Genomic DNA, 65277 nt, shown 5'->3' on the forward strand with positions numbered 1-65277 from the left:
AATTATTTAAAAAAAAAAGTTGTCAATCATACCTTGCAGCATCTGGTGTAACTCTAACCCTCCCAGTCTCGTCCGTCGCTGGTGGCTGGCCCTGTGGTTGCGGCTGTCTCGCCGCTCTCCGCGGCGCAGGTCTAGCAGCTAGCACCTGCTGCTCAGCCCCGGGATCCGAGTCCTCAGGGGCATCTTGCTCTGGGTCGCCGCGTCCACGTCCCCGTCCCTGAACTGTATCCCTACCGCGGCCTCGGCCGGCAGAAGAACCACCTGAACCTCTCATATCTGCAAAAAAGATTACAAAAAAATATTCGACAAGAAAAAAATAAACACAGCTATTATAAAAACCATAACACATAATTTATTAACAAAATAAAGTTACCACATCAACAAACGTAAATAAAAGTCAAAATTCTACAGAAATGACACTTAAACGAATCATGAAATTTCTATATTATATGCCGCTCCAATGTCTTCATCGTCTGATGAAGATGGTGGATAATCATCTTCCGTCTCTACTAATGGAGGGTTGTGTAATGCAGCCTCGTCCGCCTCGCCATTCGGATCAACTAAATTTGTCGGTTCTTCATTTGTTATGACATCGAGCAGATGATCTGCACTATCATCTTGGAAAGCTGGAACAGTTGTTTCAGGCATGTCTATCTCAGAGCGAGCTTTTATCTTGCATACTGCCCACCAGTCTTTTTTGTCTCGCCTTTTGCTAGGATAAGGTAAGTAATGTACTTGATCGGACTGTTCAGCTAAAATGAAAGGTTCATATTTGTTGTACCTCTTTCTGTGATTAACATCCACTATGTTATACCGAGGATGGGCTAACATACCAACTTTTTTCGTAGGATCAAATCAATTACATTTAAATAAGACCGTCCTTTTTATCGGTAGAGCTGGATACTCTAACTCGATAATGTCAGTCAACACTCCATAAAAGTCGCTTTCAGCCGGGCCGTAGAGTGATCCTTTTACACAAACTCCGCTATTCATTGTAACCCGATCCACCCCATATTCTTCAGTATTGAATTTAAACCCGTTCACACAATACCCCTTTGTAATACCCCAAAATAATTAATTATCTAATTAGACCACGTGTCCAGTTTAGATTCATCGGAATGGCGAAATCGGAAAGATTTTGATAAAAAAAATTGGGATAGAGGAATTTCAAACAGGGCAGTTTTAGGAAATTAATTGTGAGAAAATTTAGGTTATATTTCAATTCTAAAGTTAGAATTGGAATTAAAAGGAAAAACGTTAAGAAAAATTCAAAATAGGGCACAGGGACCAAAGTGTTAATTTAGCCACTTTATGTCGAAAATAGAAATATTGGATTTTGACGGAAAAGTGTTATATTGAGCTTCGTATTATTTATCGGATATAAATAATACGTATAAGTCGTAATAAAAGAGTTTAACGATTTATCTATGGACTAAATCGTAAGAAAGAAATATTTAAGGGATAAATGAAAAGAAACAAAAAGAACAAGGATCAAAGTGGGCTTTTAGCTAAAATATATAAGAAAGGAAATATGAATTGAAGAGCAGAGAGAAGGATCGAGAGAATTGGAGAATCATCGCCGATTATCGTCGTTTCGCCGCCGTTTCGCCGTCCGACGTCCGAATTGAGTGATTCAAGCAGCAATCTCTTCGGAATTGAAAGCTTTATCGATCTCTAGCTTCAAATCAAGGTAAGATTCAGAGAATTGGTGCCGAATTTGAGTTATATGGGCTGTTTTAGTTTAGGAATTGAAATTATCGATTTAAACTCGATTTTAGCGTTTTTGGAGAAACAAAGTTACGGATTTTGTTGGAAACGGAGTGTTTGGCGTGTATGGGGAGTGATAGCACGACGGGAAGCCCGGAAACGACGTTTCCGGGGCTGTGCGTGAACTGCACTCGGTGTGCGATCCCACACCGAAGTGTGCGAACGCACACTTGCAGTGTGCTGACGCACACTGAAGTGTGCGAGCGCACACAGTGGGTCCGCAGGGACCTAATTGAGCTTTTGGCCCTAATTGAATGGGATTTCAACATTTTGGAATATTATACCCTAAAAACGATTAAGGACCCCGATAAATTGAAAAGTAAAGTTTTAGCTCGACGTTTTACGTGAGCTATGATAATGAAAAATGTCAAGGATATTATACGTTTCTCGAATACGAGAAACAGAGTTCGAGATATCGCAACTATGATAAAGGAAGAATGCGATCATAAATAAAATTAAAAATAAAACTAAATCCTAGAACTTAAAAGTGTTATACGTATTAAAGTATGAAGTGCACGTCTAATCATAAACAATTTATCAGACGTGTCAGCGAATAGTGGAGTCAGTAGAAGCGGACTAGCGAGGGCATACCATCAGATCGATCATATCATTTCTTGAATTGCGGTCACTGTGAGTTGTGCTTTTACTTTCATGTATTAAAACTATTTTATATATATATATATACTGTTTTCACGCATCGCATTATATATAGTTGACTGAAATGTTATATGTTTATTTAAATTCTATATATGAGAACTAGTATGCGATCCGAAGAAACTAGCTACCTATTGGGTGTCAATAGGTTGTGTGATCACCAGTATCGAGTCAGTCTAGTATGTTTGCATTTGAGAAATGACTTAACACAGCTGGGAGCTGTTGATGAATATGATATTTACGATTGGGTTTTGATACGAGGAGTACTCGGCTACGGTGTAGTCTGGAGTCCCCGTATCCAGTGGCTGGGCCACCAGCGAGTTGGACTCGCAAATGATATTTACGATTGGGTTGATTGATAATGATTATTCGAAAAAATGTGTCGCATGCTAGGATATTAGTTTCGTACGGATCAAATACGTGTTTATATGTTTCATATTATTGTTTCCTTGAAGTGCGATGCTATGTTTTTATATATTAATACTGTTAGTAAATGACAACTCACTCAGTATTTTCCCAAATATTGACCCCTCACCTTTGATGTCTTACAGGTGCTTAGTTTGTGGACCTAGCTAGAAGCCAATTTTGGAGTGCAGAAGTCATCTGTAAATGTTAGTTTATGACTTCTGTGAATGCTGCAGTAGTAGTCCTGTGTTAGTAGAACAGTAGCCTAGACAGCAGTTTATTTTTATTGTATATATTAACTGCTGTTATTGTTTTATATGCTTTTTGATAGGCTACGTGTTTTGTATATAATCCACGGCCCCAAATGCCGGTGTGATATTTTGAAACACTAACTGATGTATATAGTACCGCGAGGCCAGTTTGTACAGGGTACGGTAACTAGAGCCCGCGAGGTTTTGAAACAGTTAGTGTAAATGTATGATTATATGTTATATATATGTACAATTGTTTCCGTTGTTTGATATTATTTATTTTATATTATATTTGCGAAAAAGTAATTGTGATTTTAGGCTTGCTACGAGTTCCGGAGCTACCACTCCCGTTCCCTAGCGCCGGTTGCGGCTCAACAGTTTTGGGTCGTGACAATGTTTGTATCAGAGCAGTTGGTCCAGTTACCACTGCAAGTTTGTTTCAGTGTTTGTTTGAGAGCAGTTGGTCTAGTTACCACTGCCAGTTGTTTCTGAATGTTTGTTTGATTTTGAATACTCTGTCAGTAAGTAAACCTAGGAACTACTGCAGCAGAGAGTCGGACCTAAGTTGTCTGCATTCATTTGATCTGTGCATTAATAGTATATGGCATAATGCGCGCGAACCAGGAGTATTAAGCTAGTAAGTGAATAGTGTCTGTTTATGTGAACGACTAAGGTAACTAAGTATTTGTTACTTACGTTAAGAGATAGAAAGTGGTTATATATTTGCAAATTACGAACGGTTGAGGTAATTACGTGATTATTACTTGCGCTGAGATTATTAAATGTTTATTTGTTTGCAAATTACGTGCGGCTGGATTAAATGCTAAATGTTTTCAGCATTTATAAATTGATGATTGGGATTGCGTGTGAAATGGGCTCAGATGGTCGCTTACGTTCGAAATTGTTTCTTTTCAGCATGTCTGGGCAAAACGGAGCTCAGTCACATGCTGAGGAAGAACGGGAGGAAGTGCCTCCTATATTTCAAAACGGGTTTCATAACGAAGTAGGCGAACCATCTGGGGTCCATCAGAATGGATTCCACGCAGATACTAGAGCGTCACCAGAGATATATCAAAATGGTTTTATGTCTGTGTCAGAGATAGGTAGTTCTTCTGGAAACAGGGTTAGAGTGCATTCGCCGGAGATCGAATACAGTGAAGAAGAGGAAGAGGAACCGGAGGAAGATCCGGAAGAGGATCCTGAAGAGGATCCTGAGGAAGACCCTGAAGAGGATCCTGAGGAGGATCCAGAAGAAGAATTAGAAGAAGAAGAAGCAGAAGAGGAAAATCCTCAGGAAGAAGAGTTAGATGAATTAGATGTCGAGGAATACAGAGGTGACTATTTCTGGTCTAGTGTGCGAAGATACCGCAATTTGAGGGAAGATGCAGACATAGCTAACGGTCAGGCGCAAATAGCCCTAAATCAGGTTAGAAGGCAGATGTGTTCTTTTTTTAGAGGGATGTTGACTGTAGGAGCGTACTCTACTGATTTTCTGCGGATGGCAGAGGTAGTCCCTGATCTGAACGAAAGCAATAGAACCATTAATCGTAGGTATGTCAGGGGTTTAGGACCTCAGTTTGATGAGCTGTATGAGTACGTGGACGAACATTTTAGCACGCTCACTACAATGGCCCGTAGGATTGAAACAGAGCATGAGTGGGCAGGTGATCCGGTACGACCCTATTACTTTAGACGTGAGTACCACCCAGATTACGTCAGTACGTCCTCCAGAATTACAACCAACCCCTATTTCGTGCAAAGAGGTGGAAGAAACTCTGGTAGAACAGTTAGGGGCCGGCATACAGGCATAGTTATTAGGGAACCTAACGTTCCGCATCAGGCACCTCCAGGTATTAGTGATTTACGTACTTTAAGTATTGTGTTTATGTGTTTGCATTATTGTGTTTATATAATTGCTGCATTGCATAGTAGAATGTCAGTAATAGGTTTTGCCTCTAGGATAATACCTCAGAAAGTGATAACCTATAGGAAGCGTTGTAGTTAAACACGCGCCTAACAAAAGAACATATAAACATAACTCACAAAAACAATAATATACACTACATAATACATTTGCAGTGAACGTAATTCCTAGATTACGTTCAAGGAGTGTAAAGGAAAAGATAGATTATTATAGAGGAAGTCGATGTGAAACATCGGTATCTGCGTCTGAATATGACGTAGAATAGAAGGTTGCAGAAGTGGATATGATGATTACAACAATAGAAAATTTTGAACTTAATTGAGTTATCGGAGATATGGAGAAAGAAGCAATGTGACAGACGAACAGTCTGTAAATGACAGAAAAATGACAGTAATACAAAATTATGGCAGCAGTGCAAAAATTTGAAATATACCCAATAATTATAAAGAAAACCGTTAATAGTCGCAGAGCGTATAATCTAGAGTAAGACTTACGATTTTATGAAGATTTTGAAAGTTTTTATGATTTTTCAAGGTACAATAGTGCTCAGACATCGCATATGACATAGCATAATCATGATAGGAATGCATAAAAGAATGATTTTTAAAAATTTTAGATCATGCATCATATCTTTACAATGATAAAGAAAAATGCGATTTTGAGCAACTCTTTGGTGATGAGAGGTGTCATCACTCTGAGCAACAATTGTACTAACGATTTTAAATGATTTATGAAAAGTGGTTTAGAAAGAGCTGCGCAGCCAAAAGAAGTTTTAAAGTCACTTTGTTTAGTAAGTAAACTCGGATATAAAGCCCTGCGACAAATAATAAAAGATTCTTATTAAATAAGAATAAGAATAGTAAAACAAACCTCAATAACAGAATAAAGCCACGTTAACGATTAATTGCAATGAAGCTAGTGGAGCTAAGGAAGAATGTGAATAAGGAATTATCATTGGAGAGCATATGCAGATAAGCTGCAATGCACTGGCAATACTTAAGGAACGATATTTATCCTTATGATAAAACAAAGGATGAAGAATATAACGATTGTTCTTATAGAGAAAGTAGCAACCCAAAGTCATAATTGGAGGAAAGAAATTAAAAGTATAAAGGATGAGAAGACAATAGTATGAATGATGAACATTAAGTGATAGTTTAAGGATATATAACCTTATCAATATTAGTGCTTGAATATACAGAAGTAAGAAGAGAAGGGAAATGGACAACGAAAAAGATAATCCAATATGATGTGAAAGTTTGAAGTTAGATAAATCGAGAGAGATGATGATGCTATATGACTGATATTAAGTAAAGTTACGAATATCAGCATTAAAAATTATGAATTGCGTTAACAGAAAGGAGAAAGGAAGTATAATGAGAACACTTATATACCCTTGGGAGTTAGTAAAGTGATTAGAGAAATGAAAGTTCTAGAAATACGTCATAAAGATTGTCAAAGTAAAACAGCAATAGTAAAGCTAGTATAAACAAAGGAAAGATACAGTGAATACAGTAAGTAAAAATTAAAGTGATACTTTATTACTATTGGACAGATAGGAGTGGATTGTGTTTAGATGATATCTTGAAAAATAAGAATAAAGTTATGAAGCTATTCGAAAGTAAGGAGGAGAAATATAAGTCGAAAAAGGAAGTAGATTATATAGTGGAAAGGAATAACGATCAAGGGAATAAATAAGTTATTAAGGATCTACTGAATCCATTAAGAACGAAAGTTAAAGATGAAGTTAGTTAGAAATTAAAGATAAGAAAGAAGTTAAACGAAAGCTATTTAACGAGAAAAGTTCTCGAGAAAATTAACTGTTAAAGAAGCTTATAGGATTCTTAAGAAATTAACGAGAATAAGGAATTAGAAAATAAAGAAGAGACATTTTGACTGACAAGTCAATTAATGACTCGAAAGGATCTTTAAGGACTAATCAAAGAAAGTCAAGAAGGTAAAATTACGGATAGTACTGGTCAACGAAGACGATCGTATAAGCTACACGGTTAAAGTCAACACAAAGAGAAATGCATATGGCATTGGGGAATGTACGAAGGATCACGACTAACAGAACAACATAAAGTTCACAATAACTTAAGCAAAGCAAGGAAAAGCTGAAAGAAGTAATGAAAGTATCAGACTCGACTACGGTGAGAAACAACAAATATGATAGATAAGATTTAAGTTGAGAAAAGATTGAATAATAAAGAACAAAGTGTCAGATAATAACAGCAAGGAGTGAATAATGACAAGAACCAGTTAAGAAAGGAAGGTGATAACTACAGACGATAGGAAAGGTCATAACTACAAGTTATGATTACAAGAGAAAATATTCATAAGAATATGCATCGAGTGAGTACGTGATTAAAGATGGAATCGACACGTCGTGACCATTCACGTTTAAAGGAGACGAGTAGCAACCTTATGGCTACTAAGGATGAAATGATGAAACAAGAAAACATTAAATTATGATTAGCGACGACTAGGTAGCATTGATGCAAGGACTAAATATTAAGAATACGTCCAAGGACCATATTATTTCGGGAAAGATAATAGATAAGGAGAAGGTACCAGTAATAGAATTCTCAACGATGGGACAGTAAGCAACTATACAAAGACAGGAAGTTATGAGAAGAGAAAAAAAAATTAAAGTACAAGAAAGGATACAACTAATATGTATTAATGGACGCTAAGGAGGCAATAAAGATAAGTTAAGATCCCAACAAGATTTATGAAAATTCGAGGACGAATTTTTATAAGGGGGGAAGAATGTAATACCCCAAAATAATTAAATATCTAATTGGACCACGTGTCCAGTTTAGATTCATCGGAATGGCGAAATCGGAAAGATTTTGATAAAAAAATTGGGATAGAGGAATTTCAAACAGGGCAGTTTTAGGAAATTAATTATGAGAAAATTTAGGTTATATTTCAATTCTAAAGTTAGAATTGGAATTAAAAGGAAAAACGTTAAGAAAAGTACAAAGTAGGGCACAGGGACCAAAGTGGTAATTTAGCCACTTTGTGTCAAAAATAGAAATATTGAATTTTGACGGAAAAGTGTTATATCGAGCTTCGTATTATTTATCGGATATAAATAATACGTATAAGTCGTAATAAAAGAGTTTAACGATTTAGCTATGGACTAAATCGTAAGAAAGAAAAGTTTAAGGGATAAATGAAAAGAAACAAAAAGAACAAGGATCAAAGTGGGCTTTTAGCCAAAATATATAAGAAAGGAAATATGAATTGAAGAGCAGAGAGAAGGATCGAGAGAATTGGAGAATCATCGCCGATTATCGTCGTTTCGCCGCCGTTTCGCCGTCCGACGTCCGAATTGAGTGATTCAAGCGGCAATCTCTTCGGAATTGAAAGCTTTATCGATCTCTAGCTTCAAATCAAGGTAAGATTTTGAGAATTGGTGCCGAATTTGAGTTATATGGGCTGTTTTAGTTTAGGAATTGAAATTATCGATTTAAACTCGATTTTAGCGTTTTTGGAGAAACAAAGTTACGGGTTTTGTTGGAAACGGAGTGTTTGGCGTGTATGGGGAGTGATAGCACGACGGGAAGCCCGGAAACAACGTTTCCGGGGCTGTGCGTGAACTGCACTCGGTGTGCGATCGCACACCGAAGTGTGCGGACGCACACTTGAGCAAGTGTGCGAACGCACACTCGGACGCACACTGAAGTGTGCGAGCGCACACAGTGGGTCCGCAGGGACCTAATTGAGCTTTTGGCCCTAATTGAATGGGATTTCAACATTTTGAAATATTAGACCCTAAAAACGATTAAGGATCCCGATAAATTGAAAAGTAAAGTTTTAGCTCGACGTTTTACGTGAGCTATGATAATGAAAAATGTCAAGGATATTATACGTTTCTCGAATACGAGAAACAGAGTTCGAGATATCGCAACTATGATAAAGGAAGAATGCGATCATAAATAAAGTTAAAAATAAAACTAAATCCTAGAACTTAAAAGTGTTATACGTATTAAAGTATGAAGTGCACGTCTAATCATAAACAATTTATCAGACGTGTCAGCGAATAGTGGAGTCAGTAGAAGCGGACTAGCGAGGGCATACCATCAGATCGATCATATCATTTCTTGGATTGCGGTCACTGTGAGTTGTGCTTTTACTTTCATGTATTAAAACTATTTGATATATATATATACTGTTTTCACGCATCGCATTATATATAGTTGACTGAAATGTTATATGTTTATTTAAATTCTATATATGAGAACTAGTATGCGATCCGAAGAAACTAGCTATCTATTGGGTGTCAATAGGCTGTGTGATCACCAGTATCGAGTCAGTCTAGTATGTTTGCATTTGAGAAATGACTTAACACAGTTGGGAGCTGTTGATGAATATGATATTTACGATTGGGTTTTGATACGAGTGAGTACTCGGCTACGGTGTAGTCTGGAGTCCCCGTATCCAGTGGCTGGGCCACCAGCGAGTTGGACTCGCAAATGATATTTACGATTGGGTTGATTGATAATGATTATTCGAGAAATGTGTCGCATGCTAGGATATTAGTTTCGTACGGATCAAATACGTGTTTATATGTTTCATATTATTGTTTCCTTGAAGTGCGATGCTATGTTTTTATATATTAATACTGTTAGTAAATGACAACTCACTCAGTATTTTCCCAAATACTGACCCCTCACCTTTGATGTCTTACAAGTGCTTAGTTTGTGGACCTAGCTAGAAGCTAATTTTGGAGTGCAGAAGTCATCTGTAAATGTTAGTTTATGACTTCTGTGAATGCTGCAGTAGTAGTCCTGTGTCAGTAGAACAGTAGCCTAGACAGCAGTTTATTTTTATTGTATATATTAACTGCTGTTATTGTTTTATATGCTTTTTAATAGGCTACGTGTTTTGTATATAATCCACGGCCCCAGATGCCGGTGTGATATTTTGAAACACTAACTGATGTATATAGTACCGCGAGGCCAGTTTGTACAGGGTACGGTAACTAGAGCCCGCGAGGTTTTGAAACAGTTAGTGTAAATGTATGATTATATGTTATATATATGTACAATTGCTTCCGTTGTTTGATATTGTTTATTTTATATTATATTTGCGAAAAATTAATTGTGATTTTAGGCTTGCTACGGGTTCCGGAGCTACCACTCCCGTTCCCTAGCGCCGGTTGCGGCTCAACAGTTTTGGGTCGTGACACCCTTGAATGTTTTGACCGATCTAAGCGGTCCTTCTGCAAGACTTAGAATATAGGGATGGTACAGACAGTTTGGTCTTTCACCTGTAGCACAATTATTTATACGGATCAACACGATAATATATACAACTACGACGATAAAACAACATAAATACTTACATATTGCTCGAACCAAAAGGCGAATTCACTCTCCAACTTGACTACAACTTCGGTCTGTGTGATTTCGGGGTTGATTTCATACAACTCGCCTTCAAAAACTCTATTTACAAGAATACGAGCGAATTAAGACAAATTGTATAAAATTCTTCAATATTGAACTTAAATGTGGATATGAAGACATACTCTCTGAAAGGTTCGATTTCAGTGCAATTCAGAAGGATATAGCTTCGGGCAGCATTATATTCAGCATCATCCAGATATCTGTTCCGAGAAGCACCTATAGGTCGCCCTTTCGGTTTGAAAATGGATAATCTTTCGACATCATCATCAACGTCCATTTCGCAAACTTCATTTCTTTGCATCCGACATGGTAGCATCGGATCACCATCCTTGAAATAGAAAGATGCAAATTTCGCTGTTTCCTCTAATAAATATATGCTGCTGATGCTTCCTTCCACTTTGCCTTTATTCGAAACCTTATTTTTGAGTTTTCTCAGGTATCTGCATAATCAAATAATTAGTTCATGCATGTACCAACCATTCGATCGATGAAATAGAACTGTAGATGTAGTACCTTTCAAACGGATACATCCAACGATACTGAACAGGTCCTGCCATCATAGCTTCGTATGGAAGGTGTACGGAGAGATGTTCCATCGAATTAAAAAAACTCGGTGGAAAAATACGTTCCAACTTGCACAGTATCTTCGGGATATCAAGATCCAATCTCTCAAGATCTGCCTTTTTCAGCGATGTGGCAGTTAATTCTCTGAAGAAGATACTTAGCTCTGTTAAAGGCTCCCACACTTCGGGCGGAAGAAGCTCCCGAAGAGCAATTGGCAAAAGTCGTTGCATGAAGACATGACAATCATGACTTTTCATGCCCATCATCTTCAAACTGTTTAAATCAACACACCTTGACAAGTTGGACACGTAACCGTCCGGAAACTTTAACTTTTGAATCCATTCGAGCAAAATCTTTTTTAAATCCCTGTCCAAATCATACAAAGCCTTTGGATATCTACCGGTTTCCTGATCTTGTGCTAGGCCGGGACGATCACAAATCTTATTCAACTCTGCCCTAGATTTTGCCGTGTCTTTCGTCTTACCAGGTACATTGAGTACGGTATTAAAAACGTTGTCAAATACATTTTTCTCAATATGCATGACATCGAGATTATGCCGGATTACATTTGTCTTCCAATACGGTAAATCCCAAAAGATACTCTTTCGATTCCAACCACGGCCTTTAGATAGATCAGCATTCGTAGCCTTAGCATCTGTCTCATAAGCCCTCTTAAACCCCAGACCGTCCACCTCTGCTAATACTTCATCTCCAGTCCTCACACCTCCAAATTTGTGCTTTACTTGTTTGCCTTTTCGAAATTCAGTAACATTCCGACGGAAATGATGGCCCGTAGGTAAAAATTTTCTGTGGCAATCAAACCAGGACTGTTTACCACTATCGGGCAACGTGAATGCCTCGGTATTTTCCATACAATGCGGACATGCCAGTCTTCCTGATGTGCTCCACCCAGACAACATTGAATAAGCGGGAAAGTCATTAATTGTTCACATAAGCGCCGCCCTCATTTGAAAATTCTGCCTCTTTTGAACGTCATACGTCCGAATTCCAGATTCCCACAATTGATTCAACTCCGCTATTAACGGCTGCAGGAATATATCCATCTGGTCTTTTGGATTTCCAGGTCCCGGGACAAGTATTGTCAAAAACATAAACTCATCCTTCATGCACATGCCTGGAGGCATATTATACGGCGTCACAATGACTGGCCAGGAAGAATATTGTGTTCCAAAACTACCAAATGGTTGAAACCCGTCAGTACATAAGCCTAGTCTGATATTTCTTGTTTCATCGGCAAAATCTGTATGCAACTCACTGAACCGTTTCCACGCCGGAGAGTCAGAAGGATGACACATCTTCTCGTCTTCCATTTCATGTTCAGCGTGTTATGTCATATGTTTAGCCGTGGCTTTGGAAGCGTACAACCTTTGCAGCCTCGGAGTTAAAGGGAAATAAAACATTTTTTTATAAGGAACGTTAGCCCTTCTTTTGGCCGAATTGCTTTTCGTAACAGGTTTCCACCGAGGAAATGTGCAAACTTTGCAGTGGGTTAAATCCTCGTCCGCCCCCCAGTAAATCATACAGTTGTGGAAACAGCACTCAATAACCTCAACCGGCAACCCGAGACCTTTCACCAGCTTCTTGATATTAGCAAAAAATTTCGGCATTTTGTTGTTCTCTGGAAGCAGTTCTTGTAATAAACGGCAGGTGTCGTCAATTAAAGATATCGACCCCTGATGTCGACACTTAATATCCAAAATTTCAACAGATGCGGACAGGGGTGAGTGTCTGCTATTTCCAGGCCATATTTCTTCTTCTGCCGCACTCATCATATCAAAAAACTTCTGAGCTTCTTCATTTGGGGTCTCTTCCTCAAAAACTTCAGGACCAGCAGCATCAATAACCATTCTCTGACCGGAGTTTAAATCTCCCCCTCCCTCATTATAGTAATCGTATTCATTAACCGGCTGCTGAACAACATGAGGGATATTCACCTCACCATGGTGAATCCAGACATAGTAATCTGGAACAAACCCAGACTGCAAGACATGTAGTTTCACAACTTCGACATCTCGAAAATTCGTATTTCTACATTTTGTCCTAGAACAGGGGCATTTTATCTCTTCTCCATTCATACACTCGGGATGTTGTACAGCAAAATTCACGAACTCTTCAAGATTAGGGAAAAAATCTGGCGGCAGGAAGCCTCTGTCATGCCTCGTATACATCCAACTGCGGTCTGGATTCATTTCTGGAGGACGTACAATTAGGTACTGATTCATAAGATCAACGTAGCAAAGTCAATGTAATTGACTGCTAAAAGGGTAGGGTCCTATCCCATTCGCAAAACTGGCGCCCCATAATTCGATCACGATATATGCATGAATACGGAAAAAATATTCGGCAGCCTTCCGGCGTCGTTCCCCAGGTGCATTACATAATTTAGGGGTGTGTAACGCTAATTATATATTCCGTAAGGAATAAGCGTTACACAGCCTATATTAAATAGCCACCCGGAGAACATACGCCAGAAAAATACTGAATATTTTTATACCATATCCATATATATATGTTTTTTCGTTATCAAATTACGCAGACGACAGCAGTTTTACAAACTGTACACACGTACAATCCCGTGTCGTTCAATCTCTTGAACACACGGGACGAGTTTCTACGGTTAGGTAAGATTTTATTCGGTGTGAATAAAATCTTTGTTAAATAAATTTAATTGTTATTCAATTTACTCTAAATACTATAAATTAAATACAAAAATGCAGTAACACTTACTTGTTGAAGAGCAGAACCGCAAGGGAGATCGATTACAAATGGATATAGGTAGTCGGAAGCAAACCTACAGTGTATTAGTTTTGGATCAGCTTATCATAACACTACAAATTAATCCATAATCCAGATACATTATTTTAACATTCTAAGTATTATCCTATTTTTCACGAAAATCCGGCAGCATTTCCCCTGAAAACAAGCATCACCCATTTTTCAGGGAAATCCTGCAGGCAAACAATACACATTCCAACATAACCAATACTTAACCAAATACGCTAAATTCTCAAAACTAACAAATAACACAATTAAACGTATATTAAGAATTAAAATCAAATTAACATACAACTTAACCAAATTTATAATTTTTAATCTAATTCATTTTATTGTAATTAATACACTCAATTATATTACTCGATTAATCAAAATTAATAATTAACTATCCTATTCACGTAACATAATTAACTAACTTCATTAATAGAATAACCTAATTTTACTAATCAAATTAATTAACATAAAAAGTTTGATTTCAAGTATTTTCAATTAGAAATTTAATCTCTCTTACTAACCTAATTTTAATATATCTATCCTATTATAATAAATTTACGTAAATATAGAAACTAACCTAATTTCATATAACTTTCATATTATTATAAAAATTAAATTCAAACCTAATTACATTTAAAACTAATTTAATTAATATCAACTAAATTAATATCAACTAAACAATAATCTAATCTAATACTATCAACTAAATTAATTTCATAATTTAATGATAATAATACTAAATTAATTAAATTTAAACCTAATAACATTAAAATCTAATTTAATTAAAATCTAATTTAATTAAATCTAATTTAATTAAAATCTAATTTAATTAAAATCTAATCAATTTATACCTAAACCTAATCTAATTAAATTTAAAAAAAATAACTAACTTACCCGGCGAACTGGCAGCAGGGAACGGCGGCGGTGGACGGAGCCGGTGGATGGCGGAGGGGGCAGTGGCTATCAACGGCAGTGGCTGCCAAGGAAAAAAAACAAAAAAAACTATAATTTAAAGTGTTTTGTATTTAATAATAAAAGAAATAACTGACATCACTTAACTTACCTGCGGCGGCGGCGGCGGTTGACGATGGCAGCGGTTGGCAGCGGTTGACGGCGGATCGAGGTGGTGGATGCAAGGTGAAGGCAGAAAAAGGAAGGAAAGAGGAGGAGGAGGAAGGTGAAAGGGAGAGGAGGAAACTTTCTGGCGGCGGCGGCGTGAGAGGACGAAACGGTGAAGGGAGAAAAGAATGTCTCCGGCGGCGTGAAATGAAGGAAGAAAAGAAAATGAAGGGAGAAGGGAAACTGCTTCGATACAAACCCTTAGATTTAGCGACGGATTTCTAATTCCGTCGCTAAATCAAACACTTAAATGAAACTCAGCGTTTCGCTTTAAGTGTTTAGCGACGGATTGTAACTTCCGTCGCTAAACACTTAACGAAACGCTGAGTTTCATTTTTTCCCTCATGATTAGCGACAGATTTAAATATCCGTCGCTAACTATAAGGGAAAAACCTGGCGGGAAGGTTCCCGCCAAAGTTTTAGCCTAGTTTAGCGACGGATTGCAAAATCCGTCGCTAAATCGGAGGGGAAAACCTGGCGGGAAGGCTCCCGCCAACGTTTTTAGCCGATATTGCGACGGACTCCTTGTCCGTCGCAATACCCATCGTCATTTACCTAAATTAGCGACGGAAGTGTGTTCCGTCGCTAATTACGGTCGCGAATTCCCTGATTTCTAGTAGTGGAACTTCTGCAGATTGAAACGCATGTGATGTCTTTACAGCTTAAGACATTTCACGAAAATTTGGGCGATGGTCAAAGCTTTCATGTCGATGAAAGTAACCCCCATTCATGGAATAGTATGGAATTACAAGATTACGACGACAGTGATTCTGATGATTTTGTGAAATATCTCCCCTGGACTTTACCAAGATGTTGTTCACAATGCTTTAACTGGTGAAAGCTATTGTAATTTTTAAAATCGAACATTATTTTACAAATGCAGATCGATTGGCATCCATACACCGAGGATGTTATCAGCCAGCTACATCCTTATTTTTTGGATGGTGCTCAGTTCTGGCGTGCCCGCGTGCCACTGATTTACTATCATATTATCGAGTGGCACCAGCCGGATAGGGTGATGCCGCAGTTTGGATTGCTTCAGCCTATACCTGAACCCCCTTCCCAGCTCCACATCCACCACACTGTCCAGTTTCGGGGGAGCTCAAACTTCCAAAACATTTTTAGGGAGTATGTCGCGATATGGGACTCCAGGGAACTGTATGTGGTCCAAGGCCCGTTGCTGGACCATCCGCCCCACTTCCATTCAGAGTACATGGAGTGGTACAGACGCATCAGCAGGAGATGGATTACCCATCACGGGGCAGAGACTGGATCAGTTGTACGTAATCTACATAATATTTATTTAAATTTAATTGTAAATAATATGATAACTGACTTTCTATTTTAATTTTTATCAGCGTGATGCAATGGAGAGGATTCGCTTACAGTCAGAGGCAGGGTCGAGTATTGGTACTTACGCTCGTAGTCACCAGTTAGGCACCATGGAGGACCGGAGGGACACACAGTGGCCACCACTAGAGCCTGATGTTCCGCCACAGCCCTTGCCTCATATAGATCCCCCGACGGTCGACGTACAGCGTATACGAGGTCGCCGTCGGGGCAGAGCCAGACCTCAGGAGGAGACACGCGAGATGGCGGAGAACCCTATGCCACCGCCGGTACGTTTTAATCTAAATTTTCTTTTATTTAATATTAAATCAATAATTCTAATAAACAATTTGTTTTTTAAGGTCGACTTTCACGGGGATACCGAGGATTTTGTCCGACAGTATTACGGGTCTACGACGTATTACGGGAGCACCTCAGCGCAGACACAGTGCCCACCAGCTGCATCCTTTTCGGTACCACCTAAGGACCCTCTCCCGGCACAGGTACGTTTCAATCTCAATTTAAATATTTTCCATTATAATATCAATTATAATAAATATTAATTTCTTTTCTTTCAGGATGATTTATTTGGGGATACCGAGGACTTCATTCTCCGGTATCCAGCTTCGTCTTTTACGGTACCGCCTTCGTCTGTACCCTATGTAGGCCCGTCATTTGGCCTGGCAGATTACATTACGCCGCTGGCCACGCCTCCTCCACAGTTCTCCCAGCATCCGGGTTCTGCTTTTACCCCGTTTTAGGCGACTCAGACGGCGCAGACACCTCCTCCTCAGACACCTACATATTTGTCGACTGTTCCTGTACTTGACGATTCTTGGAACTTTAGCTCCCTGACCACTCCTCCCTCACAGCGGTCCCGACTTTTGGAGGGCTACATTCCGACGCCGCCAAGTCAAGATCCGGGCTCCTCTTCTCGCCCGACTCAGAGTCCCTCCCAGATGCATTTTTCTCTTGATGACCCTTGGATCTATAATTTGGTTCAGGACCCACAGCCGTTTAGTGACTTTCAAGGAATGCATGCTCCTTCTTTTTCTCTGGGATTAGAGTTAGACCCCTCCTCACAGGCTCCTGCTCCTAATGTGCATGATGATGACGAGATTGAGGATGTGACCAGTCCAGTCGCCGATAGTGGAGAGAGAAGCTCCGGACCAGATGGAAGACGTTACCGCCGATTGACTGATAGTCAGATGCGTCGACGTGTCAACAAGGGTTACGACATGAGGACACGCTTACGGAGTCCTGATAGATCAGACTTTACTAAGTAGTTTTATTATTTTTGGACAATTTTTTATTTTTGCATTATTAATTTATTTACGGTTACTTTTAATTGCCTTGTATGGTTTTTATATAATTATGTATAATTTTATTATTAATTTATCTTTATCGCTTGTATATTAGTCGGAAAGACGCTCGATTCCTTTTAAATATCAAAATTGTAGATAATTTTTATTTATAATATTTTAATTTTTATTTGTTAAGTTTTTTTAAAAAATTAATAGCAAAATAATATACATATTTTTTTTTAAATGCTGCTGCTGATGATTGGGGAGAGAATCTCCCCAATCATTGGCTGCTTCATTGCGGGCTGCTTAAGCATTAATCCAGGAGGAAATGACGTTGTATACCCTTTTTTTGTTAGACTTTGCAAAAACACTCTCATGGAGCTTAAGTAGACAAGCGTGCTCCTTTTTGGCTTTTTCTTTTCATAATTACGCCTTTTTAATATACCTTATGTGTGCTTTTGTTTGTATATTTTATACCCTTGACTATTTGCTATAACTGTTATGCACCTTATCCCTGTTATGTTGCTTTTGTCAAAATAATGTCTATTTATTTTATATGTGCTAGCTGTTTTATTTATCAGAAATACTTAATAATTATTTTTGTCAAATTAAAAATTTAAGTTGTTTATTTATATTTCACTTATTAGTAATTTTTTGATTTAGTCTTATTTATTTGTTCTTTGTATTTTATTTTATTTTATAGCTTTAATTTTTAATTTATTACTTATTTATTTTCTTATTATAAAAAAATATAAAATAAATTCATTTTTATTAAGTTTTTATTAAGTAAACAGCCACATGATTGATATTGATAATCCAATTTTATTATTATACATATGTCTTTTATTATTAAAATACATAATAGTTTTTATTTAATATTTTTGTTATTTTGGACACTTATTATATAATATTAAATATTTTTCTTTAACGGTTAAACACTTGTTTTTCATTTTTCTATTTTAGAAACTTGTCTTATATAGTTAATATAAGTATCATTTTAACAATAATATTTTTATTTAAATATTTTAACCATTTGTTTATTATTTATACATAATTTTTTAACCAATTAAGATTATCTGCAGCATCCTAATTTCTTTTTTTAATATTGATGCTTATGTAAATAACATTTTATCGATATAAAATTAAAAAATTATTTTCAAGTTAAATTATTTATATATTACTGATGGATACCGAATCCTACTGTAAGTATAATGGAGCCGAGTTGCAGGAGATCTACTCTCAGGTGACGCCGGACTCCCCCTGAAGACCGAAAAGGTATGAAAGAGATGCCGAATCTCTAAGATTCGGTAACACGCTAATAAAGACCGAATCCCACATGATCCGCCAAGAGCGCGTCAGGCCCGGGATTCGGGTAAACGACTAAATATGGAAATCTTGTCCTATTTGGACACAAACACTACATATGGAAGGATAAGCTCTACTTTAGGAAGATAAGACTATTTAGGAAGACGTTCCTAAATAGGACTCTTATCAGATTAAGGTAGATCCCGACAAATCAGGAGAATCTCTACGATACGGCCGAATCCCTACAAAGTAGGATTCACCTGCCTAATACAACTCTACTAGGTATATTCGACTACTATAAAAGGAGCACGAGGTATGCCTAGAATCACAATTACATTCATATACTCAAAACGCTGCTCAAAGCTCTAGACTGACTTTAGCATCGGAGAGTTAATCGGACAACCACCGTCCGGTTAGCTTCTACCCTGTTTTGCAGGTTCACTCACCGGTTCAGAAGGCAGACTCCATCAATTGGCGCCGTCTGTGGGAAAAGCTTAACTAAACTTCAAAAGAAGGAGCTTTTCTGAACTCAAAAACAAATCTCATTGAAGAAGATGACTTCTGAAAGAGTAAACCTGAAGGATCAAACGTCACAGAGAAAACGAAAAGCAACAGAACTCTCAACTCCTCCTCCAGTAACTTTTGACGGGGAGGACTTCGGGAGAATAGCTGAAGAGCACAACGAAGCTCTGGTAGTGGCCATGATCATCGAACACTGGAACGTTGAGAGAATCCTGATCGATGAAGGAAGCGCAATAAACCTAATAACAAGAAAGGCCTACGAAAGCCTAGGAGGAGACCTAGCGGAACTAAAAAGAAATGCCACGCCTGTGGTAGGATTTGGGGGCTTGCCAATTAAGCCCAACGGAACAATTACCCTCGACGTCAAGCTAGGAAGGACAAGGAAAAGCGAGGAATTACCTACACGGTTTAGCGTCGTAGAAATCGACCTGCCATACAACGCAATACTGGGGAGACCATTCCTCCACGACTCAGCTGCCGTGACAAGCATAAAGGCACTAACCATGAAGATACCGACGAAACAAGGAATTATCACGATACAAGGAAACCGAGCCGAGGCGAAAAAGTGCTACGAGCAAGCAATAAAAGAATCAGGCGAAGCAATGGCAATAGAAGAAATCCTTAATCACGACATCGAAGAAAAAGAAACAGCACCAGAAGGCGAAACAAAGAAACTCCAACTCGACAAGGAGAAAAGAGTAAATCTCGGCGCAAACATGAACCCAAAGATCGAAAGCGAAATCACGGCCATGCTGAAAAACAACGTCAAAACCTTCGCTGCTAACGCATCAGAAATAGTCGGAATAGACCCCCAAGTCATTACTCATGATCTAAATGTAGCAGAAGCGGCGAACCCAGTGAAGCAAAAGAAAAGGAAGTTCTCGGAAGAAAAACAGAAAATAATCGCTGAAGAAGTAGAAAAACTGGAGAAAGCAGGATTCATACGAGAAGTCCACTACCCCGAATGGGTAGCTAACGTAGTTATCGTAAAGAAAGCCAACGGAAAAAATAGAATGTGTGTGGATTACACCGATCTAAACAAAGCGTGTCCTAAAGATAGCTACCCTCTCCCAGATATCGATCAACTCGTGGACTCTACTGCTGGACACGCGATGTATAGCCTAGCCGACGCAGCTCAAGGCTACCACCAAATTCAGATGAAGGAGCAAGACCAGGAAAAGACTTCATTCATCACAGAGGGAGGAACTTACTGCTACACGGCAATGCCTTTCGGCTTGAAAAATGCTGGAGCAACATACCAAAGACTTATGAATTTCATGTTCAAAGACGAGATAGGAAAACGAGTCCAGGTGTATGTAGACGACCTGATCATCAAGAGCGAGAAGGAAGAAACCCATGCAAAAGATCTTGAAGAAACATTCAACATACTGAATAAGTTTGGAATGAAGCTGAACCCTGACAAATGCACGTTCGGCGTACAAGGCGGGAAATTCTTGGGATTTATGATATCTCAAAGAGGAATAGAGGCGAACCCCGAAAAGATCAAGGCAATCATGGACATGAAGGCACCAAAAAGCATAAATGAAGTTCAAAAACTCAACGGGCGAATCACAGCACTCGGTAGATTCATGTCTTGCTCAGCAAAAAGATGCTTGCCTTTCTTCAAAGCCCTCAAAGGAACACAAAAATTTGAATGGAATGAAGACTGCGAGAACGCTTTTGAAGAAATAAAGAAGTTCCTTGTTACCCCTCCATTGTTAAGCAGACCGCTGAAAGGGGAGACACTATACCTATACATCAGCACCACGCACGAGACCATCGGGACAGTGCTGGTAAGGGAAGAAGATAACGAGATGAAGCCAATCTACTACATTTGTCGAGTCCTGAAGGGCGCGGAGACACGATACCCCGAGATCGAAAAAATGGCACTTGCCGTATTGACCACAGCTAAAAAGCTGAGATACTACTTCCAAAGTCACAACGTTGTGGTAAGAACAAATCAACCATTGCGAAAGGCGATCCAACGACCAGAAACTTCCGGAAGATTAGTCCACTGGTCCATCCAACTCAGCGAACACGACATAAGATACGAACCTCGTCCGACTCTAAAAGCACAAGCTTTGGCGGACTTCGTAGCAGAAATAACTCCAACCGAGACTGGCCAACCCAAACCAGCCTTGGTATGGGAACTCCACGTAGATGGAGCGTCGAATGAAAAAGGAGCTGGAGCAGGAGCCATCCTCAGAGGACCCGAAAAAATCAGAATCGAATATGGAGTAAACATCCAATTCGCCGCCAGCAACAATGTAGCTGAGTATGAAGCCCTAATCGCAGGCCTCGGCCTCGCATTAGAAATAAGAACGGAAATCCTAAAGATCTATAGCGACTCCCAGCTGGTGGTAAATCAGGTCAAGGGAGAATATCAAGCCAAAGAAACAGGGATGATCGAATACCTGAGTCAAGTCAAAACACAGCTCCAACAGCTGGAAGCACAAGGAGGACAATGGGAAATCATTCAAATCCCGAGAGAGGAAAACACCGAAGCCGACGCCATCGCCAAATCAGCGTCAGAACTCGGAGATCTATTCGCTAAAATGCAGTTAAAGGAAATTCTCGAATCGCCAAGCACCAGAGAAACAGAAGTCATGGCAATCGAGGAGGCCGACTCCTGGATGACTCCACTGATCAAATATCTAGACTGCGGCGAGTTACCAACAGACAAAGTCGAATCCATTCGCACCATCAGAAAATCTGCCAACTACTCTTTTCACAATGGAGTTCTTTACCGAACCTCATTAACTCATCCATGGTCTAGGTGCGTCTCGCCTCAGACAGGAGAATCCATCTTAAAGGAAATCCACGAAGGAATATGCGGCGCGCACGAAGGAGCAGTCACCATAGCAAGAAAAACAATACTCCAGGGATACTACTGGCCGACCATCAAAGAAGACGCAAAAGCATTAGTCAAGAAATGTGATAAATGCCAAAGACACGACAACATCAGTCGTGTGCCAGCAGTGCCTCAAGGATCAATGGAAAGCCCATGGCCGTTCGCCACTTGGGGGATTGACATAGTTGGACCGTTCGAAACGGGAAAACATCAAGTGAAATTCCTAATCGTCGCAATAGAGCACTTCACAAAATGGGTAAAGGTAGCGCCTGTCGCAACCATCACCGCAGCCAAAGTAGAGGAATTCTTCAAGAACGAAGTAATATGCCGATTCGGCATACCCCACACTGTAATAGCAGACAACGGCAAACAATTCAATTGCAAGCGGTTCAAGGCATTTTGCAAAGGACTAATGATCAATTTGAAATTTACTTCGGTGGCGCACCCTCAGACAAACGGAATGACAGAAGTCACCAACCGAACCATAGCACAAGGAATAAAAAAGAGACTTTCTCAGTATAAGGAGAACTGGGCAGAAGAATTATACAGCGTCCTATGGGCATACAGAACAACTCCTAGAAAAGGAACTGGCGAAACACCTTTCAGGCTCGCCTACGGTACTGAAGCAGTAATTCCAGTAGAAATTGGAATACCCAGCATCAGAGTAAACTATCTAGAAGAAGAAACTAACGAGGCTAGAACAAGGCTATGTCTAGACCTACTAGAGGAAAGAAGGGATGAAGCGGCAACCCGAGCCGCTACATACAAGAAGCAAGCTGCAAGATACCATAACAAAAGAATGAATTTTAGAGAATTTCAAAGAGGCGATCTGGTCTTACGAAACGCGGAAGTTGGCAGAGGAAACGCAGGAGTGAAGAAAATGCAGGCTAATTGGGAAGGCCCCTATATTATAGAAGAAGCTACTGGCAAAGGCACATATAGACTAAAGACAATAACTGGATCCATGGTACCCAGATATTGGAATATAGAGCACCTGAGAAAGTATTATCAATAGATTAATTCATGGCATGTACTTATTTCCATTTTTGAAATAAAAAGGCGATTTGGCGATAAGAAGCAAAATTTTATAGGCTCGCTCGAGACCTAATAAATACAATTTAACAAGAGTCGTTTGAATCTTAGTTAAAAAATAATTTAGACTCGTCCGAGTCAAATAAATAAAAGGATCCATTCGGACCTACAAATAAATTACACCAGCAGAAGTTTAGATTAACTTCTCAAAATAACAAACGAGTTTAGATTTACTCTACAACTAAAGAAAAGCAATGGTCAAAAGATCATTATATTCACAGAAGCAAAATTACAAAGGATCCGCCCACGATCCAATACAAAAAAAGGCGAAAGCAAAAAATACTAAAAAGCAAAAAATACAAAAAGGAGAAAATAAAAACTAAGCCTTATTCAAAGCGTCTTGCTTCTGCTTATCAAGCTTCGCCTTCACCTCCTTCGCCAAAGAAGCAGGATCCAACTGATTGACTCCAGAAAGATCGACGCCAGGATTCTGCTCCCGCAGCTTTGCCCCGATCGCCAACCGGTATTGAGTCATGACTTGGGAATAAAAGCTCCCAGAGTCACCCAATCGCCGGCGGAGACGCCCCTCTTCTTTCTTCAGATCATCCCTCTCCTTAGTGAGAGCACCTGAAGAAGACTGTAGAGACTCGACTTCCTCGGACAAAGTTCGAACCCGAGCCTCTAAAGCGGAAATCTCCCGAGTCTTGGTAGATACGGAGGACCTCAGCTGTTGGATCAGACCAGTCGCCTCGCCAGCCTCCTCCTCCATCTTTTGTTTCTCGGAGAGCCAGGATTCGGAATCTCTCTGGAGCTTCTTCAATTGATCCACCGCATCCCTTCGGCGGCGCTCCAAAACAGCGATGGACTGGACCACCTGCGAAAGAAAACAACAAATAAGAAAAAAAAAAAAAAAAAAAAAGGAGAAGCAAATCATAATATAAAAAAGAAAGAAGCATACCGAAAAACCGCCAAGACAGGCGAACTCAGCCAAACTATCGCCATGTTCGCGATCAATGGACTCAATGTCCTCTTTTATCATAATATTCTCCATGCAAGCATGAAGAATGGCGACGTTTGAAAGACGAGGCGGATTTTGTGCGTCCGCCCAAGCAGCAAACCGAGGTGCCTCCTCAATAGACACCCCAGAAGATTTCTTCTTCTTGGGACGCTTGGTAGAAGCTCCAGCCTGGTCCTCAGCAGGACGCTTCTGGCCGGCAGTAGGCAACCCCTTCAGAGAAGGACCTGACTCCTTCGAAGGAAGCAGAGGCGACTCGGAAGTCGCAGCAGGAACTTGATCGCCAGAAGCAGGATCAAGATCAGGATTCACCGAATCAGGCGTCGGATTCGGCACGACGATTGTAGAGGGATTAGGAACGCCGCTAGTCACCTCGCCCATATCTACAGTCATATCGACATGAAAATTATCAAGCAAATGTTCAAGAGAAGTCGACATCCTACAAAACAAAACATAACAACAAAAGATTAGAAAAATACCTTCTAAAGGAAGACCCGCCAAAAGTATTTCACGGCGACTCAAATATCGTTCTAAAAGAACGCTGTACTTGGGCTTATCAAGACGACAATCCGACAACAAAGACAAGGCGAAGTCCCTCTCCCCATCAGCCAGGTCAGGTACATCAGTAAGCGAAACTTTACTAGAAGTAAAACTCCGCGAAAAAGAAGAAAAAGAAGAATGTTGAACCAAGAAAAACTTAGGGGTCCAACCTTTCAAAGAAGATGGAAGACTAAAAAGAGACCGATTCGGTCGACCACCCGCAAAAATAAATTCCTCACCCTTTCGGCGGGAGAAAACATAAAAATAATGGAAAAGAGCAAGCGAAGGCTCCTGCATCCGAACCCTACACGATTCCATAAAAGAACAAAGAAGGCGAATCGCGTTCGGATGAAGTTGACCTAAAGGAACACCCAAATTATGACAGACCTCTACAATTAAAGACTCTAAGGGAAACCTAAGACCCGCTAAAAGCTGTTCATGAAAAACAACTATCTTGGAAGGCGAATCGGTACTATGATTCGCCCGATACGATTTTGCCGGTCTCAAAATAACGTATGACTCAGGAAAATTAAATTCCTCGGCATAACCAAGTATCTGCTCTCTTGACAAGGAGCTCCGGGTATATTCTAGCTCGTCACGAGCACCCTTCGCCCCCTCAGTTACTTCTGACATTTTAAAAAATTTAAAATGGGGGGGAAACACGGAGTGATGATGAAATTAAAATCCTAAAAGATCAAAAGAAAGAAAAAGACGAAGAACAAGAAGAACAAGAAGAACAAGAGGAATAAAATCAAAACTGCAAACTACCAAGAAATTAAATTAGTGAAAAGGTAAAATACCTCGCAAGCAAATACGCAGGATCGAAAGAAAGATAAGGAGCAACTTGAAAACGAGGAATCTTGAAAGCAGAAGAAGGAAACCCACAGAAAGCTTGAAGAAATCGAAAATTTAGCAGTTGCAGAAAAAGCAGAGATTGAAGAAGAAGGAAAATGTAACAAAATGAACAATTATATATAGCATGAACCAAAGAAACTGAAAAGACGAGATCCCATAATTACAAATAAGGACCAACTAATAGCGCATGAAGACACTTGTCCTTCATCCGGTCATAACCCTCTACTGATAAACAACACGTGGCAACGCAGAATCTTACTAAAGATGAAACGTCGCCCACAAACATATGAAACGACTCGCCCGGAATATAAAACGACTCGCCCGTATAAAAGAACTCAGCTCCAAAAGAGCTAAAATCCACTAAGGCATAAATGCCAAACTACTTCAGCTCACTTGCGGGGGGGCTAATGATGGATACCGAATCCTACTGTAAGTATAATGGAGCCGAGTTGCAGGAGATCTACTCTCAGGTGACGCCGGACTCCCCCTGAAGACCGAAAAGGTATGAAGGAGATGCCGAATCTCTAAGATTCGGTAACACGCTAATAAAGACCGAATCCCACATGATCCGCCAAGAGCGTGTCAGGCCCGGGATTCGGGTAAACGACTAAATATGGAAATCTTGTCCTATTTGGACACAAACACTACATATGGAAGGATAAGCTCTACTTTAGGAAGATAAGACTATTTAGGAAGACGTTCCTAAATAGGACTCTTATCAGATTAAGGTAGATCCCGACAAATCAGGAGAATCTCTACGATACGGCCGAATCCCTACAAAGTAGGATTCACCTGCCTAATACAACTCTACTAGGTATATTCGACTACTATAAAAGGAGCACGAGGTATGCCTAGAATCACAATTACATTCATATACTCAAAACGCTGCTCAAAGCTCTAGACTGACTTTAGCATCGGAGAGTTAATCGGACAACCACCGTCCGGTTAGCTTCTACCCTGTTTTGCAGGTTCACTCACCGGTTCAGAAGGCAGACTCCATCAATTACTTTTGTTCTTATAATTTGATTATTATAAATATTGTCAAATAAAATAATTCAATATTTAATATTTTTGGTTTTTTTATATTAATATTTATTTATAAAAATATAAATTAACAATTGAAGAGCAACTAAAATAAAATTCAAATAAATTAAAATAAAAACAACCAAAGAGCATATCAATAAGCAACTAAACAACAACCGATAATCAACTAAAGAACAACCAATAATCAACCAAAACGCAACCAAATAAACCAACGAGGTATTAAAAATCAACTAAAAATATAATATTTATACAACTAAAGATCAAGCAACCACAAAGCAACTAAAATGATAACCATATCAATTAAAGAATACCTAAAAAGCTATTAAAAAATAATTAAAGAGTGACAAATAGCTATACTAAAAAGCAACTATAAAATAAAGAAATAACAACAAAAATTATAATTAAAGTTAAATTTATTAGTAGACATTTTTTCACTTCTTTTAAAAGAAAAAAATGCATTCGAAAAATTATTTCTTTTAAAAGAAACTAATATAAAAAATTGAACAATTAAAAAGTAGCTAGTAATGAACTAAAAATGATAATAATACTGAGAAGCTACTAAAGAATAATAAATTGAAAGATAAAAATTTATTTAAATAAAATTAATTTTTCTTTAAATAAGTAGTACATATCTTGAAAATATTTTTTATCTAATAAATTATATATTAAACTAAATTTATTTTTTTAAAAAAATAATGAAAAATAAAGGAGATTATATTATTGTCTAGAGAAAAATTAGATGAAAAGTGTCAATGTATAATAATTTAATAAATAATAATTAAATATTAAATATTAAATAGAGAGAAGTTAAAATAATGACAAGTGTTCATATATAAACAATTAAACATTAAAAATAACAAGTGTCTTATAAATATTAATAAACTTATTAATTATAATGAATCTATTACTAACATGTAAAGTTGAAAAAAAAAGGGTTGTAACAAAAAGAAAAAGCATGATAAAATGTCTTAATTGTGACTAGCGTAACAGGCCCAAGAATAAATAATGGAGTACATCTGCCAACTTAAATATGACAAAAGCGTATAAATGCCAAAAAATTATGTGCAGCGTATAAAAGTTATATGAGCTACTTATTCAAGTATTTATGGAGAAAGCCCTTAATCCAGCTGTTTAATCAGCTGGATTAGCTGGCCCGCAAAGGCTCATTGCGGGCCAGATTTCTGCCCGTAATGGCTCTTTGGGGGCAGCGTGGGCTCCAGGCACAAAAATATAATTTTTGTGTTTTGGGGCACAAATCTAGAAATTCTAAATTAGGGAGGCACTTTTTTGTCAAAAACCCAAAATAAAAAAATATGTAAAAATGATGATTTAATACGAAATTAACTCTTTTTTAAAATAATCCGACACTCGAATCAACATAGAAAGATTTAATACACAGATTAAATTTTGATAAATAAAAAATAAAAAATATAATGGTATAAATAAGACAAGTGATCCCTAATTCTGTTCCAATTAATTTTAATTGAAGTTCTTATAACCAAAAATCTAGCGTTCGATTGGCCAAATTCCGTCACTCAACGGTAAACACCTTAACTATTAAGGAAATAATAAGGATGAGAAAAAAATGATGTGGCGTGTTTTAGTATTTAAAAGAAAATAATCTACTTCTACTATATATATATAAAGCAGGACATTTTCTCCCTTTGATTGACACTTGGCACCTTACAATCGGTTTTCACATTTTATTCTTTTTAATATATTTTCCTTCTTTTTAATTCTTTCATTTGTATTATATAAATGGCAATTAATCACATCAAATGCTAATGATTAAATGCTAAAGATGTTCATTCTCATTCATTTTATATTTTTGATATTAAATTCAATTTGACCTTACCAAATTAGTACAATCTACTCAATATATTTATTTGAATTTAACATTTTACATGCTAATTACGTTACTAATTGCTAATTATATTTTTTGATAAGCAGCTTAGCTACAAATGCAATTAAAAAATTAAAAATATAAAATCAAATAAAATTGAAAAAGTACTTTCAATTATTTCCCTTTAATTTTAAAAGAAATTGTATTTCAAAACTACTATCATAATATCACAACAATTACTCTTTTAGATCTAAAAGTTTGAGCAACACATTTACTCTTTTAGAAGATATATGCAATTTACAATAAAAACTCACAGTTTAGTACCAAATCCGTTGCTTTTTCATAATAAATGGCAATATTAGAAACTTAAAAGTTTCATACCAATCATGTAAGGAAATAATTTAAGTCTTATGACTATTATTAATTTTTTTGTCACACATCCAAATTCGTTACTTTTCCACAATGTAAATGGTAATATTAGAAACTTAAAAGTTTAATACCATTAATTCGAAAAATCTTTTCAATTACCATAAATTTCCATTATATATATTCATATTTTTTTTTTCAAGCTACTAACTTCTTATGTATGTTGTTCTTTTTTTTTTCATTTTAAAAGTTGTTGAGGATTTTGTATATATTATATTTTTGATTCTATGCAGATTTTGTTATTGTGTTTTAATCTAACAGTTCATTTTAATTTATTCTATATTGTGTTTGATTGCAGGTGAAAGAGATAGAGATCATGAAATTACCGTGATGATCAAGAGAAAAGATCCATTTAAAATTTAGGCGAGAAAAATTCCATATATGTATTTGTTTGAGGTGAGGATATTCTTTTACATATTACGCATTCTTCGTATGTTAATTATGTAACACAAAATTATAAATACTTGAATAATAAACATAAAACATAACTTTAAAAATATTGATATAAATATTGAGTTGGAGTTTTAAAAGTATTTTATTTTAAAATGTCCAAAAAAATTATCATGCAAATTATATTAGAACTCTTTTTTGTAGTTATTATTGTAAAATTTCAACGATTAGATTATATTTTAATATCTTGATATATTGAAAAAACTATCGCCTCTATAAATGATAGATTCATGTGTTTTTTAGCAATGAAATTTTGTTTGAAAAGAAATGAAATCAAAATCTAAAAATGGATATTAGTTAAAATATTGTTGTAATATCTAATATCTTTAATTTTTTTCGTGATAACCATTTTTCTACACATTTCATTAATTTTGTAATATCTATGTCCCGCAATTAGTATTATTCTTCACCTCCTAACATCAAAATTAATAATAAATACTTATATATGTTTTTCTATTATGGAGTAATTTTTTACAGGTATATCATTTTTTATTTTTTATTGATATAGCTATACTTTGCTTAATTGATTAACTTATTTTTAATTATTTATAAAGCATATTAGTGAAACCAATTTATGTTTAAATTGGTAAAAAAGAATATGTAGTATATAATAGTAATTGATAAATAAATAAAACTATTCTATCAAAAGTATAATTTAAATGGTGACAACAATCTATTCTTTAAAAAAGTTATGTACATATAAATAAATAATGTAAAATTAGACCCAAAAAAAATGTAAGATGAAATTGCAAAATAATAGAATATTAAACGCAAATATTAACAAACATTGCACGTATGAAAATGGTGCTTCGAGATGAAAATATAAAATTTTATATAACATATCAAAAACGCAAAACTGCTTTAAAATTATGATTTTAATTGCACAATTAGACTTTTTAACGATCAATTTTTTTAATATTAACCTTTTATTTTCTATAACTTTTATATACTACTTATACTACTGTTTTTTTTATATCTTATAGATAACTAATGTATCTTACATGTGTGAGGATTTATAAAATTTTAGGATAAATTATTTTTAAAAAATCAATTATTATTTTAATTTCTTTACGGAAAACTATTTAACAATTGTCAGATAATAAAATATTTAATACATAATTTAAATATTAATTTCTTATTTTCATATAAAAATTATAAGCTGATTACACTCAAATGATATTAAACAAAAAACGTGCAACGCACGGGTTAAAGCTAGTTATAAAAAATAACTGACATTTTCATTTCCTGCAAAATTGCTTATTATTCACAATTTTACTTTCTTCACCTTGGCGTACATCGCAATTCACAGGTATCTCTTTCGTTTTATTTTCTGTTTGGCTACTGAGAAAATCAAGCGTTTTCTCTCCATCCAATCTAAACACAGATTTTTAGATTCAATTTCTCTCTCTATAACTATCAATACTTGTTGCAGATCATTTTCCAGCCAGTAAATCACAGCTTTTGTTTCATCTGAATCATAAAGGTAAACTTGCTTGTACGGATCTTTTATTTCAAGATCCTAATAATTTTCATAGCCTTAAAGTTAACTTTGAATCTGATTTCTCTGTTATTTATTTACCTTGTTTCAGGTGATAATTAAAATATTGTTGTAAATCAGCAGCAACGATGATTTCGTTTGAAATGAATGATCGCAAAAGTGAGTCAAGAAAATGTGTAATATTTACATTTAGATGTTTATTTTAAGTAATTCATGCTTATTGTTTTTTTTATTCAGTTAATTTGGTTAGGAGTTTCTGTAATTAGAACTAGTTTATTGTGATTTCTGAACTTACAGTGTGATTATTGCGGTTAAGTATTGTGATAGACTGACTTCTATGAAAACAAAGTATTTGTATGTGCTAAATCTTTTTATCTAGTGTTTAGAAAGTGTAAAAATGGAATGATTCTATGTAGTCAGATGCATCAAATCTTGTTTTTGGAGAGATTATAGCTGTTAGAATCCCATACTTTTTTGCTTAAACAAAAACAAGGCATTTCAAAAAGTCTTTCAAGAAAGTAAATATGCCGCAAACATTATGATTTTTCAAGAGTTAAATCGAATTGAATTCTTGTACGGTCGTTTTGTTCCGAAAACAGCCTTTATGTTGGACTTCGCTTTATTGTTGACGTGATGCTTCTGGCTATCCTGTTAAATGCTGTCAATCAAAGTGTATCTGTTGTGCGTGATCTTTTGAAGTTTGAGCTTAAATTTGTTAAATGGTTCTGCATACTTGAGTAAACTTGTTTTGTCTCTCCCTGTTCATTCTTGCTATTGGTGATGAACAGTTTTCATTCTGGCAAGGACAGGGACTAATCTATACTAATTATCAGTTTTACATTGAATAATATATCTAACTTTGTTTCCTATTTTAAATGAAACAGAAATTGGGCTAGGATTGACTGGCTTTGGGATCTTTTTCTCATTCCTGGGAATCATTTTCTTCTTTGATAAGGGATTGCTTGCCATGGGAAATGTAAGTGCCTTGCTAGAGTAATTATTTCCTTAAGAATCACTACTTATTCTGTTCCCAAGATATCATTAAACACCCTTTTGTTTTCTTTGTGGGTTCTTATACAGATTCTGTTCATCTCAGGAGTGAGTCTAACTATTGGACCAAAATCCACTGTGCAATTTTTCATGAAACCTCAAAACTTTAAGGTTAACTGCACCATCTCTTTTACCTCCTTTTCTTTATGACTGTGTAACTATGCTTTCTATTAAATTTGTAGCTATTACATGCATTTCACTCTCTTAATGCGACTCGTTTGTGCAAACAGGGAACTATTTCATTTGGTGCAGGCTTCTTCTTTGTGGTCATTGGATGGCCAATTATTGGCATGATTTTGGAATCATATGGGTTCATTGTACTCTTCAGGTAAGTTATGTTTTTTATTTAAATATTCTGTTATATTGTGTTTGATTCTCATGGATAGAGATGCTAATATGAACGCTATACAGTGGCTTCTGGCCTACACTGTCAGTGTTTCTGCAGAGGATACCTATTCTTGGCTGGGTGTTTCAACAACCTTTTGTTAGATCGGTATGTTCTCGATATGACTCAGAATTTTAATTTAGTACCAAACAAAAAACGTCTCCATATTCATTTCATGTTGATCAAACCTTGTACGCTAATTCTATTTACACTTTGGCTGGTAGATGTAATTGTTTATTGTTAATATGCCAAACCATAACTGATATAACTACAGCTGAAGCTTTGCTCTTTAATTTGCACTTTAGACTTAAGTGCCAAAGTGATGTAAATTACAGTTGAAGCTTTTGCTACATTGAGTTTGGAGGTGGACTTGGGGTAATGGGTTCATGGTTTTCATTCTAGCTTGAATTTCTATAGGAATATTTGCATGAAGAATTATCGAGGATTCCATATTAAGGCAGTGGTTGGTAGTTCATTCTAATTGTTTGTATATATGATCGCCAAGGAGGTGAATGCCACCCAACTCCTTAGCAAGGAATACTTGATGTAAAACTATGTATAAATATGTGTGCCTCTAGTAACTTTCTAGGGGAGAAACTGTTCAAGAATCCTAAGTTCCTAACTATAGAAAGAGGATTGTATGGTAGGGATTACAAAGTGTGCTATAAGAATGAGTTTATTGTTATTGATACTTGATTTGTTTTCATGTGTTCATCTTCTTTTAATGTTAGTTTAAACGTTAAACTAGTTTCATTGTTTTCATTAACATCTGCAGTTCATGGATCGCTACCGTGGCAAAAGAGTTCCCGTTTAAATACACATTGATAGAGGTAGAATGAATAGGTTCGGTCCCCGTGCAAGTCCTGTAAAAAGACGTCAAACAAAGAATAGTATGGCTCCACAACTAATTTTTCTTTTGGTTTAAGAGGTGGTAGCTGTGTGATTATGGGATTGAAGAAAGACGCGACAAAGCTGCATATAGGTTCTAATTCTGTAAAAATGACCTTAGCATTTATCTTTTTTCCATGTTTACTGAATGTTGAAGAGTCTTTATAATTTGTTGATGATGGCTTTTTGTATTCTTAGTTAAAGATAGAAAAGAAAAAATTTGTATCAGTTTATCCATAAATATTCTTTGATTGGTTCTCTTTGTTGTTGCATATTTTATAGTCTATACCGAAGTTTTTGTAAGGCTAAAATTGATCAAAAATTGATTATCAGAAATCCTCAAAGCTATAAGAAACTTCATTTCTTTTAAAATGAATTCCAGAAAACATGCTCGTATATATAGACATTAAAATTTGCATATACACTAATTAAGAGGAACACCAACTTCATTCATCATCCAAACTGCCCAAATATCTTCCTGAAATGGTAATTAGAATATTAGGCATTACAACCTCATCATCTAGTTCAGGGTTGTACAATAGCCTAGCAGGCTCGAAAGATTCAGACACAGAAACATTCTGAAAACAGGGAAATTCAGTTTCTTCGAGGTTTCCGTGCATCATAGCATATGAGTATAGTCCTTGCGAATCTTCAGCCTGCCAGAACTTCTGACTTTAGATGAAGGAGTTTCTGCAACTCCTGACTCCTTGTTACTCCTAATATTTTCATCCGCATCATTGTGTACCGAGGTGAATGCACTACCCTTTCCCAAGTCTGCATCAGCCGCCCCAGGAGTACGTTCCTTGAATCTTTCCAGGATATCACCGCAAATAAACTTTTCAGAATCTTCAGGATGGCGCATAACAAGATCACGAATCCTTCTTGCTGGAACATCATCCAAAATTGATGGCACTGCGCTGGTACCTGAAGATTTCTTGCGCCTAAGAAAACCAGATTTTTCACTTGACGTGTCTTTTTTAACAGACTCTCCTTCATTATACATTTGAGCAACAACCTCTTCCCAGTGATGTGGAAATCCAAGCTGGAAAAGGTTGCAAACCTGTCAAGGCCAAAAGTTTATGTAAAAAGTTAAGGAGAAGTTAATCGCAAAAGTTAATCCCATTAAATTACCTTAAATGGGATTCCATTTTGATGTGTTCGTGATCTATTTAACATGCCGCTGACTGTAATTGTGATACCATCTGTGGTTTCAACAGTGGTGGCATCAATTCTCCTACAAATTGGTGTCGAGGAAAAGAAGACAATTTCTCCTAATCTCCCGCTGTAGTGAAAATAAAAATGCAATCTTTAAGAATCAGCTCAAATTAGGGATTAGAAAATAGGTACAATGAGGGGAGAATGATAGTTACTGTCTTGAAGCAGAGCCGGCAAGAGAAATGCGATTGATGTGAGATTTAAGGAGCCACCAATCATGCAATAACACATCATTCATACACAAACAACTCTTCGCCTCCATTGATTTACCTACAAAACTCAATTCAATTTCATTACTGTGACAACTGAATGTGATTCTTTTCTCCTTACTCAATCATTAGCAGAGATCATTTTATCATCATTCATAACTGTTTTCTCAAATGTGAGACGGCGGTAGTGGCCCGAAGCGACGGCGGGGGCCTAAATAACCGCTCAATATTTTCTTTGTTTGTGTTATGAGAAAAAGAAGAAAACAGGAAAAATACATATTTGAGTCCCTCCACTATTTTGAATTGGGTGCTTCTCTCATAATTTATATACATTAAGTCCTTATATTTTTTATTTTATTCATTTTAAGTCTTTCATCATAAAAAAATATTAACCGTGTCAAGTCAGACTATAATATACTGGTTGAAGAATTTACTTTCAGTAAAAAAAAAAGGGTCAATGCAGCCTTCAATCTGGCATCTCAGGATCAAATAAATCCATTTTAACTTTTTGAATCAATTAAACATAAAATTTGTGTTTACAAGACTCTCTTAATTTAAGTCAAATAACTCTGAGATTGTGCACCTCAATGCGGACTTATTTAAGCCGAAATGCATATTTGGAGTTCTAATAGACACAAATTTAAAATTCTAATTGACATAAATTTGAAGATTTAATTGACTCAAACGTTCATATTAACTCTTTTTAGAAGTTAGGCAAAAAAATAAAATCTAATGGTAATTGATAAAAATACAAAGATTTAAATTTAAAAAATTATTTAGTCGAATTAAAAATATAAAAATATAAAGATTCAACGTGGGCAAATAGAAATAGAAGGACCCAACTTAAAATAATATGATAATAAAAAGATCCAAATACGTATTTTATCGATAAAATTTGTGTAATTGTTATTTTTTTCGTTTTGTTTATATCAAAATTACGAGAATTATGTAGTTTTAATAAAAAACAATTGTAATTTAATATTTTATAAATCTAATTAAAAATAAAGAAATAAAATTAAAAATGTGTTAATAATTGATAAGCTACTAGTAATAAAGGCATCGCTTGGTTTGTTTTAAAGCAATTCCTGGGAAGTAACTTTCCGGAAAGTATAGTTTCTGGGAAGTAACTTTCCGGAAAGTATAGTTTCTGGAAAGTTAACTTTCTAGAAAATTTGATAAACGTTGCTTGTTTCGATTTTTACTTTCCGGGAAGTACACAATTAATTTTAATATAATGAAATTATATTTTTAATTAAAAGACATAAATATCCTTTGATAATTTTTATATAGTTAAACAAATAACTATTTTTTTAAATCGAGCAATAAATATTTTTATTTTTGCTTATTAACTCTTATTTTGCGATTCAAATACTATTTGAGAGAGTTTTTAAATATTAAAAATTAAAATTATATTTTTTTATTTGAATTTTACATAATTTAAAATTTAAATAAAAATATTTTATTTTATTATAAGTAATAATTATAAAATAATAAAAATATTTTTATATAAATTTTAAAAGAAAAAAGGAAAGAGTTAAGGTTAAACTAGGAAAATCCAACAAAAGTGTTAGGGAAGTTCTACTTCCTTGAGTTTTGCTAGGAAGTTACCTTCGTAGTTAAAGGGAAGTCAAACATTCAACTTTCCGGAAAGTAAAATATATAAATTGAACCAAGCAAAATATTTTGCTACTTTCCGAAAAGTAAAATGTATAAATTGAACCAGGCAAAATATTTTGCTACTTCCCGGAAAGTACAACTCTATTTACCTCTAACCAAACGGGGCCTACGTTTAGGGGTAATACGAAGCATCTTGTTAGCTCTTAATTGAGCTACTGTATGAGTTGGCGGAACGAAATGTTTGTAAATAAAGATGCCCTATTTATTTAAAGAGTTAAATACATAAAAAAAGAAAAAGTTACAATAGCCACAGTTTTTTTATCAGAGATATACGTAGAAATAGGCCTATTCTAGGTCTACAATTAGTTGTTAATAGGCCATTCTAGGTCTAGAATTAGTTGTTAATGAAAATTAGCGAGAGTTAGTATATATTTTTTAAAGTTAAATCAGACAAACCACAGTCTGAGGAAAATCGGGAGTTAGATCCCCGACTTCATGCAAGTATAAGGACCTGGCCATTAGGCCAAGTCCTCATCTGCTACAATAGCTATAGTTTGATGTGGTAATTAAATAAAAGTAACAAGCTACAATAGCTATAGTTTGGTGTAGTGATTAAATAAAAGTAACAAACGAGATTGAATCGAATTCTTCTCTGTCCATTCATTTATACACCTCTTTAGTTACACATATACCTCCTTCTTCCAACAATCGTTTCAATGAACCTATTTGAACAAGAAAGTTGAAGAATTAAAACCAAATTATAATAATAATAATAAGAATATCAAATTATACTCATACTCATTAAAAGTGTATTAGACAGTCAAACAAATGCAGGAGTTACCAGGAAAGTCGATACATATTTGAATATGGGAATGGGATAATGAATATTAAAATTCATATACATAAACTAAAAGCAGCACGGACCAACTTCATTCATCATCCAAACTGTCCAAAATATCTTCCTGAAATAGTTATTAGAATATTAAGCATTACGACCTCATCATCTACTTCAGGTTTTGCAGCTCGCATGCTAGCACACTTGCGAAGCAGACTCCTAAGGGCCGCGCATGTGTCTGCATTTACCGGTGTATCAACTGCCGCACAGAGAGCAAAAAGCCACATACAATCATCTTTCGATAGTGTATCAACGGTTTCTATCAAGCTTATGCGCTTCCTCAGCATTGAAACTCGTTTCACAGCATCCATAGCTGAAATTGAAGACAGTGTAGGGTTACTGCTAGAAGAATCACTGACGGAAGTCGAAATTGCATTCTCAAAGCACCTTGATATTTCATCGTCCCAAGCATTAGCCTGGTCGATAGCCAGTGATTGCAGCTTACATGAAATTTCAGAGCTGGAATCCTCATCGCGAGATAAATACTGCGATAGAGAGGAAGTACAGAATACAGTAAAGTTAGTTCCAGAAATATGAAACTGTTCTGCAAAATAACTCGTATAGGCAAAACATAAGGTCATTAAAGGCTAGAGTTTCAAAGTTCTCAAATATAAACACACACGCGCACATCTGAAACCAAATATAGCTCCAGTTCTCAAGTCATTAATCCCGCAAATGAATACAATTTAACATAAAAGCAAAAAATAGCACCCTCATCTCGACAACACCACTATATCGTGTATATATATACATATCTTTCAACAATAGAGAACATGTAGACTTATAAAGGACAGAGCATCAAAGCAAAGAATTCAGGTTCATTTTTTAGCGAAAAAACAAAATATGAGTTGCTAATAAGCCAAATCATACCATCCGTAGATTGGAAAAATCAGAAAGAAAGGCATCCTCCCACTGCTTCAATGGCATTAAATGCTCTGGGCACTTGGTAATCTCAGGAATCTGAGGCATATAAATACTTTGTTCTTTGTTCACTTTACTTCTGTCAAGCTTTACCACCTTAATTTTATGAATATGAGAAGCTTCCCACCTAAATAGAGAAAACCAGAAAATCAGTGATGTCTAAATTACATATTAAGGTGGTGCTGAGATTCCCCTCTTGGCAATGCTAAAGCTACTCTAAGCTAAAAACAAACAATAAATATTAGGCCTAAATACCAAATCAATCCGGACCTTTTTCTTTTATTTAATTAAAGCATCAACTATCGTGATTTTCAGTTTTAGCAACAAATTTAAGCTTTATTTTTTCCTTTTCAAAAATAGCAATATGGTAGTTTCAAACCTTGAGTTATTCTTCAAATTTCATCAACCCATTTTCCCAAGGATTCTTCGTATTCATAATCAATGTATTCAATTTACCAAACTTTTGTAAGATCAAAGAAAAAATAAATCTATAATGTCTTATAATATAGAGACCCATAAAATGCAAAGCCACAATTCACCAGATAGGAACAAGTCAATTTCATCAAGTCCAAGACTTCGTTGTAGATATAGTGAACTTGAACGAATAACATTCCACAATTTGGACAATTAAGATCGACAATATCTTCATTGTTGGTTAAATTGACAGATAATGGGAGCTTTTGATGTGGATAAATTTGTTTTTTAAAGGTCAGAAGCATGTAAATGTCACTCATATGATTTTGCAAGGGAAACTCTTGTAATACTATTTCTGAAATAAAATGTTAAAAATTCGTGCTAAATTTGATACTTTTCAAGGTATAAATTACTAGCCACAACAGATAACACAGTTCACCTTTTCTATAGATTAACACAGAATGCTACACCACTATAGACAAGTTGGCAAAGTCATAGAAACATCATATTTCCAACCATTTTTCATTCATTTTTATAGAATTTTTGCTCTATTGAATGATGACTCCCCATCAAAGAAATATGATTTTCTAGTGTGGGTGATGTGCAGCAGCAAGCTCTGCAATACACTTCAATTTTTTTTTAATACTATCAATTCGGCTCCAATTGTTAAGAAGACTCTTCTGCATGATTTCTACAGTAATGTAGTGAACATAGCTTGAGTAGAGTGCGGAAATATTTCAATGAACAACATTTGTATTAACTTAACAATTAGCGTTTTAAACTTCACAAATATGTTTTTGTAATGGTTTGATTAGAGGAAACTGCATCCTTCTCTCTTGCCTTCAAGAACTGCTTCATTGTTGTTGTACACATGTGTCTATCACAACAAGATATGAACTAAAATGTTTTGCTTAAAGACCACATAACCAATATATTATCAAACACCTCATGAGAAAATGTGAACACCCACTTCCATGCAGCTAGAGCAATCTAAATGACGAACACCACGGATCGAGTGCAAGCTACCAAATGAGACTGTGATGACACATGACACTAGTATATACAATACTTGCTTATACAGAATGCCCTTTTCATTACTTGTCAGGAAGCATAGATGTCCAATCATGTCAAAGTAAATGAAAAAAAGCCAGCCGTACAGACTGCATTACTGGAGCGCACTTCAAGTGGAATCAGTTGCTGATGGAAGTGGGGAGGGTTTTGGTTTAATGAAGTAAAAAAAAATTAATATTAAATTATCCTACAAATCAGAGGTTGATAGTTGATCGAATCAACACTAACATAGGATCACTTGTGAATATGTTCAAGATGCACAAATAAGAAAAAGGAGAAGAAGAAGTTCAATAAAGTTTTAGTAGGCAACTCTCATAGTTTTATTTCCTTTGATCAAGTACCAAAATAGTGATGCCCACTTTTATATTTTTCTAATTCAAAACTCATGTAAACTACTTTACAGTTGACTTCACCTCGGCCATTTTGGTAAAAACAAATGGATTAGAGAAAATGGATTTTGTATTTCACTTAATAGTAAGGAATTTTACAATTGCCATTGATGATGAGGCTGATAGAACCTCATATACACCTTTTTTGTACAGAGTTCTCAAGAATTTTCTGAAGCCTAGTTAAGCTTGGAATTATTGGAAGTACTGATATGCAAAGTCAGGTTTATTGCTTGGAAGAAGAGATATGCATGGTTTTTAATTTAAATCTCCAGAATGATTGAAGTAAGAATAATATACAAATTAGGTTGAGCACTGAAATAGGCTCTCAAGAGATTTCATTGTCCATTGGCTATCATCAAAATTACATTTGGTAAGGAGTTCTCTATAGTTTTCCAAAGAGTTCAACATATATGTTGCAGATCTGAACAGTATTTATTGTTCTCATTCATTGAAAGCCTTAGCAGCTTATAAGTCTATAATAATGGTATTCACTACAGCTGTGGCTCTCAAATATCCATCACATTGTCTGCAAATAATATCACCCGATAGTAAAGTTCTAGTATTGCAAGCACATAGTAAAGTTCTACTATTGCAAGCACACTGCAAATTAGTGAATGTTGAGAACTGTCATCACAGAGTAGAACTAACTCAAGTCATTGTTTTGTAGTCTAGTACTGGCAAGCCTATAGGTAAATTCTACTAGAGAATTACTAATAGTAACTTGATGCAACATAACGCCAAAGCAGATTGACAGAGTATAGAACAAATAAACTTGCATATCCTAAGGATTTAGAAATGCTCCACCAGAGTTTCATGAATGAAATATAAGATTTGCAAGGTATCACTAGATATGCACAGCTTATCTGGATCATAATATCTAGATTATATAGTAAGTGATAACATAAAAATTAGAATGGTATCAGCAAGCAGCATTATTCAACAGGAAAAATGTGGAAAGAAATAGAATGGTACCTGACTCGCCTAAGATATTCTAGACCATCTTCTGGAGGTCCAGAATCAAAATCTGGTTCTCCTTCTACATGAAAGGCAGGCCTCTGGATGCTACCATAATCTTCATCGCTGTTCTCTTCTTCATAAGACTCACCTTCCATGTAGGCATCTTCACTCCCAATATTTTTACTAAATCTAGGATCAAAATTCGTCATGTTTTTTACCTCATTCACTCCCATGTTCTGTAATTCGTCGTCATTTTCAGAACATACTTCCCCTGAAACTAAGCAGAAAAACTCAAACGTTTTTTCCATATTTTATGTTTAAAAAAAAGGAACTTCAACCAAAGGACGAGAATAAAGGAAGAGAGAGAAACATGCAAGCAACTGTAAGCAGATATAACCATATCTATTTTTCAATGCGCAAAGAACTACCAGAAGTATCACTTTATTAGTTGTCAATTGCACATAAAAGTCCGAGGACATACTATACAACCATATCCAAAAAGTTAAAACCTAGTCTTATTAAAAACAAAAACTTCCATGTATGAGGACTGTACATGACTAGTATGCACAAAACATTACAACAGGTAGAGGTATGAGCTGAATATGTTGCAAATAAGGAATTTGCAGATTGCTTTAAGCCATTCTTCAATGGACAAAAATATTCATATGATTCCATCTTCCCCTTGCTCTAACCATACCTGTCCACAACAGGAAATAAAAACCAAATGGACAAAATCAGAGCCAGACCAGAAGACAAATGATGAGAAAAGAAAGAAATTAGATAGCTCAAAGGACTTCTTGAGTTAGTGAAAAGAATACCAGATTTATTTGCAAAAGAGAAGAATTAAATACGATCAGGGAGGAGGAAAATGTAACTGACAGTAAGCCAAATTAGGGGGAATATGGAATGGAAAGAAGGGGTGAAACAAACAAGAAACATTGGTTAATATCATCAACTACAGAGCAGTTAGTTGTAAGATCATTTTGAAGCAAAATAGACATTTTAGATGGTACTGACCTTATTACACCTCAAACAAAGCAAACAAACATTTTGGATGTTGACTCAACATATTGTTGACAATAGCAATCTAGAAACTACCTACAAACCTGCCTAAGTTATAAACTTCACTCAGTTAATATGTTTCCCCTAAAACAAAACACAAGAAAAAAGATACTAGAAAAGCATTTTTCATGATTGCAAATCACTGCTTGAAGAAATGCCAAAGCTTGGCTTTTCTTGTCCTATTTTCAAACTCATCCATACAGAGTCAAAACCTCAATTTCCCATAAACTTGCCCAACCTTAGTAATTTTCTTAAGGCCTGAAATACTATCTACAGAAGCTATTATGCTACTGCTACAACAATTTGCATTATCAAAAATATGCAGCTAATATTAGACAAAAATTGATGATGACCTCATTCATATTGGTCTACTATATGAGTTCAGATAAGCCCAAAAGGAAAAAATGGTTAAATTTATTTGAATATCAAAGCCATAACTGTTTAAAGTGATAAAGAAAAATAAGGCTTTATCGCAGGAAAACAATAAAAATAGAAGCATATGAGTTACCCTGTTCTCAAAATCAACGAGCTTAAGAAATTTATGAAAAGCCATTGTTTTATTGTTCAGTTACAATGTCAAAGAGTATAAGCAACATAAGGACCTAAGGTTCTACCTGGATCACTTACGCAATAACCATAAAAACTTAAATGGTTAATATGAGAATATGAAAGTTTCAAGGCTCTATCAGGATGTAAACTTTACAAAAACTTGTGAAGATGAATAAATCGCTGTTGTGAAAGCATTATAATAAGCAGCATCTTTTCAAATGAAACTAAATACCCTAACCCCCCACATCACAGCCAGAAAATGGCAATTTAGCAGACACTAAGGTAAAATTTTCTTGCAATACCAGAAAAAACAATAATTTCAACAATCAAACCAAGCTGACAGATAGTAAGTGCCCTACATGTTTATTTTCCAAATAACAAAAGTCAGAATGCTTGCTTGCTCATCAAATTATATCAGCCTCATTAATTTGTTCTTAAATTAAGTTAAAGCACCTAATCGAGATCCTAAATGGTTCCTTACTACTTCCTGCAAGACTATAAGTTGCGCTTCCTCCTTTAATTTTTGTATAAATGTGTTTGTATAAGCTTACTCATGCAAGAATACATTGGATTTTTAGTTTAAGCTTGCTTCATACCAGTATTGAACGTGAGACAGTCTGGTCTAAAATAAAAAAGCAGCAGAACAGAAACAATACACTAAGCAAAGTTCACAGTGCTCACAAATCAGTAAGCTGCTGAAAGATTTAGCATAAAAAAAGATGGACTCACCAAGAATACCAGGGGCAAGTTCAGTCTTCCCAAACTGTTTCCGTGGATCAAAGTTCAAGCCAGCATTATTCTGATGATGCCTTGAGCTTGCCAGGCCATCATACTCCTTTACAACAGCATCCCCGAGCCCAGTGTAAATATCTTTCCAAAATTGCCTCTGTTGAACAATGTTCACGAATCTCAGGGCCTCCATCTCCTCCCTCGAGAACTTCTTTACTTGACCCCCATTGTTTTGACCACCACTGTAATCGTTTCCAACATGGGTCATTTTAGTTTGCTCATCATTGACCATCAAACCCTTTTTGACTCCCTTCCTCTTTCTTCTTTGCCGATTTCCCTTCTTTCCATCAGCTTCTTGCTTCTCATTCGTTTTCACATTCCCCTCTGCATTCTTTACACAAACATTACAAGATTTCATAACTGGAACAGTACCAATCAGTGCCGTATCATCAATCACTTGAACCTTCAATGAACGTTTGACGGACTCATCAATTCCTTTAAGACCACCCAAGATTCCGACAGTATTTTCAAAACCCAAAGAACTATCCACACGGTTCTTGTCTTTAAAAAGTGAACCACCCTCAACTTTTGCCAACAACTGCTTCTTCTTGGCTTCCAACATAGTCTCCTTACTCTCTTCAAGGACGGAATCCTTTCCAACTTCCATGGTTTTACATACCTCTATGACCCCATTATTAACTACTTGTTCAGTTCCTGCTTCACCAACAGACACAAAATTGTCAGTTTCTTGCAACTGAACATCCAAATTCTCAGCCGTTTTTGAGAAGTCTACACTATTCACATCACATACAAAAGACTCGGAAACCAAATCATAAAGAAGAGCTTGTTCTTGAGCAGAAGAAGCAAAGATTTCTTGCTTCTTCTCAGTTTCTTGAAATTGAACATCCAAATCCCCAACCTTAGTTGAAAATTCCTCACTATTCACATCACATCCACAAGAAGAAGCCAACATTTCTTTATTTTGCACAGTATCAAAATCCCCAATCTTTGTGGCTAAATCCTCATTATTCCCATCACATACACAAGACCCAGAAACCAAATCACCTATAACACCCTTTTCACCATCACAAAAAGCAAAAACATGTTGATTATCATGTGGAGTTGGAGTGAAAGAAGACTTAACTTTCTTGGAAGGACTAGGAATATGTTGAATGAAATCTTGGTCTTCTTTTAGAGGTGAAGATTCGTTCGAATCATTATCAAGTTGTGGAGTAGTGGAAACAGCAGAACAAGAATTGGTGGATTCTTGTTGTTGGTGAAGATCAAGAATTGGAGTTTCTTTGAAATCAGGGATTCTGCGTTTGAAGCCAACGCATGCATCAGAATCCATACTGTCGTCTGCCATTAATGAGAGTTAAGAGAGAATTTGCTTTCAGAATTTGAAGAGAGACTAGAGAGATAGAAAAGTAGAAGTGAGGTTTATGATCTACAAATGAGAGGGTTTTGTACATATTTATACGCAAAAACACCGCTCACCTTCTCCCATACCCCAATGTATTTTTATTTGGGCTTTTTACACAATCAACCAACATTGGCTAAATCTTTACTTTTATACGGGTCATATTTTCAGCTATCTAAACTATCATGTGCGGACACAATTCTTACTTTTATACGGATTGTATATATTCAACCCTAATAGTAGAGACATCATAATTTCACTTTTTTCTCTCTCCTCATTATTCAATCCTCTCTTCCTCTCAACTCAATTTTCTCTCTCTTCAATCGTGTTTCTTTCTTTCACTCTCAGGTCACCTCTTTTTTACCGTTCTCCGCCGTCTTCCGCTGCGTCGTCCTCTGTTCCCCCGCTCCTCCGTCATTGTTCTCATCATCGTCTTCTTCGTCATCTTCGCCAACAATATCATCTCCTCTACTCGTCATCGTCATCTATTTGATTTCAGATCTACAATTTATTCATTATTCTTCTTCTTCTTTTTTATTTTCAGATCTTTTACTGTTTTTTCACGATTAAACATGTATACAGATTATATTTAAAGAATATAATGCTGATTTCATGTTATGTAAAATAAATTTATGATTATATGGAATAATTTTTTGTTATTTCTTCATTTTGTTTTTGTGTTTGGTTGTATTTCTGTATTTATTTATTCTGCAGCTCGTTTTTTTGATGATGGTTGATTACTGAATTATTATAATGTTACAGTGTTGTTGATTTGTTGTTGATTTTTTGTTGATAATCAGTTGGTATTCCTTGATTTTAACATCGGAAAAAAAAATTTAATTTTTTTTGGCAAATTAGATAACTTTATCCGCAAAATAAACTAAATAAAATAAAATTTAATAGAGACTAGATAATTATATGTTAGTATTATCATGTTGACATGTTGTTGATTTCTTGTTGATATTTTATCGATTGTCACAATTTTTCAAAAAGTTATGTTTTATTTTATTCCTTATGTTGATTCGTTGTTGATTTATTGTTGACATTATTTTGATATGTATTTCAACTTTTTTTGATTTTCAATTTTATGTTGACATGTTGTTGATATACTGTTGATAACATGTTGATTTTTCAATCATTGAAAGAAAAATAAAGTTAGTCTTAAATTGATGTATTAATGAACTATTGATATGTTTTTGATAATATGTTGATTGTTTTTGATTTAAATCAATCAATGTTCTCATTTTACAAACATCTTGACTAAATTAGCATTAATTGTTGATTCTTTGTTGATTTATTGTTGACATTATGTTGATAAGTATTTTAACTTTTTTTGATTTTCAATTTTATGTTGACATGTTGTTGATATACTGTTGATAACATGTTGATTTTTTAATCATTAAAAGAAAAACAAAGTTAGTCTTAAATTGCTGTATTGATGAGTTGTTGACATATTTTTGATAATATGTTGATTGTTTTTGGCTTAAATCAATCAATATTCTCATTTTACAAACATCTTGACTATATTAGCATTAATTATTGATATCATGTTGACATTATGTTGATAACTTGTTAATATGATAGTAGTAATTCTACTAAAGAACAATAAAGGTACAAAATGTTTAAAATAAATGAATCAGATAAAGATGTTAGCAGAGTAAGTAATCAAAACAATATGAAAAAACAACAACAATAATTCAAATGAAAAAATAAAATTATTCTTACATATAAAAATAAAAAAATATTAAATATACACCAGTACAACAGTTCACAAATTAAAGAAATCTATTTCAAAATATATTTTTTCCTCAATTCTCTTTGCAGCTGCACAGTTTCTTCAAAATCACTTGTATAATTGTTTTGCATTCCACCTCTCATACCTAACTAAATTTCGACAAAGACGGTTATGATACAGTTTCATTTCATCTAACGAAAGTTTATTTCACAGACAATATTATCTTATTTGTCAATGTTAAAATAAAAAGAATCAGTAGATATCAACATAATATCAACATAAAGTCAACATAAAATCAACAACACTGTAACATTACAATAATTCAGCAATCAATCATCATCAACAAATCGTTCTGCAGAATAAAAAAACGCAGAAATACAACAAAACACAAAAAATTGCAGAAATAACAAAATTTTATTATATAAATCACAAAATTATTCTATATAACATGAAATAAGTATTAGATTCTTTAAAGATACTCTTTATACATGTTTAATGGTGAATCAACAGTAAAAGATAAACAAATTACAGATCTGAAAATAAAAAAAAGAACAAAAAATTTCAGATCTAAAATTAAAAAGATAAAAAAAAAGATGGCGCGGCGAGACAAAGGCGGAACGATGGAGGCGAAACGGCGGAGGCGCAACAGCGGAGGCGGAACGGCGGAAGCGAAGGAGTAGAAATCGTGAATTTTTTTTTCACAACTCAAAAGAATTTACTGTTATATAAGCAAGAACGGTTGAGATAATGATGAAATAAAGATGAAAATGAGAGAAACAAGAGGAGTCATGCAGTAATGGAGATAACGCACAGTAAAATCGTGGAGAAGAAAAGCAAAAATGACGGAGAAGAATGAAGAAACCGCCAATTGAGAAGGAAAATAAGAAAACGGTAAAAAAGAAAAAAATCCAAAAAAAAGGTTAGGTTTCATAAAATTGATGGTGTGAAAAGTAAAGATATGGATTGGGCCGTATAAAAGTAAAGTCTAGCCTAAATCCTGTATTTTATATAAAAAGCCCTTTTTATTTCAACATTGGCCCCCTGAATTTGGCTCATTTAGTTCCAAAAATGGCAAAAGGTGTAAGAAAACCCTCAACTTTTTTAAAATTACAAATTAACCTTTTTATTTGTTTGGCACAATTAAGCCTTTGTATTTTTAAAATTAAAGATTAAACTCTCGTTATTTTAAAATCGAACAAATAAACCCTTATAATTTACTTTTAGGACCATTACCCCTCAAATTTTCGGTAAATATTTTAGACATTAAAATCATTTTTGAACTTTTTTCCTATATGATTATATGACAGACATGTCAGCCATTACCGAGTGTTTTTAATGGTGTTAGACGAAAGGGGTTATTTATTCTATTTGAAGACAAAGAGGGCTTAATTATACTAAAAAAAAGTAGAAGAGCTGATTTGTACTTTTGTAAAAACTACGAGGATTTTTTTGTAATTAAGTAGAAAAGATATTCTGTAGATTCGGTTCTTGGGTGAATACATGCGGCGTGTCGTTTCACTTGCTTGTCAGGATTTCTATATTTCTCTTTTTGGACATATGTTGATCATCCGCTGTTAGCCTTTCTAGTTTTGAGACAAGTGTCTCATTTTTGTGACTTGTTTTTGTTTCGAGTCACATATATAAATTGACTTTTCATTTCTTCTCACTTCTTTTCCTGAGCATTTTTCCAGTTTAACTTTCATTTTCAGTACTTGATTTTCAAGTAACCTTGTTTGAGCTGCATTTGCTTTCCCTCGTTGACTCTGTTATTTTCTTGTTTCATCGTTGTCTAGGTAGCGTTCTTCGTTTTCTGGGTAGTGTTCTTCATTTTTCTGGGTTGTGTTCTTCGTTTTTCTGTTTTGATCTTCTTTGTTTTTTGAAGTTCCTTTAGTATTTGTTTGTATATTTCGCCTTAGGATGGCGAAGACCGAGTTTGCTTCTATGGCCATTACCGAGTCTTGTCTTAATCAGGGAGAGATTTTGGATATCTCTTATAGATATGGCTTTCCATCCGGGTGTAGAGTTAGATTACCCAATTACCGAATGCGGGCTTTCGGGTATCCTGGTTCACCTCGAGAGGCGATTATTTTTGAAGAACAGCTCGCCGCTGGTCCTCGATTTCCTTTAGATCCTTTCTTAGTCGAGTTTTGTAGGAGTTTAGATATTACTGTCGGAGAGCTTCATCCTTGGACTATTCAGGTCATTGTTGTCTTCATATAGGCATGTAGGCTTCTATTAATGATTTTCATCATTTTGTTGAGTTGAAAAAGTATGATAGTTGTTTTATTTTTGCTTTAGGTAGGAAAGGTCACTCTTCCTTTTATGTACCTTGTTTAGATAATTGTTGGAGGAAACGATACTTCGTAGTTATTCATGATTTTGCTTTTTCCCAATTCCCGGTGGGTTTTTCCGTTTATCGGATCAATAATTATCTGTCGCCTTTAAATTTGTCCGAGTCCATTCTTACTTTTGACTTGTCTTTTCATAGCATTTATCAATGTCCTTTGTTACCGGTCTTGGTGAATAGTCATGTTCGGTGTTGATGGTTTCCTTTGGAGGATCCTTTAAGGGATTTGGCGGATCTGCCCTATGAATTTGTTGAAAGTATTTATTCTTAATTTTGTTCTTTTACTTTTTCTTTTGTAGGATGTCTTACTCTTCTGATGATATGCTTCCGGTTTTAAAGTAGATATGAATATTCCGATAGGTGAAGTTGCTGCTTTGATTCCTGCTGGGGCGATTCAGCCTGAAGTTGATGATGTTGATGCTGAGGTTGCTGATGTGGTTCCCCTTCCAACTCTGATGGCTCCTTTGGGGGCGGCAGAGGTTGATTCTGAAGTAGCCGAGGTGGCCGATGTGCCTGATTCTCAGAAGGACGCTCCTCCTCCAATTGAAGTTCTTGCTGCTGATGAGTCTCGGTCTTGGAAGAGACGTCGTCTCGATGAAGGTTTCTCTTCTTAGGGGGCTCATGCTGAAGGTTCCGATTAGGGGTGGGCAAAAAAACCGGTCAAACCGATTAACCGAACCGAAACCGGAAAACCGAACCGGAAAATGTGGTTAACCGGTCCAACGGTTTAGGTTTAGATTTTGATTTTTAGTTTTCATGGTTAATGGTTTAGGTTTTGGTTTTGGATTTCTAAAAACCGTGGTTAACCGGTAACCGGTTTATATATATATATATATATATATATATATATATATATATATATATATATATATATATTCATATATTTTTAATAATTAATAAGATATATTTTATGATCTATAAAATAATATTGATTTTATAATATACACAATAAAATCTAAATATAAAAATATATTGACATATATTTTATTTAGGAATATTTATATATTTTAGGAGATTTTATATATGAAAATATTGTAAAAGAAATTTGTTTTCCTTATTAAAATATTTACTTAACAAAAATAGGAATATTTAAGTCTATAAATAGTAGAAAGTGGACGTGAACAACACTACAAAAAAGTCAAAAAATACAAACCTAGCTTTAATATTACTCATAAATTATTTGTAAATAATAATAGTTTTAAATATTTGCATTGATTTAACTATTTATAAGATAGTTTAGATTTATATTTTTTTATTATAATTTGAATTTCTATAATTTTTTTTTGTTTGCTAAAAAATCAAATAGAATTAAAAATATATCTTTTTTTGTCTTTAATTTTTCTAATGGTTATATGGTTAAAAACCGCAAAACCGAAAAACCGAACCGTTTTTTATGGTTAACCAATTTACCGGTTAACCGTTTAAAATTTTAGGTTTAGGTTTTTAATTTTAAAAACCGTATTACAATGGACCGGTTTACAAATTACCCTCATGGACCGGTTAACCGGTCCATGCCCACCCCTAGTTCCGATCACGCTCCCAAATTGGCTGAGTGGGATGAAAAGCACGAGCTTCAAAGTTTGGCTAACCCGCCTATTTTGGACGAGTATATAAAGAGTTTGACGATCGCACAAGATATCGAATGGTTCGATTCGAAGACCGGGGGTGATTTGGCCGATTTGGCTTGCTTTCACGGTTTTCCGGTAAGCTATCCTTCTTTTTATCTCCTATTTTTTTCCTCCCCTTGTATGATCAAATAATTTTTTTCTTGTTGATTTGGTTTTCGTAGGCTCTTCAGTCCGTTTTGATTTTAAATGATCGTCGGTAGTGTGCTAAGAAGGAAATTGGGCGATTGACTGCTTTGTTAGCCGACTCCGAATCAGATAGGGCGATTTGAAGGCTTCTTTAGAGGAGCATGATTCACTTCTTTCGAAATTGAAGGCTCAGAATGTTGTTAATGATCGTCAAGTGTTAGTCATTCAAAAGAGAACCGCCAATCTGACTCGGGAGATTGAGGAGCTGATGGCCACCAACACTTATGTTGGGGATGAGCGAAACAAGCTAAAGGCTGAAGTTGAGAAAATCCACATTCGCCTGCTTGATACAAAGGCTTTCTATTCGTCATTGATGAGTGAATATCGCCTCATCATAGGGAACAAGCTTCGCGAGCAGAACCCTGCCATTGATCTTTCTGGAGTGAATGAGCTGGATCCCTGAGATTTAGCCAGAACTTTGATGGAGAAGATGGCGAAGGCTCGAGCTGTAGGAAAATTGTAGTGATGTATTTTTTTTCTTTTTTGATATCTTCGTCTTTAGGCGTATTCTCTTTCTACTTTGTTTCATTCAATGAAGAGTTCCTTTTTCCATATAGTTTTGATTTTTTTTATTTTGTAGGAGTTAATCTAAACTCGTTTTGTTTTTACCTTTGAGAGTTAATCTAAACTCTTGGCTTCAAACTGTATTTTTTGTGGATGCTTTGCCTTTAAATTTTATTTTTGTGGATGCTTCGCCTTTAGCGTGGACTTTTATTTGTAGGCGTTTCTTCTTTGAGAGTTAATATAAGTTCTTTTATTTATTTTTGGCATTTCACCTTTGAGAGTTAATCTAAAATCTCTTTTTAGGCGTTTTGCCTTTGAGAGTTAATCTAAACTCTTTTATTTGTTTTGGGAGTTTTACCTTTGAGAGTTAATCTAAAATCTTTTTATTTTATTTTTTCATTTCGCCTTTAAGCTTCTGATTCCTTTTTGTGTCATATATAGCAAGCTATTTGGCAAAAACTGGAATTTTATTGATATAAATGAACTTGCTTATAAACATAAAGATAGTTATAACTTCCATCAGGTAGGACATATAGTCTCTAATGGCGATGGGTTACTTATTTTTCTATTCTCCTTCCTTCTCTTTCTTGCTTCCTTGCATGTCGATGACTGACTCGTCATAACATTTTTTGGCGATGTTTTGGCCCCCCCTTAATGTTACTACTCCTTTTTCTGTTGGTATCTTTATAGATAATGCCCTTATGCTTGTGACTGCGGCTGAGTCATGGAGAAATGGTCTTCCCAGGATTGCGTTGTACGTTAGCTCTATGTCTACTATGTTAAATAGGGACATGACCTTCTTGTCGATTCCTTTCTGTGGGCCGATTACGACCTCCAAGGTTACAGCGACGAGCGGGTTGATGGAGGGTCCTCTGAGACCTGACAATAGAATCGGGACTCGGCGAAGTTTTGTCGTAGTTCCACCCAGGCTTTTGTACGCGGCGTTCGTCATGAAATTCACTGCACTTCCTTCATCTATGAGGGCTCGTTCCATATTCCAGTTTTCAATGATAGTGGTAACCACCAATGCGTCATTGTGAGGGGGCTTTACATGCTCATAGTCTTCAACGTCGAAGATGGCCGGAGGCATGTGGGTTTATCTGATGTTCATTACTTCTTTCCTCCATTTCTTCCTGATGGTTGAGCTGCTATGGCCGCCTCTGTTGATCATGTATATCGTTCCTAAAATTTTGGATGGCCTTTCTTCTTCTTTCTCCTTGCCTTTATCGTCTCGGCTTTGTTTCTCCCCTTGATCGCTACTCTTTGGCTTCTTGGCGGTAAACTTTCTCAGTTCGCCCAAGTCTATCATTCTCTCATCTGTACTTTGAGATCCATGCATTCGTCAGTTTTGTGACTGTGTTCATCATGGAATTTGTAGAATTTTCTAGTGTCTCTTATTTTAACTTTCATTTTGGGTGGCCACTAGACAATTTTTTACGTTCTCCTTTATTCACATGAGGATATTTGTCCTACTTGTGTTAAGTGGCGTGTAGTTATGCTCGTCATCTCGGGGATCATTCCTAGGTTCATATCTGCTCTTGGGGAGCGAAACGTCTACTTTCTTCGAGACTTTGACGCCTTCCGTCTGTCCCTGATTTCGGTTTGTCTATCCATCACGACTCGATTTCCTCCTCGAACTTGAGCCGAGACCGGCGCTAGGGAATGGGAATGGTTGTTCCGAAACCCGTAGCAAGCCTAAAACCTCTATAAATTTTTTGCAAATATAAATCTAGATCATATCTCGCATACGATCCGTTTTCAGAAAAACACCGTTAAAATTCTCGTTTAACGTAAAGACAGTTATGAAAATATTCATATAAGCGAATTGCGTTTCAGAAATGCTGGTTGAATAACCCTAATTATTTTAACCCACACATATTTTTGAAAACCGGTGCGGTGGTACTTAAACCCAAGGACTTAGCTCATATGCCTTACCTCATAGGCAGTCCTGTCTCAAACCACGCGACCGTATAATATGCTTAATAAAATATCTCAAACACTTTCTGTTTCGAAAGCGTTATATTAAACATATTAAAATATCACACAGCATGCATACAAACATAAGGCCAGCAAAACTATACTCAGTGTCTTTGCAGACCAAAGACACAAAGCCTGGCCTACCCGTAGAGGGACGGAAATAATATATGCCAAGTAGGTAGCCACCTAGTACGTATAAAAAAAATATGGTTCCAATAAGAGTATATCAACAGAGGAACACTAGCACATCACTCCTATACATACTACTGCAGCAGCTAAGAGTACAAAGTTTTATATACATAGCAAAGAGCTGAACAGAAGGGTGGAAGCTCAACCAGACCCGAAGCTAAGTACCTGAAAATGATAAACAACAGTGGAGTCAGAAATATAAATATTTCTGAGTGAGTAAATAGGTTTACAATTGAATACCAAAATTGCTTATAGGTAAAATATCGGTATATCAAGATATTACCAGTCCTCGATCCAAATGAAACCCTAGTCCTGCTACGTTATAATGTTATCATTAATAATGCATATGCTCAACTCTTGTTTAATACAGGATGAGATGTACACTTGTGTATCACAGCCATCTTAACTCTGTATAGGGTTGTTGGGCCGGAACTTAAATAACTGCCGCCTCTGGACTAATCGTTAGGTTTAAGCCGCTTTGCTAGCATCTGGCTACACAACCTAACCTCAACATGTATATGCTACTGTTGTTTACTTCTCATTCTAGTTCATTAACACCAGTGATCACACAGTCCTATTGTTGCCCAATAGATAGCTCGTTTAAGATGATCTTCCTTAGCTAAGTTTCATACTTAATGTGATTTTTGGATATAAAAACAATTGAATACTAATATTCAAAAGTAAACAAATAAACTCACAACACTGCTAGGTCTGATACTTATTCCTGAGGTATGTGTGGTAGACTCCATGTGGTCGTGGTTTGACTGCTGACTAGCTGGTCGGACTAAACACACAAAGCAAACAGGATAAAAATGTCGATATATGTTTCCTATATAACTTTTAGGTTCAGAAACCTAGTCCCAGGTCAAACATATAATCATTTAAACACATAACACTTATGGTCTCTTTTCGTTTAAAACCTTATTATTAATTCTCATTTTGAGAAAACATTTAAACTTCTCTCTAGAAGTTATTTTAGGTATAGCAATACCTAAATAAAACCATTTATAATATAGACTTAATTGTCAAAAATAATTTTTAGTCATATATTAAGTATTTAGCAAAACCGATTTAAATCTTTAAAACCGTTTAAACGTCAACTTCTAACTTTGGTTTAAAAACATTTATTTAAATTTTTTTAGGTTCGGGCAGAAAACACCTCGGGTTAATAGGCGAAAGCCCCTCAGAATCGCCCCTGGAAAGTCGCCCGAAAAGTCTGGAAAACCCCGTCAGGGCTGCTGTGCGCCCGCATAGAAGCAGCTGTGAGGTCTCAAAGCTCATGTTGTGCGGTCGCACAGCTCACTGTGATCTCGCACAACCCCGAAATACCAATTCTGAGACCTCCCATCTTGCTCGATAAGTTCAAAAACACTATTTTAACATCATAAATCACATATACACAATCAAAATTCAATTTGGTCGTTTAAAATGATTATTCGAATCGGTAACCGTTTATAAACGAATATATATTCAAAATAAATCAAAATAAACGTTTAATACGGGTACCTCGATTACTTAAGTAATCGTTGAAGAAACACAGTTAGAATCGAGAAATGGACGAAATGGTACGGAAACCCTAGCTTCTGTTTCGTCAGAGAGAGCAAGCTGCTCTTTTATTCTTTCAAAGAAAGAAAATGAAGCTTCTGCTTCTAATTTGAATCAAATGATTCATATATATACATAGTGGTTAAAGTGCAGTTTAGTACTAGTTCAATCATGCACTTTAAACCAACTTCTAAACTAGTCGTCTGTAGCCCAAACGGAAACGACTTCCGAATTTCATGAAAATTTAACCAAAAGTCTAAAAAAATATAAAAAGAATAAAAATATATTTAGTCCGCATTGACTGCGCTTGATAAAATTTATACTTCCAAATTTTATCAAATTTTCACGATAATCTTTTTATAATATTCCGCGAATATTAGCACCAAATATATTCGCTAGGGACTTATGAATTATTTTGCATCCAATTCATAAGTTTATTCTATTTCTGCTAACTATATGATTAATCAAATTTAAATTTGAAAAATTTAAATTTGCAATCCTATATCCACAATAAAAATTTAGGGACACTTGTAAGTTAAATTTATTTTTAAATTTAATTTACCTACTCCCGTCTAATAAAATATTAGACACGTTGCTATATTTTATCCTTTAAATTTTTGGGTTATTACACTCTCGATCTCTCTTTTGAGTCTTTTTCTTTTGTCTCTTTTCCTCTGATAGCTATTCGCCCTTCGTCTAGCTCAAAGTACTTTTGCGCGATTCCCTTCAGATTTGTGAAAGTGCTTGGCTTGTTAACTAGCAGCTTGTCTACTAGTTTTTCGAATTGAGTTCCTTCCGTTAGTGCTTCGGTCGCCATATCGACATTTATATTGTCGATCTTCATATAACTTGTTTTTTGAATCTCTCAATGTAGCTCCTTAGTGTTTCTCTTTCTTCCTGGACACATGATCTCAGGATGCTGGTTGTCGTTTTGGCTGGGATGTTGGTTAGATACTTGTTGAGGAATTCTGCTGAGAGAGGTGCAAAATTCTTTATCGACCTTGGTTTAAGTTGTTGTACCATCTTTGGGCTGTTCTGGTCAGGGTGGTCGGAAAAACCTGACACAAGATTGCGTCTGAAACGCTTAGCAAGCCCATCCTCGCTGTAAATCTGGACTTGTGGTCCCTCGGGTCTCCTTCTCCGTTGAACGTCGGTAGAATGGGCGGCTTCATATTATGGGGGATCGTCTCCTCCATGATTTTGGCTGATAGGGGCGAACCTTTCAATCTCAGGTCGTCTATGTCTAGCTCTTCGATTTTTAGCTTCTTTAGGGCCTTAGCTTTTTTTTTTTCCTCCAAGTCTTCATCTGCTACTTACGTGGTTTTGCTTTTCTATGGCGATTTGGATGATTCGCCTTCGTCCTCCTGGTTCTTCTTTTTGGATTGTGCCCTTCCGGTTTCTTTTTCTTTCCTCCTGCTTTTTGCGGGGGCGTCTTCCTTCTTTTTTTCCCTTCACTCCTCTCTTTTTGAGTTGAGTCCGCTTCAGACATCATCTTAGTTTTCTCCATTATTAGCAGCATTCTCTTGATTTTCTTCCTCCTAATCTTCATTCATGTTGTCCCGGTTTTTGGGGTCTCCTTGGTGGTTTGGGTCCCTCCTTATGTTTTTTGCTCTCTATCTCTGCCGAGCAGGGATTATGACGAACTGTTCTCTCAGTATTTTCGTCGTCTTATCATGGTTGTCGTTTGATCTTCTGGCTTCATTGGCCATTTTGTCTAAGTTACTTGGGAAGCTTCTAGCATTTTTTTTTCAGGATCTCATGGTATATATCTAGAGTTACCACGTTGGGAATTTGTTCGTTGTTCGCTCGAAGATCAGGGAACGCGATGGGATTACTTTCTCTGAACTGATTGGTTTGAAATAAGGGAGTGGAAAAAGAGATTTCTCCAATGTTGTTTTCTCCGGTGGAGTTGTGCTCATCTTTTTCAGTGAGATTGGATGTTTTGGCCGTACTCGAGCATCGTTCCCGGTGATGTTTATCACCTCTGGCGTTTGTTGATGATTCTTTGGGTTCATTGGTTGCTTCTTTTTTAGGTTTAATCCGTCAGAAGTAATTCCTTCAATGAGAAATTTGTTTTTGAGTTCATAAAAAGCGACTTATAGTCTGAAATATTTGAGCTTTTTCCCACAGACGACGCCTATTGATGGAGTTTGCTTTTGATCCAGTTCGTAACCTGTAAAATAGGGTAGAAGCTAACTGGACGGTTGTGGTCCGATTAACTCTCCGATGCTGAAGTCAGTTTAGGCTTGAGCATCGTTTGAGTATATAAATGTAATTTTGTTTTTAGACATACCTCAAATTCTTTATATAGTAGTTGAGAGAATACCTAGTGGATCGAATAGGAAAATAATTACTATTTGGTAAGATTTGAGATTGAATAGGAAAGAGATTCCTTATTCAAGAGAAAGTCTTATTCAGGAATATCTTCCAAAATAAGCTTATCTTCCTAAGTTGGAGTTTGTATCCAAATAGGAAAAATATTCCATAGATTCGGTTCTTGGGCGAATCTCTCAGGCGACGCGCATTCTCCGAAATTTTGGGGATTCTGACTTATCCTAGGGATTCAGATGATACTTTCTTTGATCTTCGGATATGGAGAATCCCATGGATTCGGCTACCGATATTTTTGGGTTCTTGTACTTTGGGCTAGAACTGATATTCTCTCAGATGGTGCATCTTATGCGACTCAGTTACATTATAGTTATGGTAAAATTCGATATCCATCAATAATGCCTTTTTGCCGATGTCAGTTGAAATTTATTTATTTGCCATTTTTGATATATTAAATTTTATTTCAAAAAGTATAACATAATCTTTTTATTCGAATACATCATCAAAGATTTTGGTATTCAGATAGATACTTTAAATTTAAATTTAACTTTTAAATTACAACAAATATAGAAAATACAAGGGAATATATGTAAACCACATCTAACAACTAGCATTCGAATATTTGAATATCCTATAGCATCTTTATCAATCGTTCGGATATAAAAATATATCACTAAGATTTTCTCAGGAAAAATAATAAGATACTAACGAGGATAAAATTATTTTTTTATTCATTTTAATTTTATTTTTTTCTCTTTGATAGTCTTCTTGATTTTAATGAAATCCAAATTACAGATATTCGTTTAACTATATATGTTGTCATATTAGCTATAAGGTTCCTTTTTAATTTCTTGCACCCAACCTATAAAGCATTATCGTATAATATTATTGAATGGATGTTATAGAAATATGCAAGAGAAATCACATAATAACAAGCATGCAATACAAACCCAATAAATAATTTAACTTACATTTAATTAAATAATAGTGTAGAATAAAAAGTAATTTTTGCATGGTAATTTACTTGATAAACAAATGTCGAAACAAGAACGGACTGTGTATAGCCTTCTAATTTCATTGCAACTTCTGAAAAAGCATGCAAACCTTTCAAAAATAACATTCTTGCTCTGAAAATAGAGCATTATTTCTAAGTCTCTAGAATACTAAAATATAAACAAATTGAAAACATATTTTATTGTCTAGTGCAACATAAATGTCAATCTTGACAATTAACGAATAGGAAACGAAGGCTTCAATGCAACACCACAAGCACCACCATAGACACTAGCACCTCTTTCCAATCTCATGTATCCATTTTCTCCCCATTGGATCCCCCCATCAATTCTTAATTAGCCAATATTTTATTCCATCTATGCTTATTCCATATCCAACCAAAAGAACCCCATGATTTAATGAATGTCTGCAATCTTGAGCCATTAATATTCCACCACGATAAAATTGAAAATTATATGACCCATTGTCAACGGCTACCGACACGGGTTGCATTGATACGAATGTTTTAAGCGTTTCCTCATCATTAGGAACTACATCCATATAAGCACTGATTTTCACAACATTCCTACTTATTCTACAAGTTCTTTGTATTAATTCATAAGGATAATATTGTAATACCCCAAATATTCTAAGATAATTAAGTCGTGTCACGTGTCGTGAATTCCGATAAATTAAATTAAGAAGAATTTAATTTAATTATATCGAGAATTTAGAATAAGTTTTATTAAGCGGTTTTACGGGAATTAAAGAAATAACTTCAAAAATTAATATAAAATTAATTATAAATCCCGTGACGGAATTTATTTCGCTAAAGTTCGCCAAATAATTTATAGTATTTATGATAAAAGTTTCGAGTCAATCGGAGACCGTTTAAAATTTGGACGCGAATACGTTTTGAACTAAATTGAAACTTGAGAAGTTTCAAGGACCAAAGTGCAGAGTGCAAATTGACAATGATATATATATATATAACCTTCATGATGAAGGAATCGTCCAGAACCTCTAAACTCAACATCAGTATCATTTCATTTCCTTCGACGATAACACCATTTCCGTCGCTCGATCTCCGTTTCTCGTCCGTTTCCGACGGTCTATAGCTCAAAACGATCGTATTTCAGTGGCGAATCACGGTAAGCTTGACGTTTTATTTTTTGGATGGAGGAATTTCTTGATATATCGAGTTAAAATTTTAGGCCACGAAACGATTTCATCGTTTTAACGATTATAGGATTGAATTACAACGTTTTGAACCTAGATTATGTGTTATATGTGTGTTAGTGTCACACCCATACTCTAATATTAGATTATTCATTCATTAAACATTAATTATCATGCATTAAAACGTTAGAGTTTATTTAACATGTCAATTGAAATGGGAGTTCGTCGGTAACTAAATTGATTTCGTGAGTTTGAAGCGAATTTAATCTTTAAGGTTTCAATTGAACCTACTAAAGGTAACATTATTCATTTTCTGATTTTAAACATTATAAATATCATAATTTGTTATATATAAGGATAAGTGTTTAGAGTAAGTTAAAAAGCACCTCTTTATACTTACATATGATGAAACCTAAAACCTAAGAGAGAAAATTTGAAATCCTTCAATCCCTAACTTCATTTCAGAAGATAAACATCAATTATCAATGTTCTAAGTCATTATAAGGTGTGGGAAATCAGAATTGGTAAGTTTATTTATGCTTTGAGCTATAGTATACCTAGTTGTGGTCTTGTTCTGTTTTGTGACAGAAAGTTTAGCTTTTGTATTTTGCACATAAGTCGAGTTATATAACACCCAATAAAGTAATTCTCGATTTCACAGAAACTTTAGAGTGTATACTACAAGTTTTGTTCTTTGAGTTTGATCTGATTCTGTCGTTTTGATATCTAAAACGACCGCGACATATTATTGCTTCAACTGTGAAAGCAGTTTGACCTCACCTCACTAAAACAGGTATAACTCATTGTTTAGATATTGAAATTATGAAGTTCTTTTTGATTTGGATTCTAGACTCAAAAGGATAAAACGTCAATGAAGGCTGTGTTAAAATTATGTCTAGAGAATTCACAAGACAAATTTGATTAGAAGCTTAATGTTCTGCCTACTAAGGCAGATTTGTTGCCATGTTCATAATCATGCATAAACCATATAAAAATCCATTTATAGGATCTGAATTTAAGTCAAATGAGTATTGGATATCTGTATAGGTATATGTATATGATTGTGATGGTGTTTTGTGATTTACATTACTCATTTAGGTGCTCGTTTTGGCAACGACGGTGCAAGTAGAAAGTAAGGCAGCTTGTGACGTGATTTTGGACTAGTTTTGGTTGTTGTGTGGTGAGTAGATATACTAGCCCTTGCTACTGAAATAGATATGCTATTTTGATATTCAAAATATCAAAGTTTATTGTGGTTTAAATAGTTATATACGGTTGTTTTGGAATACATGAAAGGTGTTTGATGAAATGCCTTGTTTAAATATTTCAAATACTATCTTTGGCAAATGTTGTATAAAATGAAAGAAGTTTTGAATTGAATCTATATAAGTGTTTGATTTTAGTAAAGCTTTGATGCTTTTGATATAATGAGTATTTTTTTTATGAATGTGTAATACCTTTCGGGAATTCAATAGTCGTTTGATTTGGTTAAGTTTTGAATGAGAATTTGAAATGGTTTTACTATTGAATTGTATTGCATTTTGATGAAATGATTTGAGATTTCTTTTTATATGATATGCCTACTCTGTAATGGTACATATTTGAGAGGTGCTGAGTTGTGATATGCACCTGGTTATGTGCTAAGTTAGTGATATGCACATGTGAGATATTATAAGTGTCTATGCGCATTTGACACATGGTACTTGATTGATGGTCAGTAAGGGAGAAAGGCTGAGCCGTGCTAATGATGGAGAAGGGTTAGCCATCAAGTGTTCATAGATATGTTGATTAGACTGTAGATCAGTGTTATTTTCCTGATTACAGGTCTATGGTTTATATTATTGTTGCATGGTAAAATATCACTGTTATAGTTGATGATTGATACAAACTATGTTTCATATTTAAAGGGAAATTGTTTGATATTCGTTTATATTTGTAAATGCTTTCGTGATGGACTTTACAAGTATTTTTTTTGTATTGAGCTATTTTCCAGTATACGTTATTATATGATATACTTACTTTAAGTATATAAATGTTTTATGCTTGTTATGTCTATTCAATGAGCTTTCGCTCATTTTAGTTGTTTTAAAACCTTTTCAGTTAGCAAGGCAATCTACAGTACAGTTGACTAGAGAGGGAGTTGGGCTTAGAGTTTGGGCTTGAGACATAGAGGTTGGCCACATCTCCGAGTTTTGAGATGCCTTGATGTTTTTGTTTAGAATAAACTTATTTGTACCTAATTATATATTTTGAATCATATGTAAAAAAGTTTGTAACAATACTTAGTTTTCATACAGTGGTTTAAATAAAATGCTGTATAAAAGGTTTTCATATATATGTGCATAATTATTTATAAAACACGTGTTAAAATGTTGATTTGGAGATAAATAAATTTTAAATAACTGTTAATCTCGTGCTAAGTAAGGCGAGGTTCGACAGTTAGGATCGTTTTTACATCAAAAGCACGTCCGAAAACGGAGCCGGGGTGAAAGCCCGCGGCTGTGCGCCGCACGGTCCAACTGTGCGAACACACAACATACTGTGCGATCGCACAGTGCTGTGCGAACGCACAACAAGACTGTGCGAACGCACAACAAGACTGTGCGAACGCACAGTCTTGATGGACTGTGCGAACGCACAGTCCTGTGTGCGAACGCACAGTCCACTGTGCGAACGCACAGTCCACTGTGCGAACGCACAGTCCACTGTGCGAACGCACAGTCCACTGTGCGAACGCACAGTCCACTATGCGAACGTATAGTGAGACGTGCGCTCGCACAGTGTTTTGGCCGATCGATACGTTTTGGGGTATTTGCTCGTTTACGCATAATGTTATTGGAATTGATTAGTTTATCGACTAATTATCGATTAGTTCGAATTATTTAACCTAAGGAGGTTAAACGAAAATTGATTTAAAAGTGATATTTGATCCATAAACAAGTTTGATACCGTTTATCGGAGTATACACATGAGAAGCACGACGATTAATAAGAGAAGCTTGTCGTGTCTCGAGTCTAGATTCAATCTTAGAATAGGATTCTGATATGAGTCAAATGTTTTGAAATTGTTTTAGATCCGACGAGGCAAGAAGCAGCTGGACCAGGAGCTCGGGAAGCTTGACGTTTCTAAGCCCCGACGCATTTTTGGATAAGCGTTTTATGTGAGTTTATACGATTTACTTATAAATTATTTATACAAGCAAATATTTTATATTGCTTTATATTTGATTTGAATGTTTGCAATGCGAATTCTTTACTTGAATTGCATATATGTTTGATTTGAAACCGGTATCGGTCCGATGGAACGTGCTACCTATTGGGCGGCAATAGGATTATGTGATCACCAGTTTTGATTTCATACAGCTGTAAATTTGATTATGAATATGAATATGATTATGAATTTCAAAGTTGGACAATGAATTCGATACGAGTGAGCACTCGGTTACGGTGTAACTTGGAGTCCCCGTATCTAGTGAGTTGGACTCACACTGTGGGATTAAGAATCTGGTCGCGATCGACGTGGTAGAGTGTGAACACTCCCGGGTCGGACCATTTGGACCAATTTGATTTGATTATATATAGTTGATATGTTCGAGGATTAGAGTTTCAATCGGATCCTGTACTTGGCAGCATATGTTTTGAATGCTATTGCATTGTTTATATTTTATTTGAGAATACTTACTAGTAAATGTATGAATTCACTCAGTATATTCCCATATACTGACCCCTTACAGCTTTCCCTTTCGGATGAAAGACGCTTTGAAGCAACGAACTTCTATCCTACTTCCAGAAGTCTGTATTTTTGAAAGTATGTAAAGAAACAGTACTTTACTATTAGAGCTGCAGTAGATATATGTTTTGTATCACATGGTTTTCTGTATATATAACTTTATGTTTTTAAAGTATATATGTTTTACGCTTGCTGCGTTTTGAATGATTGTGATTGCCAGAGGATATGTATACCTGACATATGCTTAGCAAGACACGTGTTTATGTTTGTCATGCATGACGTTTATGATTTGCGAAAAATTATTTTACGTTATTAGACTTGCTACGGATTTCGGAACAACGACTCCCATTCCCTAGCGCCGGTCTCGGACCATAAGAATGGGTCGTGACAATGTTGGTATCATAGCATGGTCCAGTTACCATTGCTTATTTCGGTCAAGTGTTATGTGATTAAGTTCCTAGGATTCTACTGCAGCACATAGGACTCGAGTCTTGTCTTTGTTACGTATTCATTTAATTTTCAAACTTTCAGCTTTCCCTCTAGGATGTGAGTCTGTCTTACGTGTGTGTTCGCATGCAATGAGATGCGCATTTAATACGATATACGTTTGCAATGATGTGCGATTATGCGGTTATATAACGCTGTTTGTCTTGGTCAGGATGTCTGACCAACGACAAGAGGAAGAGCGAGCTGCCGGTGCAACACGACATGTTATAGAAGGGGTACATGATGTTCACCCAGAAGCTCAAGATGAGTCTTCTGTTCACGGAGGAGGTGGTGGCCAAGAGGCCCATGCTCAAGCACCAGAGGTGCAAGCACAAGCCCAACAACCGAATATTGTGGGTTTTGACCTGAATCAGTTTCTTACGGGAATTGCGGCTATGCAAGCCAATCAGGCTGAGGTGCAGAATATGCATCGTGAACAATTACAGCAACAACAGTTACGCAATGTTGCTTTTACCGATCGAGATATCGTCTTGGCTTATATGCGCCTTAAGCCAACTAAGTTTGACGGCTCTAATGATGCATTAGACTTCCTGGAGGAAGTAGAACTTAATGCTCGACGTCTACAAGCTAACGAGAGATAGACCATCATCATAGTGATGCGAGGATCTGCGAAAGATTGGTTTCAGCAGCACATTCAACCAACCATGGACACAATGACTTGGGATGAATTCGTGAATCGTTACAGAGAATTTTTCTTACCTATGCGGTGACGGAGAGTTATCGCAATCAGTGGCTGACCCTGAGTAGGGGTAATCGGTCTGTGCAAGAGTTTGTGACGGAGTTTACTAGAGTGAGTAGATTTGCACCTGACCTGACTACAGATCCAGTCAGAGTAAACTCGAGGTTTGTAGAAGGTTTAGGAGCCGAATTTGTGAGTCTGACGTCTGATATCGGGAGAACCCTAGTACAACTGATCGACAGCGCTAGGCAAATGGAAGTTTCTCTGATCCGCTTTGGGAAGATTCCTGATCCTTCCAATGTTGCGCCTGTGAGAAGTAATACGTTTCGTAGCGTACAGAGCGCACCTACCCTGTCCTACGTTGGAAGTCATTTTCGACCCACATCACGTCAGTAAAAAATTAAGAGGGCTCGATATGGAACTAGGGTTAGTGCTTCAGGCACGGGATTTGGTTCCCGATCCATAAGTGACATGGGAGGCGGAGCACCAATGTGCCTGAATAGAGATTTTTCACGACAGATGCCTCAAGGCTCTATGACTACAGTAGTACAGCCTTCTTATCAGCAACAGAGAACTGCACATCAGGCAGCGTCGAGATACGATCAGACGGGGAGTACCTTCACTGGCAAGAGAGGCCGTGGTTATGGTAATCGAGGAGGAAGGAACGACGGAGGTCGCGGTACTGGTCAAACTTCGCAGGCTGGTGAAAGTCAGGCCAGGGTCTTTACACTGAATCCTTAGGAGGCTCAGGCTTCTAATGTTGTGGTGCAAGGTACCCTTTCTATCGCTTTGCAAGATGCATTAGTTTTATTTGATCCAGGCGCTATGCATTCTTTTGTTTTGCCTAGCTTCGCTAGTAAGTTAGGAGTGCAACCGGCGTATTTTAGGAATCCTTTGTCCGTAGTTACCCCAGTCAGCGAGAGTATGCAAGTTAGTTTTGTTTATCCGTCCTGTCCTGTGAAAGTTCAAGGACGAGACTTATTGGTTGACTTGATTTTGCTTGAAGTATTAGCTTTTGACGTCATACTAGGAATGGATTGACTATCTCAGCACTATGCCAATGTGGATTGCC

At 35.9% G+C, this 65277-nt stretch overlaps 5 protein-coding genes and 1 long non-coding RNA gene across 7 annotated transcripts in view; 1 reads left to right on the top strand and 5 right to left on the bottom strand.

Annotated features, from left to right (window-relative positions):
* Nucleotides 1–274, bottom strand: part of LOC130015052 (uncharacterized) — a 712-nt gene extending 438 nt beyond the window's left edge. Inside the window, exon 1 of the mRNA XM_056104481.1 lies at nt 33–274. Coding sequence (XP_055960456.1) covers nt 33–274 — 242 coding nt within the window. The remainder of the gene's footprint in view (nt 1–32) is intronic.
* Nucleotides 275–10258: 9984 nt separating this feature from the next.
* LOC126665214 (uncharacterized) lies at nt 10259–10664 on the bottom strand. Its single transcript, XR_007637564.2, has 3 exons — nt 10541–10664; nt 10358–10457; nt 10259–10282 (listed from the first exon to the last, which is right to left on the bottom strand). It is a non-coding gene; the product is annotated as an uncharacterized LOC126665214 (long non-coding RNA).
* Nucleotides 10665–23489: 12825 nt separating this feature from the next.
* On the bottom strand, nt 23490–24317 carry LOC126665127 (uncharacterized). Its single transcript, XM_050357830.2, has 2 exons — nt 24193–24317; nt 23490–24108 (listed from the first exon to the last, which is right to left on the bottom strand). The coding sequence occupies exons 1-2, from the start codon at nt 24283–24285 to the stop codon at nt 23614–23616; spliced, it is 588 nt and encodes a 195-aa protein (XP_050213787.1). The 5' UTR covers nt 24286–24317; the 3' UTR covers nt 23490–23613.
* Nucleotides 24318–30636: 6319 nt separating this feature from the next.
* On the top strand, nt 30637–33487 carry LOC126665681 (vesicle transport protein GOT1-like). The gene is made up of 8 exons (XM_050358552.2): nt 30637–30716; nt 30840–30890; nt 30997–31064; nt 31790–31881; nt 31986–32066; nt 32186–32283; nt 32367–32448; nt 33116–33487. Exons 3-8 carry the CDS (start codon nt 31034–31036, stop codon nt 33152–33154), a joined length of 423 nt encoding a protein of 140 aa, XP_050214509.1. The 5' UTR covers nt 30637–30716; nt 30840–30890; nt 30997–31033; the 3' UTR covers nt 33155–33487.
* Nucleotides 33488–33656: 169 nt separating this feature from the next.
* On the bottom strand, nt 33657–34943 carry LOC126670740 (protein EMBRYO DEFECTIVE 1674). Its single transcript, XM_050364561.2, has 3 exons — nt 34599–34943; nt 34360–34510; nt 33657–34288 (listed from the first exon to the last, which is right to left on the bottom strand). The coding sequence occupies exons 1-3, from the start codon at nt 34703–34705 to the stop codon at nt 33848–33850; spliced, it is 699 nt and encodes a 232-aa protein (XP_050220518.1). The 5' UTR covers nt 34706–34943; the 3' UTR covers nt 33657–33847.
* Nucleotides 34944–37039: 2096 nt separating this feature from the next.
* LOC126664163 (uncharacterized) lies at nt 37040–44721 on the bottom strand. Of its 2 annotated transcripts, none has more exons than XM_050356479.2 (4): nt 43257–44721; nt 40932–41187; nt 38035–38212; nt 37040–37649 (listed from the first exon to the last, which is right to left on the bottom strand). In XM_050356479.2, the coding sequence occupies exons 1-4, from the start codon at nt 44620–44622 to the stop codon at nt 37206–37208; spliced, it is 2244 nt and encodes a 747-aa protein (XP_050212436.1). In that variant the 5' UTR covers nt 44623–44721; the 3' UTR covers nt 37040–37205. The 2 variants fall into 2 exon arrangements, with proteins under 2 accessions (XP_050212436.1, XP_050212435.1); XM_050356478.2 differs by having other exon boundaries at nt 40932–41193.
* Between the last annotated feature and the right edge of the window lie 20556 nt (nt 44722–65277).

This window comes from Mercurialis annua, linkage group LG1-X, assembly GCF_937616625.2.
Source record: "Mercurialis annua linkage group LG1-X, ddMerAnnu1.2, whole genome shotgun sequence".
Taxonomy (NCBI): Eukaryota; Viridiplantae; Streptophyta; class Magnoliopsida; order Malpighiales; family Euphorbiaceae; genus Mercurialis; species Mercurialis annua.

Coding starts and splice junctions, on each gene's coding strand:
- LOC126665127 (XM_050357830.2), bottom strand. CDS start 24,285: ATGGAGAATATTATGATAAAAGAGGACATTGAGTCCATTGATCGCGAA. Junction 24,109..24,192: donor CCTGTCTTGGCGGTTTTTCG/GTATGCTTCTTT, acceptor TTTCTTTCGCAG/GTGGTCCAGTCCATCGCTGT.
- LOC126665681 (XM_050358552.2), top strand. CDS start 31,034: ATGATTTCGTTTGAAATGAATGATCGCAAAA. Junction 31,882..31,985: donor GATTGCTTGCCATGGGAAAT/GTAAGTGCCTTG, acceptor GTTCTTATACAG/ATTCTGTTCATCTCAGGAGT. Junction 32,449..33,115: donor AACAACCTTTTGTTAGATCG/GTATGTTCTCGA, acceptor TAACATCTGCAG/TTCATGGATCGCTACCGTGG.
- LOC126670740 (XM_050364561.2), bottom strand. CDS start 34,705: ATGGAGGCGAAGAGTTGTTTGTGTATGAATGATGTGTTATTGCATGAT. Junction 34,511..34,598: donor GCCGGCTCTGCTTCAAGACA/GTAACTATCATT, acceptor TTTTCACTACAG/CGGGAGATTAGGAGAAATTG. Junction 34,289..34,359: donor AAAATGGAATCCCATTTAAG/GTAATTTAATGG, acceptor TGGCCTTGACAG/GTTTGCAACCTTTTCCAGCT.
- LOC126664163 (XM_050356478.2), bottom strand. CDS start 44,622: ATGGCAGACGACAGTATGGATTCTGATGCATGCGTTGGCTTCAAACGC. Junction 41,194..43,256: donor ACTTGCCCCTGGTATTCTTG/GTGAGTCCATCT, acceptor TTTTCTGCTTAG/TTTCAGGGGAAGTATGTTCT. Junction 37,650..38,034: donor ATTTTTCCAATCTACGGATG/GTATGATTTGGC, acceptor TCTCTATCGCAG/TATTTATCTCGCGATGAGGA.